The 69,025-nt window shown below is 36.6% G+C and overlaps 11 protein-coding genes and 1 pseudogene across 11 annotated transcripts in view; 4 read left to right on the top strand and 8 right to left on the bottom strand.

Moving 5' to 3' along the window:
• Positions 1–19,361: 19,361 nt before the first annotated feature.
• Positions 19,362–20,459, bottom strand: LOC106349922. Its single transcript, XM_013789880.2, has one exon. It carries the CDS (start codon positions 20,457–20,459, stop codon positions 19,362–19,364), a length of 1,098 nt encoding a protein of 365 aa, XP_013645334.2.
• A 1,226-nt stretch (positions 20,460–21,685) lies between these two features.
• Positions 21,686–22,174, bottom strand: LOC106349921. Its single transcript, XM_013789879.1, has one exon. The coding sequence runs from the start codon at positions 22,172–22,174 to the stop codon at positions 21,686–21,688; it is 489 nt and encodes a 162-aa protein (XP_013645333.1).
• Positions 22,175–22,177: 3 nt separating this feature from the next.
• Positions 22,178–22,720, bottom strand: LOC106349920. The gene has a single exon (XM_013789876.1). It carries the CDS (start codon positions 22,718–22,720, stop codon positions 22,178–22,180), a length of 543 nt encoding a protein of 180 aa, XP_013645330.1.
• A 4,516-nt stretch (positions 22,721–27,236) lies between these two features.
• On the bottom strand, positions 27,237–30,600 carry BNAC06G19390D. Its single transcript, XM_013843715.3, has 5 exons — positions 30,154–30,600; positions 28,319–28,378; positions 28,052–28,114; positions 27,894–27,962; positions 27,237–27,790 (listed from the first exon to the last, which is right to left on the bottom strand). Exons 1-5 carry the CDS (start codon positions 30,448–30,450, stop codon positions 27,674–27,676), a joined length of 606 nt encoding a protein of 201 aa, XP_013699169.1. The 5' UTR covers positions 30,451–30,600; the 3' UTR covers positions 27,237–27,673.
• Positions 30,601–33,640: 3,040 nt separating this feature from the next.
• Positions 33,641–38,537, bottom strand: LOC106404995 (annotated as a pseudogene).
• Positions 38,538–38,663: 126 nt separating this feature from the next.
• On the bottom strand, positions 38,664–41,536 carry LOC106404761 (protein RAE1-like). Its single transcript, XM_013845443.3, has 12 exons — positions 41,378–41,536; positions 41,206–41,288; positions 40,963–41,049; positions 40,745–40,822; positions 40,454–40,647; positions 40,185–40,326; positions 39,927–40,007; positions 39,537–39,665; positions 39,361–39,438; positions 39,187–39,258; positions 38,969–39,049; positions 38,664–38,863 (listed from the first exon to the last, which is right to left on the bottom strand). Exons 2-12 carry the CDS (start codon positions 41,254–41,256, stop codon positions 38,816–38,818), a joined length of 1,041 nt encoding a protein of 346 aa, XP_013700897.1. The 5' UTR covers positions 41,257–41,288; positions 41,378–41,536; the 3' UTR covers positions 38,664–38,815.
• A 153-nt stretch (positions 41,537–41,689) lies between these two features.
• On the top strand, positions 41,690–46,223 carry LOC106406544 (nuclear pore complex protein NUP96). The gene is made up of 6 exons (XM_013847235.3): positions 41,690–41,947; positions 42,158–44,679; positions 44,755–44,878; positions 44,993–45,141; positions 45,373–45,470; positions 45,882–46,223. Exons 1-6 carry the CDS (start codon positions 41,917–41,919, stop codon positions 46,084–46,086), a joined length of 3,129 nt encoding a protein of 1,042 aa, XP_013702689.1. The 5' UTR covers positions 41,690–41,916; the 3' UTR covers positions 46,087–46,223.
• Positions 46,224–46,398: 175 nt separating this feature from the next.
• LOC106405301 (DCN1-like protein 4) lies at positions 46,399–48,701 on the top strand. The gene is made up of 9 exons (XM_013845868.3): positions 46,399–46,976; positions 47,123–47,207; positions 47,296–47,370; positions 47,459–47,495; positions 47,612–47,695; positions 47,885–47,945; positions 48,035–48,141; positions 48,226–48,291; positions 48,372–48,701. The coding sequence occupies exons 1-9, from the start codon at positions 46,889–46,891 to the stop codon at positions 48,465–48,467; spliced, it is 699 nt and encodes a 232-aa protein (XP_013701322.1). The 5' UTR covers positions 46,399–46,888; the 3' UTR covers positions 48,468–48,701.
• Positions 48,702–48,718: 17 nt separating this feature from the next.
• On the bottom strand, positions 48,719–50,731 carry LOC106404753 (deSI-like protein At4g17486). The gene is made up of 3 exons (XM_013845435.3): positions 50,239–50,731; positions 49,747–50,034; positions 48,719–49,111 (listed from the first exon to the last, which is right to left on the bottom strand). The coding sequence occupies exons 1-3, from the start codon at positions 50,396–50,398 to the stop codon at positions 48,846–48,848; spliced, it is 714 nt and encodes a 237-aa protein (XP_013700889.1). The 5' UTR covers positions 50,399–50,731; the 3' UTR covers positions 48,719–48,845.
• A 523-nt stretch (positions 50,732–51,254) lies between these two features.
• LOC106404643 (protein MNN4) lies at positions 51,255–52,753 on the top strand. The gene is made up of 4 exons (XM_013845345.3): positions 51,255–51,783; positions 51,962–52,011; positions 52,098–52,150; positions 52,279–52,753. Exons 1-4 carry the CDS (start codon positions 51,563–51,565, stop codon positions 52,591–52,593), a joined length of 639 nt encoding a protein of 212 aa, XP_013700799.1. The 5' UTR covers positions 51,255–51,562; the 3' UTR covers positions 52,594–52,753.
• Positions 52,754–66,563: 13,810 nt separating this feature from the next.
• LOC111206918 lies at positions 66,564–67,861 on the top strand. The gene is made up of 3 exons (XM_022704377.2): positions 66,564–66,816; positions 66,997–67,106; positions 67,205–67,861. Exons 1-3 carry the CDS (start codon positions 66,564–66,566, stop codon positions 67,859–67,861), a joined length of 1,020 nt encoding a protein of 339 aa, XP_022560098.2.
• Positions 67,862–68,810: 949 nt separating this feature from the next.
• The window catches only part of LOC111206919 (uncharacterized protein At1g43920, Chloroplastic-like), a 509-nt gene continuing 294 nt past the window's right edge, over positions 68,811–69,025 (bottom strand). Inside the window, exon 2 of the mRNA XM_022704378.1 lies at positions 68,811–69,025. This exon is cut by the window's right edge and continues 37 nt beyond it. Coding sequence (XP_022560099.1) covers positions 68,811–69,025 — 215 coding nt within the window.

Consider the following 69,025-nt stretch of genomic DNA (forward strand, 5'->3'; position numbering starts at 1 on the left):
TTGGAAGAAAAACTCAATTGTGCGATTTTGGTGGGAAAACATTGTTTTGCAGTTCTGATGTAAAACTCGACTTTCGGTTGCACGGGAAAACTCAATTTTGCGGTTTGGCAGGAAAACTCATTTTTGCGGTTTTGGCGAGAAAATTTGATTTTTGCGATCCTGGCGGGAAAACTTGATTTTTATTTTGGCAGAAAATTCAATTTTGGAGTTTTAGGAGAAAAACTTGGTTTTGCGATTTCTTCTGCAAAACTTGACTTTTGGTTTTGGCGGAAAAACTCGATTTTGTGGTTTTGGCAGAAAAACTTGATTTTTTTTGTAGTTATGTGAGAAAACTTGATTTTTCGATTTTTGCGGGTAAATTTGATTTCTGCGATTTTTGCGAGAAACTTGATTTTTATATCTTTATAATTTTGGCGGGAAAACTTGATTTTGGCGATTTTGGTTGAAAAAACTCGATTTTCAGGTTTTATAGAAAACTCGATTTTTGCTATTTTAGCAGAAAACTTTATTTTTTTTGGTTTTATTGTGAAGATTGATATTGATGATCAACAAATTAGAAGAGAGCAACGAGTGATGATCATATTATATCTTTTTTTTTAGCAAGATCATATTACATCTAAGTTTTTCTAATTTCATGCTTAGAACTTGAAGACAAAAAAAATATGGTTTTTTGTTTAAATGGGCTAACTCTGATACCCAAAACCGGTTTAATACTATTCTAAGAGTATCTCCAACCCACCTCTATATTTGCCTCTATAATAATGTTTAGAGGTAAAATCACTACATCCCTACTCTATTTATTCCTCTAAAATATAGATTGCTATTTTCACCTCTATATTTAGAGGAAGAAATAACATTCTTCTATAATAGAAGCATATTTTTTTATTCACAAAATGATTCTTTAACTTTTTACATTAACAATTATAACCAAAATAAATATTTTTTAGTGAAAATGTACTGTTTATATAAATATATAATCATACTTTTTATTTATATAATAGTTTCTATAAAAATATTCAGTGTAAATAATATCATAATTTTATGAATCTTACACTAAATTGGGTTGGTTTTCAACTTTCACAAATAAAATGTACTATTTGTAAAATTAAAAAATAATATATCAAGAATATTCTTTTTTAGAAGAAGATATAGAGGAACACATTGGAGACAAATCCATCTTTATTATAGAGTTTTCCTATTTTATAGGAAAAAATAGGGAAATACATTGGAGATGGTCTAAGCCATATGGCAAAAAAAAATTTTACCCTATAAGATTTTTTTATTTCAAAAACCCTATAAAATTTATATTCAAATAATGTTTAAAATATTTTTAAAATTTAATCAATAATATTTTGTATAATTTGTGATGAAAATAAAACTATATACATATCAAATAACTTTAGGCCTTTTTAAAATATATTTATTATATTCACATTTTTTTATATTAAAATATAAATTTATTTAAAAAATTGGGTTCCTTAACTATTAATATAGGAGGGACACGGGCTTAAACCTGGGACGGTCATACCATTGCCCTTGATAAAAATATGGTTAAAATAAAAATGGGTTAAAATAGGTATATGTTTATATTAAACAAAATAGGATTAGACCCTGGCCTTGGCCCTGGATTCCCTAGTGCCAATACTATCCAAGAACGGACCGTACTGGTCCAACGCGAACACCACCTTGATCGTACCCATCATCTCGTCTGGGTTACAGTTAAGTAGTTAACCTACCATCACTACAAGAAAATAGCGTAATTCTGACGGACATTCTGACGGAAAATGAGATCCTCGGAATATTCTGACGAATTTCCGAGGAAATTCCGAGAAAACCCAAAATTTGGGTTTCCTCGGAATATACCGATGAAATACCGACGAACTCATATTCCTCGGAAAACACCGACGAATATCCGAAGATTTATTATAACCGTTAGAAAGCCGTTGGGGATTTTAAAAATTCCGAGGAAATTCCGAGGAAAGAGCCGTTGCCGTCGGTATTCCGTCGGAATTTCTTCGGTACTGTCGGCAGCATTTCATCTATAAATACCCGCACCCCCCAACCTCTTCATTCACTCCATTTATTCATCCTCTCACATACTATATTTACACACGAATTTGATTGAAAAAAGCATGTCTTCTTCAAATTATTTTCGTTCTTGGATCGATCGACCTCATTTGGATCCGAACACGAGATTGCTTACGAAAGAATACCAACGAGGTATAACCGAATTCATGGGGTTAGTTCAACGACAACCGGAAGCAGAAACGGGTATGTTAAGATGTCCTTGCTATAATTGTAAAAATAGAAAGATTATTAAAGAGTGGGATGTTTGGACTCATCTATATTTGAATGGGTTTACACGAAGTTACAAAATTTGGTATCATCATGGAGAAACTGATTATGAATATGGTAGTACTAGCGAACCTCAGCCTGCGGTTAGGTTAGAAGAACCAATTAGAATGGATGTAGATTATGGTGTAGGTACTGAGCAGATGGTAAATGATCATTTTAGAGGGGAAGATTTACCCAATGCAGAAGCTATGAGATTTTATGATATGTTGGATGCTGGAAAGCAACCCTTGTATGAAGGTTGCAGAGATGGTCATTCAGCTTTATCATCTGCAACAAGACTGATGGGCATTAAAACAGATTATAATTTGGCTGAAGACTGTGTGGATGCGATTGCTGATTTTGTAAAAGGTATTCTACCTGAGGATAATGTAGCCCCTGGTTCATACTACGACGTTCAGAAACTGGTAGCTGGTCTTGGTTTATCGTATCAGGTAATAGATGTATGCAGCGATAACTAAATGATTTATTGGAGGGCGGATGAACAGCAGGTTACATGCAAATTTTGTGGAAAGTCTCGTTATAAAGATACGAGTGGAAGAGTTCCTGTGCCATTTAAAAGGATGTTGTATTTGCCTTTGACGGAAAGGTTGCAGAGGTTGTATCAGTCTGAACGCACAACGCAACCAATGAGATGGCATGCGGAGCATTCAACAAATGGTGAGATTAGACATCCTTCAGATGCAAAAGCGTGGAAGCATTTCCAATCAACATATCCCGACTTTGCGTATGAGAGAAGAAATGTCTACCTTGGATTATGTACTGATGGTTTCAGCCCGTTTGGCAAGAGTTGAAGACAATATTCTCTATGGCCAGTCATTCTTACACCATACAACTTACCGCCAAACTTGTGCTTGCGACGAGAGTTTTTGTTTCTCTCCATTCTCGTTCCCGGACCAGAGCATCGTAAGAGATCACTTGATGTGTTTCTTCAGCCACTAATATATGAGTTGCAACAACTATGGGCTCAAGGTGCTGAAACATACGATGTTTCATGTAAAGAAAACTTTCAAATGCGGGCAGTACTTATGTGGACAATAAGTGATTTTCCAGCATATGGTATGTTATCTGGATACCCAACGCATGGAAGGCTATCATGTCCATATTGTCAAGATAACACTGATGCTTTCCAACTAAAACACGGAAGGAAAACGTGTTGGTTTGACTGTCACAGGAGATTCCTACCACCTGATCATCCATATCGTAGGAGTAGGAATTTGTTTACGAAGAACAAGAGGGTGTTTGACAGTCCACCTCCGAAAATTTGTGGGGCAGATTTGTCGACACAACTAAGAGATTTTGGTGCAGAAAGGACGCCAGACCAAGGTGGACATGTGCATTATTCGGTAGATGCTGTTGGAGAACTACATAACTAGCACAAAAAGAGTATTTTCTAGGATCTGCCATACTGGAAGGATCATCTGCTGAGGCATAATTTAGATGTCATGCATATTGAGAAGAACTTTTTTGACAATCTCATGAACACGATCCTTAACGTTCAAGGTAAAACAAAGGATAATTTGAAGTCAAGACTGGATTTAGTCGATATATGTGCTCGTTCAGAACTTCATGTTGATGAGAATGGTAGGGATCATTTTCCCATATACCGACTTGATGCAGAGGGAAAAGATGCTTTCTTTGATTGGATTTCAAACGATGTGGAATTTCCAGACGGTTACGCATCTAATTTGCGTAACTGTGTCGACATAAAGGAAGGAAAGTTTATCGGCTTAAAGAGTCACGATTGCCATGTAATGGTGCAGCGCCTCCTTCCGTTTGCCTTCAAGGAACTATTACCACGGAATGTTCATGAAGCAATTGCAGGGATTAGTGCTTTCTTCCGCGATTTATGCACGAGATCAGTGACTCTTGAAGGTATTGAAAATTTGAAGACTAACATAGCCGTGATTCAGTGCAACCTTGAGAAGATATTTTCTCCATCATTTTTTTATGTTATGGAGCATCTTGTTATTCACCTGGCAAGAGAATTGGAACTTGGTGGTCATGTGCAGTATAGATGGATGTATTTGTATGAGCGGTATATGTACCATTTGAAGAAGATGGTGAAAAATTATAGTAGGGTGGAAGGTTCTATAATCGCACAGATGATAAATTTAGAAACTTCAAACTTTACCGAGTTCTACTTTCCAGCAGAAGTGCAGACCAAAAAAAGAAGACCTGCTCGGCATGATGATAGAGGCGAACGAGCAACATATCATGTTACGGTTCCAGACATCTTCACAGATGTTGGACGACTTAGCGGAAAACCAAAGGACCGTCGACTTACTGAGAAGGAGCGCAATCATTTGCAAACATATTTGCTCACCAACTGTGAAGATGTTCTTCAATATGAGAGGTAAATAAATTAGCTTACAAATTTTTATTTTAACAAGTTGAAATTTAAATCTTAATTAATTATATTATTGTCAATATATGTACAGGATTTTCATGGCAGAAAAGCTGTTCGAATATAGATACGCCATAGAGGAGGAACTTGAAGAACTGAAGTAGAGAGAATTTTCTGGATGGATGCTTACTTATGTGAGTGCTTTAAACTAATTAAAATATTATTTATCACATATTTATACTAATTCACATATATTGATATAGCATATATATGTGCTATTAATAGGTGTCTGCTGGTATGACCAGAGGTGAAACATTTGACGATTGGATACGCAAGATGGTGCGTGGACCAGAGTATGTTGTGAAGTCATATCCGAGATTTTGTGCTCGAGGATATGCATTCACAACTCAAAAGAGGAGACGTTCGAGTACGACTTATGATGCTGGCGTTTGTTCTGCATCTGGAGATGATGTATACTACGGAAACATACGGGAGATTATGGAAATCAAGTATCCGGGCATGGTTGGATTGCGCTGTACTGTTTTCTATTGTGATTGGTACGACAACACTCCAGATCGAGGTGTGAGAAAAGATGCATTTAGTGTTACATCAGTACATTCGAGGCGAAAGTTGCAATATTATGATCCTTTCATTCTTGCTTCTCAGGCCGATCAGATAATTAAATATAAATATATCAATTATTCATAATGATTCATCATCATGTGTATTAATAACACTTATTTACAAATTAAATAATTTTTTAAAATTACAGGTTTGTTATATCAAGTACCCCCGAGTTAGGAACAGAGATGATCCATGGGTCACTGTTACTATACTCAACCCGAGAGGCTGAGTTCAGGGAAGCTCTGAGCTGGAAGACCCACTACAACCAAGCACATCTGGTAACTTAAGTGCAGCAGAAGATTTGGCTGCAGTTGGCCTTGTAGTCGATTTAACCGACTTTGGAGAGGAAGCCGTCGTTCACGTAGAGGATGAACCAGAGATTGGAGAGTTTCACCAAGATCCAGATTCAGATTCATCTGGTGATGATGACTCGGAAACAGAGTAGCATCGCCTTTTTTTTTTTAATATAAGAATACCGAGGAAATTCCGAGTGATAATAGGATTTAGGGATTTCCTCGGAAATTTCTAGGAATAGTCCGAGACTTTTCCGAGGAAGTAGGGTTTTTCTTTTAAGGTTTCTGTTTCCTCGGAAAAGCCTCGGAATATTCCGAGGAAATTCCGAGGAAAAAAAACTGTTCCTCAGAATATTCCGAGGCTTTTCCGAGGAAGTAGGGTTTTTAAACCGAAAACAACGTTTTGCGTTTTAAATAACACTTATATAACCCTTATTAAGTGTCTTAGAGTGATTATGAAGTCTAAAATTTGTTCCTTTCCCTATAATAAACACTTTTCCGATTGTATGAACGAAATCCCCACAACATAAGAGAAACTCTTATACACTTTAATGAACAGTAAAGGGAATACTTACAATTCGTTTTGAAATTTTGTTATTTCAAAGTTTATGATCATCTATACAAAGATTCGTCAGTGGTATGCATTGTATTTGTATAAGAAATGATATAGGGCAAAAAAATTTGATATTTTGAAACCCCAAACATGTGTTCCTCAGAATTTTCTTGGAATATTCCGAGGAAATTCCGAGGAACAATACAAACCGAGGAAATTCCTATGAATATTTAAGTGTCCGCCAAAATTTCCTCGGAATATTTTCATTTAACCGGACAAACCAGCCGCCAAATATTTCGCAAAAATTGAAATTGAAAATACCGAGGAAATTCCGACGGATAGTTTCCATCGGACCCTAGGTTTTATAAATACGAAACACTTCTTCTTCCCCATTTCTCTCTTCTTCCTCCGACGATCTCTCTCTTCTTCTGGCGATCTCCCCCTTCTCTCGCGACGATCTCTCCGACGAATCCTCTCTATTCCTACACAAATCATGTAAGGACTCTATCCCACTCTCTTAGGTTCTATTTGTTAGGTTTTAAGTAGATTTGATGATTTTAGAAGTGTTTTGATAGATTTTTGTTAGGGTGATTGGTTAGGATTGTGATTTGGTTGTGTAATAGGTTTAGAATTGTGATTTGGTTGGATAATTTGTTGTGTTGAATTGATTTAGAACTTTTTTATAAATTTTCTATTATTTTTGTATTTATAAAATCGATTTTGGATTTTACAAAACGTTTTTTGTATATAAATTCGATTTTTGGATTTATAAAAGATGATTTCATATTTATAAAATTATTTATATATATTAAAACTAATTTTGTATTTATAAAACATTTTTTTGATTCATAAACAATATTTTATTATTTTTTGTATTTATAAAAACTATTTTTAAATATGTTTTTCAATTAATATTTATTAAAACTATTTTTAAATATGTTTTTTTAATTTATATAATTATTAAAACTAATTTTAAATATTTTTTCAATTAATATTTATTAAAACTATTTTTAAATATTTTTTTTATTTTATATATTTATTATAACTATTTTTAAATATGTTTTTCAATTAATATTTATTAAAACTATTTTTAAATATTCTCTTTTAATTTATATATTTATTATAACTATTTTTAAATATGTTTTCCAGTTAATATTTATTAAAACTATTTTTAAATATGTTTTTTTAAATTTACAGGTCTACTGGTGATCAGACCCGATCTCGATCTCGTCGTGCCTCACCACGAGGTCGTAGTGGTACGGGGCGCCACTCTCAGGGTTCGTCCAACCACTCTCGGGGGTCGAGCAGCCACTGTCGGGATTCTTCATTTCCCTCTCTGGTTTTTGCTCCTGCTGCTGCACCCCTCCTGTTGTTGCACCCTCTCCCACTGCTGCACCCCCTCCCGCTCCTCCAGTCGTTCCGGGAGTGATGACTGTTGCCCAGTTGGTTCAACAGCCCGGTCGTGAGCATCTTCCCTATCTCACTCCGTGTCCAAAGCGACGACGTCAAACATGGTAATTAAAAATCTTTTTTTTCCTTTCATTAAAATTTGATTCATTATTAATAATTTGTTTCTTATGTTAGGTTCAACCGATCCGGGAACGGGACCAGCGCATGGATCAACAATATGATGTACTCGAACCTCAGCAAGGGATATCCGACTTTCACTCACTTCCCTGCCGAGGACTAGGAGATGTGGTTTCGTCAGTTTGCGGTAAGTATTCTAATTTTTTTACTTATATTTTTAATCTTTAATATAAAATTTCTACAAATTGTGTTTTTTTTTCAGCAAGAGTTCACCTGGAATCCCGATCACACGAACTTTATCCGTGACGCCTTCGTCAATAAAGTTATGGACAACTATGGGAAGCAGATCTATGAGTGGAAGCAGAAGTGGCTCATCAACCAGGTTTTTTTTAATTTATTAAACAATTTTTTGAATTTATTAAACTATTTTTGGATTTATTAAACTATTTTATATTTTTTTTATTAAAAGGTCCCAAGTCGATCAACAGCACAGTCTCGGAGGAGTTGTGTGTGCATTGGGATAAGGACGAGACGAAAGCTACTTCGGTGACCAACTCCGCCAACCGCAAGAGCGATCATGGCGGGAAGGACATGTACAAGCACAATTTGGGTGCCTAGACTATTGCCACTCTGGGGGATCGCTTGGTAAGTTCAATCTCTTTTTTTTTAAATTATTTAAGTATTTTTATTTTAATTTTAATGCATTTCTTCTAATTTCTAATGTTTGTTTAACTTTTGTTTTTTTCAAAGCAGATAAAAATGATGGCGAGCCGGTTGATGATTTCGTCCTAATGAAGACGGCGCATACCAACAAGCACACCGGGGAGATTGATGATGGTGTTGTGAGTGATGTGCTCAGCCTGATCGAAACTCAGAAGGAAGACGAAGAGACCCGTCTATCTCAGCTTCAAACCGACCTGGACGCCACTTCGACGGCTTCGACCAACTTGTCCCGGATTCGAATCAACGAAATTGTTGAATCGGTATGTTCTTTATAAAAAAGTTCAATTCATTTATTTCTTTCTTTTCATTTTATCATCTTTTCTATTATTTAAATTTGTTTATTTTCTATTTCAGTCGGTTCCAAAGAAGAAAGGACGTTTGGTCGGTTTGGGTCGTCGAGCCCGCGTCGGTTCCTCCTTATGCACCACAGCCCTATGTTGATCCAGAAGTGCTTATGGACCAGTTGAAGGACAAAGATGACCGCATAGCTGCGTTGGAGCAAAAGATGGCGGATCAAGAGGGGGAGGCAACGAGGAAGCAGAACGAGCAAATGATGGAGATGATGAAGAGGATGTACCCGAACAAGCAGTTCCCGTAGTATTTTTTTTTTTTTTTCAAAAACTCTGAATGTTTTATTTTGGTATGTAAAACTTTGAATATTATCATGCTTTCTATTTCAATTTTAATTTTATATTTTCGAATTTTAATTAAAATAAATAAATTTTTAATTTAAAAAAAATATATATTTTTGGGAATATTCCGAGGAAGTGTATCCCTCGGAATATTCCGACGACAACTTCCTCGGAGTTTTCCGAGGGACATATCTCCTCGGAATATCCCGACAGATACACTTCCTCGGAATATTCCGACGGCAACGGTTTCTCGGAATATTCCGACGGCCGAGGTTCGTCGGAATATTCCGATACCTCTTTTCTCTCGGAATGTTTCCGAGGACCGTTCCATCGGAAATATCCGAGGAGATGCCGAGGAACAGTCCTAGGAAATGTTTTTTTGGAATGTCCTCGGAATCTTTAATTCTCGGTATTCCCTCGGAATTTTCCGAGGAAATTCCGAGGAAATTTTACTTTCCGACGAGAAATTTCTGACGACCATTCTCGTCGGTATGTCCTCGGAATAGGTATATTCCGAGGACATACCGACGATATTTGTCGTCGGAATCCCGGTGTTTTCTTGTAGTGCATATATATACTCTCCATCGTTTTCCCTCCCCCTTCTCTCTAGGTTTCCGCCTCATATTTTCGCTTCTCCGGCGCCACCGTGTCCTTCTAGGCGGTTGTCGGAGCCCCGTTGTGTCTCTTCTCCGCTTCTCCTTGTTTGTCTCTGTGATCTGTGGTTTCTTTTTCCCGGCGGAGGTGGTGCTCAACCTAGGGTTTCTGGTTCAGATCTGGAGATCTAAGGTTAGATCCGGGCGGAGCATGGCGATGTCGGTGGAGTTTGAGGACGGCTCCTCGCTGGTTGTGTTAGTCTCTGGATTTTTTCTAAGGTCTATGTCCAGAATTTTTCCCTTTCAGGGGTCGGGTTTCCGCGAGGTGGTGGCGCGTGAGGCGCTGAGTAACCTGTCTTGGGTTTGTCTCCTCTTCAGTGTGGCGAGTGGCTGTTCGGGAGTCGCTTCTCAGCAGGTTAGGGGTTTGGGTTCTTGGATCTACAGCCTTTCACCTAAGTTTTGGAATTGCCGTTGGTCTATGGTGGTGGCGTGTCTTAGACCTTGGTGAGTGGATTTTCTCCTCTTCCTGTTGTGGTCTGTGGTGGCAGCGCGTGTGGGTTGTCCCATCCGTGTGCGTGTCTTGGTCTCCTTGGTGCGGGCTGGTGACGACTGCTCTTCAAAGTTGGTGTGTGCTCGGTGGTGTGGCCCTCCTGTCGCCGTCTCTTTCTCCATGTGAGCCTTGTTATGGTTTGGGTTTTAGTGTTTGCGCTTTGGGTCTGTGGTGTAGGATAAGCTTCACTGAATCTTTTGGCTTTCTTGTTCACTTGGTGGCGCTTCTCCGGAGGGGAGGCTCTCTTCATGTCTGATTGTTCTTTTGAGCGCTCGGTTAAATGGATGTATACGGTCACAGGTTGGGAGGTTGGAGGCAGTAATCTTCAGTCGTCCTTCTCCGTACGACGGCATCGCCGGTTGCAGATCCCTCCTCGTGCTGCCGGTGCGGTTCTTCTTGGGTGAGCGAGCGAGTCCGAGATGTGTTTCTCTGTGCAGGTTGTGGCTTGTGGGTCGTTCAGAAGCTGCAGGAGCCGTGTGTTTCAAGGTTTGAGGGCGCCTTTCTCCACTACAAGAAAACACAAGCTTAACGATGAAAATTAACGAGGAAAATTAATCCTCGTAAAATTACGTCGAGTTTACGAGGAAATTACGTGGAAAAATAAAATCGGCGTTATTTCATCGTAAAGTAACAACAAAACCATTTCGTCGTAAAGACGGTGTAAAGTGACGTGGCTTTTACGAGGAAATACGCTTTCCTCGTAAATTCGATGTAAAATTAGCGTATTTTTTACGAGAAAATAATTTACTTAGCGAGGAAATTTTAGTTGTAACACATTTTTTTTTCGACCACCCAACTAATTTTCGTCGTAAATTCCTAGGAAAATTACAACTACCAGATTCGAAAGTTTCCTATAAATATGGACGTTTTAACATCATTTTAAACACACCAAAAAACAAAAACGTGAAAGAAAGAAAAATGGCGGGCTCCGGAAATATTTTCGAGTTGCGGAAGTGGATGTATATGCATAGAGATGCTAACAGGAGAGTGACGAAAGAATACCTTGCGGGGCTGGAGACATTTATGCATCAAGCAGATTCGACACCGCTCGCCCAAGAAAGTGGTAAGATGTTATGTCCTTGTCGGAAATGCAACAATTCGAAATTGGAAAACCATGAAAATGTTTGGATTCATTTAATAAATAGAGGTTTCACGCCAAATTACTACATCTGGTTTCAACATGGGGAAGGTTATAATTATGATCAGAATAAAGCTAGTAGTAGTAATAGCAATTTCCAGGAAGAACCGGTTGATCATCATTTGCATAATGAACATAGTTACCATCAGGAGGAGATGGTAGATTATGATAGGGTTCATGATATAGTAGCTGATGCATTCGTAGCTCATGATGAAGATGAAGAACCTGATATAGATGCAAGAAAGTTTTATGAAATGTTAAACGCGGCGAATCAGCCACTCTACAGTGGTTGTAGAGAAGGTCTCTCTAAATTGTCGTTGGCTGCTCGAATGAATGGGCAGACTTGTTTAAAGAGTATTTGCCGGAAGACAATGTGTCTGCTGATTATTATTATGAGATTGGTTTATAGTCTTGGGTTGCCGTCGGAGATGATAGATGTTTGCATCGACAACTGCATGATCTACTAGGGAGATGATGAAAAGTTAGAAGAATGTCGATTCTGCAAGAAGCCACGATTCAAGCCGCAAGGACGGGGACGTAATAGGATACCGTACCAAAGGATGTGGTACCTACCAATTACAGACAGATTGAAAAGATTGTACCAATCAGAGCAGACTGCTGGAAAGATGAGATGGCATGCCGAGCATACTCAGACGGATGGTGAGATAACTCATTCATCAGATGCAAGAGCATGGAAACATTTTAACAAAGTACATCCGGATTTCGCTAGCAATAGCCGGAATGTGTATCTTGGATTATGCACAGATGGATTTAGTCCATTCGAAATGTCAGGGAGATAATATTCATTGTGGCCAGTCTTTCTTACGCCATACAACTTGCCACCGTAGCTGTGCATGCAACGGGAGTTGTTATTCTTGACCATATTAATATCTGGTCCGAACCATCCAAAAAGGTCTCTGGATGTTTTCCTACAACCACTGATAAAATAATTGAAGGATTTGTGGTCAACAGGGGTGAGGACTTATGACTGCTCAACGAAGACGAATTTTACGATGCGAGCGTTGCTTTTTTGGACCATAAGTGACTTTCCTGCCTATGGGATGTTGTCTGGATGGACTACACATGGGAGATTAGCTTGTCCATATTGTAATGGAACGACAGATGCGTTTCTACTGAAGAATGGTAGGAAGACAAGTTGTTTCGATTGTCACCGTCGATTTCTTCCCATTGGCCATCCGTACCGAAGAAACAAGAATTTTTTTAGGCACAAAAGGGTTGTGAGAGACACTCCTCCTCCATATCTAACTGGAGAACAAATTGAAGCGCAAATCAACTACTACGGAGCTAATGAAACAGTTCGTTGTGGTGGTAATTGGTATGTCCCTCGTAATATGATTGATTCTTATGGTGTTCATCACAACTGGCACAAGAAGAGTATATTTTGGGAGTTGCAATATTGGAAGGATCTTCTTCTGCGCCACAACCTCGATGTGATGCATATAGAGAAGAATTTCTTTGAGAACATCATGAATACAATATTGAATGTCCCAGGGAAGACAAAAGACAACATAAAATCGAGGTTAGACTTGCCGGATATTTGCTCAAGAAGTGAGTTACATATAAAAAGCAATGGACAAGTTCCCGTTCCGATATTTAGATTGTCTTCAGAAAAAAAGTTGGTGTTGTTCAACTGGGTGGCATCACAAGTGAAGTTCCCCGATGGATATGTTTCAAATCTCTCTAGATGTATTGAAAAGGGTCAAAAGTTCTCCGGGATGAAGAGTCATGATTGTCATGTTTTTATGCAACGACTACTGCCCTTTGGATTTGCGGAGCTACTTCCAACAAACGTACATGAAGCACTTGCAGGTAGTATATTATAGTGCAGTAATTTTATAATGGTTTAGTTTGCAATAATATATGACTAATAATGTGTTTAATTGTTTTTAGAATATAAAATAGGCATTAGAGTATTTTTCAGGGATCTGAGCACACACACTCTTAAAGAAGAAGTTGTGGAATAGCTTCAGGAGAACATTCACATCTTATTGTGCAACTTGGAGAAGATATTTCCTCTGGGATTTTTTGACGTCATGGAGCATCTAGCTGTCCACCTCCCATATGAGGCATTGCTTCGTGGACCTGTACATTACAGATGGATTTATCAGTATGAGCGAGCCATGAAATATTTGAAGGGAAAATCAAAGAACCTCGCCAAAGTTGAAGGTTCTATAATTGCTGGAAGTTTGACGGAAGAAGTTTCTCACTTCACATCGTACTACTTTGCGTCAAAAGTACGTACCTAGAGAAGATCTCCAAGAAGATATGATGATGGTGGTGTTAGGCCAACATATGCAGTTGTTGGTGTTCCAGACATCTTTAGCCAGATTGGGCGACTCGGTGGGAAATCAAAAGAGGTTTGGTGGTCGAGTGAACAAGACGCTCATAGTGCACACACCTATATTCTACTCAATTGCGAGGATCCATTGATGCGTTATTTTGAAAGATAACATATATGGACACTTCTAAACACATATAAGTATAAATTATATAATTGCGAAAGATTAATTAATATAAAATATGATTTTTCAGCCTATTTGTTTCTCAAGTCGAAGAAACATTTCCAGGTATATCCACAAGTGACGTAGACAAAAGGAAAGATCAACACTTTATTAAGTGGTTGAAGAATCAGGTATTAACTCAAACTCTTTTTCATACATGATCTGTATTTCAACGTTCTCTTTATTTTTGCAGGTTGATTATGCCGACGATGCAGATTATCCTAAGTGGTTACACGAAGTAATTCAATCTCCACTTGTAAAGGTCACCACATCACAGATGTATTTCACACGAGACTATATTTTTCACACATATGAGTATGGTAGACAGCGGGCAACCAGTAACTATTAAATATGTGTGAAAGGGGAAACAGATTTCTACGGGATCTTGACAGAGATTATTGAAGTCGAATTCCCAGGGATATTGAAGATGAAATGCGTCCTCTTCAAATGTGAATGGTTCGACCCCGTCGTCAACAGAGGTGTTCGGTTTAATAAATTCGGTGTAGTTGATGTCAACGGTGGACGAAGGTACAACAAATTCGAGCCTTTCATCTTAGCTTCACAAGCAGACCAAGTTAGCTTCCTTCCATACCCTCGGATGAGAGATTCGGGCATAAATTGGTTAGCCGTGATCAAAGTTACACCTCAAGGACGAATCATCAGTGGAGAAGAACCACCATTGCAAGAAGAACAGATAAATGAAGTCGAGGAACCTGAACAAGAAATTGATGACATCCTTCTCATTGATCCGTATAATCACGGGTACGAAGATCTTACCAACGATGCCACGGACGAAGCTGTTGAAGACGAGTTTAATGAAAATGATGATGTTTCTAGTGATGACGAGAATGTTTATGTATCCGATTGATGTATTTGATTTTCTGTAAGGTAATGGGTGTTTGTTTTAGAAATAAGATATATTAAGATTATAAGTTAAGGAATTGTGGTTTTAGAATTTGGGGTTTGGAATGGAAAGAATAGATTGAGGTTAAAGAATAGATTGAGGTTAAAGGGAAGATGGGTTTGAGGTTTGGAATATATGAAGTAGAAGATAAGGAAGATGGGGTTTGGGGTTTTGGGTTTTGGATTTTAGGGATTTAAACATAATCCTTGTTATTTCCTCGTATACTAACAAGGAATTTATGACGAATCCTAAAAATAAAGAATGCGAGACTCGTTAATTCCACGTAAGCAGAAATCGTCATAAACAACTCGTAAGCTAACGAGGAAATAACGACAAAATAAAAAAAATAAAGAACGCGGTGCTCGGTAATTCCACGTAAGAAGAAATCGTCGTAAATACCTCGTAATCGGAAAACGCGGGCCTTGCTAATTCATCGTAGAATAAAAACTAGAAAAAAAGAGAGAATAGAGATACTGGAATCACATGTGGCGAGACCTACGTAAGTCTAGCCCACATGTGTTCCAATATCTTCTTCTCCTCTTTTTTTCAAATCTTTCTAATTTGAGATAGTGTGTGATTTGAGATAGTGTGTGATTTGTGATAGTGTGTGATTTGTGAGTTTGTGTGTGATTTGAGAAGGAATCTTGTGGGTATTTATAGAAAAGCGGGCCTCTCTAATTCCTCGTAAAGTAAGGACTCGTTAATTCCACGTAAGGCAAAATCGTCATAAACACCTCCTAATCGGAAAACGCGGGCCTCGCTATTTCCTCGTATAGTAAAACGCGGGCCTCGCTATTTCCTCGTATTGTAAAACGCGGGCCTTTGTACTTGCTCGTAACTTTACGAGGAAATTACGACGACATGTAATCTCTTATATATACTCCCGAGCGCTCACTCTTTATTTCGTCTCAAATTCCTCTCCACTTCCTCTCTCTTTCGTAGAAATGGTAAGTCTCTCTGATTCCTCTCTAATTTGATTAGTTTAGGATAGATTAGGTGGTTAGTGTATGGAATTTAGATAGGTTTAAGGATTTTATGTTAATTAGTGTTGATTAGGTTGTTAGTGTAGGGAATTTAGATAGGTTTATAGAATTTGTTAATTACTGTTGATGTTAATTTTAAAAATTAAAAAAAAAATTCCAGACGATTCGAAAGAACAGACTTACTCCCCATTACAGAGAGATGTTCGGTGAGCCTGGTAGTCGTTTAGACACGTCTTCTTCAGCTCCCGGTTCTGTCTCTCGGTCGCCTTCTTCTAGTGCACCTCTTGTGCCTCTTCCGATGGCTCCTCCGACGATGCCTCCACATGTGCCTCTTCCGATGGCTCCTCCGATGCCCGCCGAGATTCATCCCGATTTGATGGTGACTCCGAGTGCTCCTTACTCGCAGTACACTGTCGAGGACCTTCTCCGTCAGCCAGGCATAGAAGGTTTACCAGTCATAGACCCCGACCGACCGGACGGAACTTTGTGGTATGTTGCATTAATTTTTTTTTCAATTCTTTTGAAATTATTTTATAACATTAATAAATAATTTATACTTTAAATTTGTTTTTTCAGGTTTGGAGTTGACAATTGTCTTGCATCAGACGTAACCGACATGATCAAAGGTTACTTCTCCATGCCACATCCGAACTGGAGAAAGACGCTGATCTACGTCAGAAAGACGTGGTTCAAAATTTACGCTATAAGTTACTTTTAATTAATTATATGTACTTTTATTTTTTCATGATTTATATTTTTTAAACTAATTATTAATTTTTTTTTTTGCAGATCATTGGTCCATGGGGGTCACTGAGAGGGTGAGGAAACAGTTTTACGCGAAGGCGAAAGTTCGCTTGTTGGACACGGTCTCCAACTGGAAGGGTGACTGTATCGTGAAGGGATATGAGCGTGACAAACCCGCTGAGCTCACCACGGATGTGTGGGATGGCCTTATCCGTTATTGGCGGGATCCTGAGTCCATCAGAATCGCCCAGTCTTGCTCTGCCTCCCGTAACACAGTAGATGAGCACGGCCACGGGCCGATGCTTCACTCTACGGGCCAAAAACCCCACGCCGGTGTCCGTTTGGAAATGGTAATTAAATATTTTATTTAATTAAATTTTTAATATATATATATATGTATATTCTAACTTTCTTAAATGTTTTTAGGCCAAAGAGACGGGAGTTGTCCCGTCTCTTATGCAACTTTACGAGAGGACCCACAAGAATAAGGCGGGCCAATTTCTAGATGGCAAGTCCGAGCAAATCTTCAACGACTTGGTTGCTCAAGTTGACGATCGCCAGACCCAGCTGACCCAGCAGTCCACGTTACCCGTCACCTTATCCACACATAAAGTGGATAAGATTTACGAGGAGGTAAATTTTTTAAATTTTTATTATTATTATTCATTTAATTTAACTTTAAATTTTTACTAACAATATTTTTTTTTTTTTTGTTTTTAAGGTTGTCCCTAAGAAAAATGGACGTATGTTGGGGATTGGTTCCGTCAACGATGTTCCGAGAGTGACATCGTCTTATGCTCAAACACGGGAAGAAGAAGTCACTGCGCTGCGTAGAGAGTCCAAGCACCTGCGTAGAGAGTCCGCTCAGCTGCGTAATGAGATGGACTCGACGCGATCTGCGTTCACAGCTCGTATGGGTTGACTCGAGGGCTTCTTGGACGTTGTAGCGGCCACAAATCCAGAATGGGAGTCCTTGTTGAGGAACTTGCGACGACAAAATCCCATTCCAGGCGAGTCATCATCCGACACACATCCCGAGGCGGATGTAGAGAGGAGGAGTGATGAATTCTACTGGGCGATGAACGACTCTTAGTTTTTTTTCCGATTGTTAAATTATAAATTCAAAACTTATTTATATATAAAATATTTTGGTATTGATTTTTTTAAAAAAATTCAATTTTATTAATAAATTAAATAATTTTAATTATTTTTTTAATTATATTTTTAAATTTTGTAAAATAAAAAAATGAAGTAAATTCATAGCTAATTTACGAGGAAATGCCGAGAAAAAATAAACGAGTGTTTTACGAGAAAACGTTTACAAGGAAATGACGAGGAAAGATAAACGAGTACTTTACGAGGAAATACTTTCGTGGTAGTTACGTGTACTTTACGAGGAAACTCTTTCGAGATATTTACATGTAGTTTACAAGGAACACATTTCGAGGTATTTACGAGGAAATCTAGCGACCTCCTTACGTGGAATATTTACGTGGTCTTTATGACGAAATGATGTACTTCGTCTTTACGACGAAATATTTTCATAATTTACGACGAAATGGCGAAGAAATATGTGTTACGACGAACGACTAATGACGAAACGTGTTTCCTCGCTAATTCCTCGTAAAGCCTCTTTTACGACAAACTCACGAGAAAAACCGTCCTCGTTAAACTTATGTTTTCTTGTAGTGCTCTCCGATAGCTCGCGGCAACTGATTCCTCGCTTCGCTCTTTCCTCTGCCTCTGGTCCATCATTGCTCTGGTGGTGTCTAGCTCTAAGCCCTATCTCTTGTTCTTTCATTTGCTCATTTTTTCAGTAGGCTCTTTTGTTTAGTTTAAATTTTGCAAATCTGTTTTTTGTTATCTCTGTAAACTCTGTAAAAAAAAAAAAAATAGTTAACCTACCGTGCGTTCACTTGGCACACAAAGCCTTTGTAAATCTATTTGCCATTGCCAAAATTACAAATAAACATGTTAACATTATTCAGGCTAGTTCATTTTCATCTAACGAAATTATAACACTCATTGCATCCTCAAAACATCATGCTACTTACTAAGACCATGATCAATGGGGAGTTCTTGGGGTGGGGTTCTTAGCGGAATATAAGAACCCGTCTCTTAACTTTTAACTAAAAAAGCTAAGAACCGGTTCTTAAATCTCTTATTTAAGAGCCGGTTCTTAGTTTTTTTAGTTGAAAGTTAAGACAAGGGTTCTTATATTCCGCTAAGAACCTCCCGCTAAGAACCCTCCCGCTAAGAACCCTCCGTTAATCGTGCTCTAAGAAGTTAACCTAACCCGAATGACTGAATTATAAAAACCGAATAAAAGTCAAAAACATTTAATAAAATAAAAGCGTAATAAAACACTTTTAAAATCAGTAACCGAAACAAACCACATCTAAAATTATATAAAACCAAAATAAAATCGCAACAATACCAAACCACCGGTTGAGGAGATTGGGTTGTTACAAAAATTATTTTACTCTTGCATATATATTGCAATTAGTTTCATTCTTTCACTGTGCAGAAACTATCAACGTGTTTGGGAATCATAGACGTTGGATTGAGACCACTTGCTAAAGACTCAAACGCCAGAGTTGCTTGCTGTGCTTGTGGTCGAAGATTGTCTTCAGGTTTCAAGAAGAGGTGTGCATGGTGCTGCAACGCCTGTGTCTTTTAGGCAAGACTTGTCATGGATGTATTGAGATTGCATTACTCGCTCATATCTTATTATCATATTACTACTGTTAAGTGTGAAAAAAGTGCGAGTAACTAAACTTTAGAATTTCCATTTCCATATAGTAAATGCGAACGCAAAAAAAGAAAGAAGAGAATACATAAAAATTGAAGCAGAGGTGGTTGATGTCATGCAAGGTTTAGGGAGAATTAGATCCATTGCTACAATTAGCATCGAGGTAAGATTGAGGTGGAATAAAGTAAGGGGCAGTGAACTTGTTAAAGTTACTAGTCTTATACTTATCACCGAGAATGAATTTTCCACGCTCGCTTTTGTCAATGAAGTAGATAGAATTTTTGCATTTCTGGTGGGAGCTAGCCTTGAGACAGAAAGGTTCAGCATTGGAGAGGAAAATGCAGAGATCCCCAATGTTTTCAGTGAAACACCAAGTAGAAGAACTGTCTTGCCTGAACACCCATATTCGACGCTCTTCCATCCTCCCATCATTGAAGCCATTTCTCTCTGTGAACCGCTTAACCATAAACATTTCATCCGTGGTACGTGACTCCACCAACTCTACGCTCGTGACACACGAATCTAGTCTTTCCCATTCTGACTTCAACAACTCAGGAGTGAAAAAATCGCAAAATTCCTGCGCCTTTGGTTTCTCCAAGTTCTCTCCAAGGTCCCAGTATCCAATGTGTGTGCCTTCGGAAGCCGGCATGGCAAACTTTTTATCTCTGTTTGAGTACATGGCTCGGGAGGAGAAGAAGGAAGGGTCTTCGATTTTTATGTTGACCCACTCTTTGTTCTCTTGAGCAGGCCTAATTAGGCTGAGTTGAGGACCAGCGAACTTAATGGCTAGAATGCAATCTTCGTCGTGAGGAGAGGAGGACGACATGGCCACGTTGGTTACAAGTTTGGTTTGGCAATGAGGCAGCGTTACCAAATCAGGTAGTGAGATCTCACACCCATCTGAGTCCGACACTCCCGGGTTGAGATCATCTAAAAGATGCGGAATACCGCCGTATCTCAAAGTAAATGCCCAGCCGTGTGATGCTCCCATAGTTCCCGTTTCTGTCATCAAGTCCATGCGCACCGTCTTTTCCAAAACCTTGGTCCAACAACTAGGGCCAGTAAAATCTGTAATCATCAGTCTGCCGATTTCCGGATATCGAGGCCGTCCATAGTCATCTCGACTATATCCACAGTGTTCAATGCCGTAGATGTGACATAGAGGGGTTTCCGACAAGAAACGAGCACCAACTAAGTGTCTCTGTTGAGTAAAATCCGACATCAGAAAAAAACAAAAGAAGAAATACAAACAAAAGTATTAAATTAAAAAGAAAAAAGACAAGAGAGAATGGCTTCTTATTATAACTCCTAGCGCAGGTTGTTTCCTCAGGGAGAGTTTCGAGAGACGGCTGAGAAGCAGAGAACTCATAGTGTGTGTTTAGGTGATGGACAAACTCTAAATGAAACGTTGGTAAAAAAGATGAATAGCATTGCTCCCCAAGTCTTTCCATAACTGACATTCCATAAATCATATAGTATCTCTGTAGTAATAATGTCGTGTTGCTTTTTCTTTTATATATGAGTTTTAAATGACCCACGAATCCATTGGGTATCTAATTATTGTAACGACTATAAAAAAACAAAGTCTTCCCTCTGCTGCCTTGCTCACCAAGTCTTTCATAAGCATTCAATCTCTTCCAACATTCTAAGCAGAATTCCTTGTAGAAAATTAACGAGCAGAAAGCACATCCGACTCATCAAAATATCGACTATTCCTTTGTTTGTAGAGAATTATAGAACAAATTTGTTCTTTATTAATTTTGATAAAAAATCATCATTCCTAAAATTTCATTCCTAGTCATTCTTTTCCTATATATTCCTATTGTTCCTATAATGATTACAGTTACACCCGTAAGATATCCCGACCATATCGATTTCAACACTATACATCTTCTTTCTCAATTAGCAAACAGTTTGAGGAAAGTCTAACTAATGTGAAGGGATATGCTGGGAGAGAGAGAGAGAGGAGGATGGAGTCACATATAATAGAAACATCTCTTTCAACATAGTTTCTTGTACACTTACGATCGCCAACATGTTCATGTTGATTTACCTAGCATAGACACTGAAGCCATCAAAACATACAAACAAACAACAAAAGAACGCAGTATTTAAACTCAGTTTCTTCGAATCTAAGGAAGATAGAGATCTTGATTAAACATTTTCCAGTAAGGCGAGATTCAGGGATAAAGTAAAATCCATAAATTTAGTCAGAGTATAAAGTAAAAACCATTTCTGTCCTAGTCTCCAGGGATTATTATTTACAAAGACCGTACTTTTACTAAGAATCGATCTGAAACTTGGAAAAGTTGTTGTATCATTGTGATGCTCAAACTCCACATAACAGTTAAAAGTAAAGTCACACTATACAAAAAGGAAGTGCAGGTGCGAGTGATGAATTTAGAGTTTCCATTGTAATCCAAAAGCAATAAAACAGAAGAAATATAATTAAGAGGATTGAGGTGGAATGAAGTAAGGGGCAGGAGAAAAGCCATATCCACCAACCCGTTCATTATTGCCTATATTGACTTTTCCGTAGTCAAAGTCTCCCACGTAGTAGATGCAGTTTGGGGTTAGCCCATACAAGCTAGCCTCTACACAGAAAGGTTCTCCTTTGATTGAGAGAAAAATACAGAGTTCTTCAATGTCGTTAGAAGCTATTGCGTCTCCACCTGCCACCTCGAACACCATGAAACGCTTCCAACGCCGCACCCCATTATCAGGGCCATTCCAGAAGATATCTGTGTACCACTTGACCATAAAAGTTTGACCTGTGGGTGCCTCCACCAAGTGTTCGCTCCTGCTACACCTAGACATATCCTCCATCTCCGATGGGAGATACTCTTTATACTTTCTATAAACGAAGCTACGCGATCTGTGGTTTTCAAGATCCCAAGATCCCGTGTGTGTTCCTCCACGACCCAGCATGGAGAACATCTTTTATTTATTTGAATACATGACCCGTGACGAAAAGAAGCCTGGGTCTTCGATTCTGATGTTGACCCAGTGGTTATTCTTTTCAGCAGGCCTACATAGGCTGAGTTGAGGCCCAACGAACTTGACGGCTAGAATGCAGTCTTCGTCTTCAGGGGAAGATGACAAGGCCACGTTGGTTACCATTTGGGTTTGGCAATCAGGCAACGTTTTGGGACGAGGCAGTGAGATTCGCTTAGGAGATGAATCCGAAGCGAACGGGTTTAGATCATCTTGAAGCCACACTACGTTGTCTTTCAAAGTAGCTACCCACCCTTGGGATGCTCCTATCGTTCCCGTTGGCGTCATCAAATCCGTGGGCACTATCTTTTCCAAAACCTCGTCATCCTCAGAGTCCGAAGCCTTTACATTTCGCACCACGAGTCTGCCGACACTCTCATCCCTCGAACTATAACGACAATGATCAGCCCCTACGATGCGATAGGTAGGGGTTTCCGACAAGAACCGAGCGCCGGAGAGGTATCTTCTCTGCAAAGTAAAATCCGACATATCATCAGAAGAGAAACAAGTATTACGACAAGAGACAAGAGAGGGGTGGCTTACAACTTCTAACGCAGGTTGTTTATTCAGAGAGAGTCTCGAGACACGGCTGAGAAGTAGTGAACTCATCGAGTGTTTTTGGTAATGCAAAAACCTTTGGTAATAATGGCCCCACTAATAAAGATGACTCGCCTTGCTTTCCAAGTCTTTCCATAACCAAGTCCCTCTATTAATTCTTTCGCCTTCCAATTATGGTTCTCATTTCCCGGGTTAAATTTAGCTAATTATTATAACGATGAATAACACAATAATTATTAGTTTTATTTTCATTATTCTTCCTTTTCCTGCATTGCTCACCAAGTCTTTCCATAATAGATGGCAAAAAAAAAAAAAGTCTCTCCATAATAGACATAAATTATTAATTAATAAATTTTGATCAAAAATCTATATTATAATAGTTGAGTTTTTGCTCAATTCTCAGCGCGCCACGTCAGTATTTTGTGGACCCTACTTTTAAAAAATGTGAAAAAGTGTCAAGCCCATGGCTCAAACCCGAGTTATTGAAATATAAACACCAACATTTATACCAGTAAGCTAAATGATACTTTGTACATTGATGGCGGAACCTAATATATATTTATGAAGGATGGAAGCCCTTGCTTCTTCGGCTTCTTCTGAGAATCGGGCCAACAAATGTATTATGGGTCTTATTTTTAAATGGGATTCATCATGTTATATGAAAAAAGCTCAAGTTTGCAACAATTATATTTTTGCCATATTGTAAACTGTTGTCGTTTAACATGAGTTTAAGTTCTTTTCATCATTGTCTCAAACAAGTCTGAGTTACAGAGTTGCGCCGTGTGTATGTTCGTATTCTATTTTTTTACCGGTGAACTCTTCATGTCCACATCTTAAATCGTTTGATCATAAATGTTCTTGAGTTGTAGCCCTTCTGTAAACCCTATATATATGATTCTCATCTTTGATGAACTCAATCTGCATCTCCACAAAACTTATTGATTCATCTTAGCTTTAACCATCTTCTAGACAATATTTCTCTCTGTCTCTCCAGTTCCTCAAACCGGCGTCCCGGCGTCTGTTACTCAACCTTTGAGTCTCTCCGTCTTGGTCGTAGTCAGAGCATAGCCTCTGGCTTCCTCCGCTTCTAGGATTCCCTGAACTTCAAGAAAAACAAGGAGTTTGTGGGAATCATGATTCTCTTCCTTGATGAAAAGGTAAGTTAATCTTCAATCTATCACACTTATTTAACATAGTTGATTTAATTGATTTCCTGATTCTTTGTTGAATAATATTTTTTGCAGATTCCGTGATTCATAGGTTTACTCCCGTCGGACGTGCTAATCATTACATGTCATCTTTGAAAGCATGTTCCATTGTGAAAGTCGATCGTTTTGAGGTTGCTAGGTGCTCAAGCATGTACAAGATAACTGATCATCCATTCCTCATTTGTTTCATCTCACTAACCATTATTGATGAAGTCATCACAGATGCTCATGAGATCAATCTCCAGTCAAGATTAGACTGTTCGACAATCTCCAAGTGATTGCGAACACAAACCTAGAACTCCCAGGTATATTATCATATTGCATCTGAGTTTATATTATGTTTCGATATCATAGCTGATATTTAAACTCGCAGATGTGGTTGGACATATCTGTTCTGTCCAGGGCTCTGACCTCACCAAAGAAACAATTCGAGTCGTTATTTGTCTCCTCATTGATCTGTAAGAAACAATCAACACATAATCCTCTTTATATTAATGTCTATATTGTGCTAACATCAATAATCAAAAATATTTTCTACCCAAGATTTGTGGTCGTCTATTTATCTCCCTTACTTATCAATCTAATTTTACACAAATCTTTATTTTACGGCTTAAAAAAACCACAATAACCCAAACAATCAAAACACCAAAAACTAGAATCCCAAAAAAGACGAATCATTAATGATCACCTCTATTTTTGTCTAATCTTACAAATAAACTTCAAAACAAATACATATCAAACCAATCAACTCAACTAAAACTCAACGACACATACATTGAGCCAGCTAAACAAATACAAACTACACGACCATCTATTTAACAATTTACGAACTTACTTTTGCATATGCTTACGAAGAAGACGAAGACGACAACCAAGATGAATGAAATTACCTAAACAAAAAAGCAGAGTAAGTTACAAACTCTGATAAATACAACTAACAATGATTTTTGTTTACATATTACCCATCAAATAAAAGAGAAACAAACACAACCACACCAAGAGATACAAGAGACAATCCCAACAGACTCAAAGGCGGCAACAACATCTCCACATGCTCACTCCTCTTGTCTTATGAAAATAGCTTACATGTTCAATGTCAACAGGCCAATGTTATTGTCTTCTTATGAGAAATACATATATTCGTTTAAAACTCTTTAAGGCTCAAATACTAATTGTCACTCATTTTATAGTTATTTCTACAAGTCTTCATGTATTTGTTTTAAAGGTCCGGTAAAAACAACAAGTTTAAAAATAAAGAAAAAACATATAACCAACATAATAAGAATAAAAAAAATTATTACTTAATACACACAACTAAACTGGAGAAAAAAATATCCAGAAACATAAAATACTATCAACAAACTTAATATAATTTATGTAATTTCAACAGTACAAGTAACAAATTAAAAAAACAAACAAACAATAAGTCTCAGTGACACAGCAAGCAACACCACGAACTATATCAATCACATTACTAACACAGTTTAGTCCTTCATGAGTGGAGAACAGTGCATACACAGTTCATCATCACACCTCTAACCCTATAATAATAAAAAAACTTGAAAAACAATGATCAACCCAAAACGCAAAATTTACAACTACAATAGCCCTAATAGATATTGAGATGAAACAAAAAATCTGTTCACAACTCCGCGCTTGCACGGGGGCAATGCCCCTAGGAATAACTAATAGATCTGATTTAGGACCGATGGTTTTGGATTAACACTGCGAACAAAAATTAGCGATAGATGTGAAGACTATAGAGAGCAGTTGTTTTTGAACCCGTCAAACCAGATTAAACCGAAAACATATTCGAGATGGGTAGATAAAAATAAAATAAAATTTGTTTGTAACTAACTACTACCACAATTAATTATTTTTGGTATTAATTTGGAAAAATAATATAACTGAATTTATGAAAAAGAGCACTGTTACAAATAAATTGTTTTATATCTTTTCTTCATCTGGTTTATATTTAAATTATATTGCATAATTATTTTTATGAACAACTTTAATAATTATATTCAGTTATATTTGTAAAATTTGCAAAAGATAATTAATAAATTAAGTCGATTCAATTCTATCTTTTATTCTATGATTGAACTTAACTCGAATCCAACTAACAGGTTGATTGTTTGTAGTTTTTGGATTAGTTTTTGGTTTTTGTTTTTCCAAAAACCATTTTGCAACCAATCAAGATTTTTAAAAAATAGATTCTCTAAAATGTAGGGAAACTAGTTTTTGCAAATAACTGTTTTTTTAACACAAAAACCAAAAGCCAAGTTTTCATAGTTTTTTTTCTTATCCTACGGTGGGTTTCCAATTTTTTTTTTAAATTGTTTTTATTTTATTTATATTTTAATATAAGAAAAAAACAAAAATGATAGTTACTGTAAACAAAAAAGATTTAGTAAGATTCATTTTCTTACTATTGGTACTATTAATTAAAATTCTTGATATATATTCTTTTATTAATTTTTTTTAAACAAGAAATAAACTTCTAAATTAATTTTTTTTTAATATCTGACCAAAAAATCATTAATCAAATTTTTGAGAAACCAAAAGGATAATAAATTTTTAAATTCCGAATTCAAAATATATTTATAATTTTATACAGTTTCTTGAACTTATAAAAATACATTTAAATTTTATTTAGTATATTTAAATAAACTAGCTATTGATATTTTTATTTATAATATTTGATTTATAAAATATTTTTAAAATATAACTGTTTTTCTTACTTTTTAATTATGTCTTTTCATTTTTAAACTGCATTAATTATGTTGTCATATATATATATCAGAATTGTGGTTCATCTATCTAGCTCGCATTATTTTCTCTTATAAAATAAATTTATTTTTAAGTGGTAATATTTTGTATTATTTGTTGTTCATAGTAAGTAATATTTTACTATTAATTTTTATTTCAACTCAAACAAAAATAATCATTTAAGTTTTCTAAAAACTAAAACTAAATATTTTACTATTTTATAAAAACAAAAACCATAAGTTAGAAACCAAAATCACTATTCGTGTTTTTTCAAAAACTAAAATCTACTGCAAAATCAAAAACCAGAAACTAAAAACCAAAATCTAAAAACTAAAAACCAAAAACCAAAAACCAAAAAACCATCCAAACAATCATCACCTAAATCCAATCAAACTATATTGAATCATGATCCAAAAAAATTCCATTTGGCTATGGTCCAGCTTAAAACATTGTTAGGGAGAGAGAGATCATATGACATTGATGGAATACATTAATCAAATTACAGCGTAATAAGAAGGTTTTTAACGTGTTACATTGATAGAAAGGCTGATGTGAACTTGCAATACATCTTACGGGAGATAATAAGAAATATAGAATAAGTGTGTATCCATCATCTATGTGGTCGATTACATTAACCTATGAAAAAGGGAGAAAGATGAGAATCACTTAACAGAAATGGCAGAACAAAAAATCATACTACCAGCTCGAGAAGAAGATATGTCAAGAAACATAAACTCGAACAGAAGCCACGGGAAATGGCCGAATGGGTGGGGATATGGAGGATTAGACTATCTTGTTCATATTCATATAGTTACAGTTTTAAAAAAGATGTTTGTGGAAAGGAGGTATAGTTGTTTGGGTGTGATGGAAAAACAAAAGAATAATATGCTCATGGCTCGCCGTTAATTCAGCATATAACTTCAGGGCTCATGTCTGTATCTAGTGGCATGTTTAGGTCAGGGAGTAAGAAAGAGGAGCCTTTTTGGAAAGAACGTTTGCAGGACAAGGCAGATTGTGATTCAGCCTGCATATAAGAATATAATCTAATTGAGTTACATGTTTACAAGGGAAAGCCTAGAGAGCAAGGGAAAAAAATGGTGAATGTCTAAGAGAGAGAGAGTGGTCACCTTCATCTTCTTTAGAGCATTGTTCCTTGTTCTTTGTTCCTCGACCAAATCGCGCATACGTGCTAATTCCTGTTTAAGGAACAATAGCCAAAGCTAAGATTAGCACGGAGACAATATATAGAGAGACATACAGAAGAAAGCCAAAATGAGGTTTGTACATTTTTCAGGCATTTGCTTTCCTTCAAGAGCATGACTTCCTCATCTTTAAGCTCAGCCAAAGTCTGTCCACAAGGACGCATTTATTAGACAAAACTGGCCAATATGTAATGATATCCTTGGCAGAGCTAAAAACTATACATCTAAACATATTCAAACAAGCTATCGATACTGCCTGGTTGGAATTGATCCAAGGTCAAGGGCTAGGACTATTATTAATAGTAACACAGCCAGTAAATAAAGAAGACAGTACGTCTTTTCTGTTTTACCTTTTTCTTCCTTGATCTCTTGAAAAGAGTTGTTGGTGTTATTGCACCCGTTTGAGAAACCTGGACACCAAAACCCAAAATTCAGATTTTATGGCTTACGACTTACGACACCACCAGATAAAAGCCAGCTCAAAAATCAATAATCACACCAAAGTGATACCATTAAACAATTTAATCTAATTTGCTTTCTTTATTATTTCTATAAAGAAACCACCCACCTACCATTCAAGAGAGACTTTAGGGGCACGTACCAAATGAATCATCTCTAGTTAAAACTAAACAATTACAATTCTAAAACTTCGAGATCTTTAAAAAACAATTCAAACCGTGTAAAATTCAGAAGAATCTTCTTGGTCAACAACTTATGCCCTCTAAAGAAAAGAAAAAAAGAAAAAACATAAAAGAGGAAGAAGCATATACTACTATAGAAACAGAAACTAGAATCACGTGAGTGGAGCGTGAGATCTGAGACTTTAACCGCGTGTGTTTGGTCGTAACATTCACACGTCATGATTTCTCCTCCAACCTAAACTAATGTCACGTATTCTCAACACAACACCAGTTGTCCTTATTCACTTATTACTTTGATTTCAAAAGAAATAAAAAAATCTTAACCACCGATCAAAGTCAACTTAAGAATCGGATAACAATGTTAACTAATGTTTCTTTTCGTTTTAAATATACAACAAGCTAACTCAACAGACTGTTACCAATATAACCTGACAGGCAAACATACACTTTGCAACAACTGACTTTGACCACTGGCTCTGAGCCCGAGTCCACACTAGTAACTGTTCACTGCGCCACATTTGATAACTGCCTTCCCACTAAACTCTACCACACACGTACCTAATCCACTCATACTCTAAACCTAAATTCAATTCCACGAAAACGCCTCCCAAACCCCAATAAATTATAAATAACGCCAGCGATAATCTCTCGCATTTGACCGACATACCCTTTACCATGTAAAGAGCTCATCTGGTGACAAGGGGTACTTTCATCATTTTATTGGTAATGAATGTGTTTCCTTTTTTTCCCTTGTCAGCGATAAAGTCTGCATCGGTGATTTTGACCAAAAACACACCCCTTAATGTGAGGGCTTTTTGGTCTTTCCGTAAAAGCAGAAAGAGATGCACCAAAAGTGGGAAACGTGACTCTTTGGGTATGAATGGTGACCAGGGAACGACGAGGAATAATGCATTTCCTAACGTTACCATTCAGAAGGAATAATAATTTCCTCTCATTCCCTTTTATTCCTTTTTTTGTAGAGAATTAAAGAACAAAATTATTCCTTGTCAAATTTGATAAGGAATAACCATTCCTTTTCATTCCTGGTATTTTATTCCCGTACATTCCTTTTTTATTCGTTCCTCTTGTTTCCTGGATGGTCACCAGTCGGACCCTTTGTTTGCAAAAAGAAAAGAGCAAAAAAAGCAGAGATGACCGAACTCATCAGTTTCAAACTCAGATCGAGAAAGTGTTTCCAAGAGGGCAACTAAATCTAAAGATAGATTTAGTTTCTTGGAAAAGAAAGACAAAAAAACCTAATTTGCAGTCCACGGTGGGGGTATTTCTGTCAACCAAAAGTCGTTGTACCTACATGATGATCTCACGAGTATCGTGGATCCTAAATGACGAAAATACCCACAAGAGAACGACTAAAAAGTCTCGTCGTGTAGGTAAGGCAAGGGATATAAACAACTAGGAAACTCAACGCACCGCATCACGAGGGATACGTTCGTCACACACGCACATAAACAGTATCTACGAGTCTATTACGGCCATCACAAAGTTTTCAAATACCAAAAATGGAGTGAAATAATTAGACAAACCTTAGATCTAACGGTCTCAGAGGGTTTTACGGTGGCGCTGGACTCCTCAAGGCCTTCCACCGTGGTGACACCGCCGCCGCCACTGAGAGACATGGCGTCGCTCAAGGAAAGAGGAGTGGTGGGGCTGGCTCGCGTTTGGTCTCCTTTTCTTGATCTCCGTTGACGCACGCTCCACTTGAGCTTGACGAGAGATGCGTTGCTCTTTTTCATCGGTTCAGAGTGACGGAGCTGAAGCAGCGCATCCGCCACCAACGAGTCGTCAGACATGGCCACGTGAGTCCAGTTTTCGCCTGACATAGTCGGAATCTTCAACCGTTTTAGAGAGAGAGATAGAGGGAGAGATGGTGGTGACGAAAAAGTAGAGAGGAAGAAATCTCTGTGGCGAATTAATGGGTGGATATTGTATATATATTGACTTACTCTTTTTTATATAATACTCACTTTTGTTTTTCGTTTCTTTACAAGTATGGGACCCTCTTAAATACATACGTGGCATAGACCATTTGTGGCCTGTTTTTTTTTCTTAAACAAAAATTCTATCGTGTGTCGCTGTGTAGGAAAGGGCAGCGACGCGCATGAGACTATTCAATTTGTTGGTCACGTCAACCCCCTACTCATGGTCTTGCAGTGTGGAATACATATGATCTTTTTTTGAACATATGACATGGTCGCACAATCCATGCTAGACTAATAAAGAAACTATATAATTCATAAGACAATAACATACTAGATAATACTTTTTTATTAAACCATCAGTTAGTTTTAACTAACCATTAATCAAGTCGTTCATGAATATCAAACTCAAAAATGCGTATATATCAATTCTTCTAAATATCAAACTCAAAAATGCGTATATATCAATTCTTCTAAATATAATTTAGCAAGTTTAAGAGATTTTTATGTGAAAAAGGTGTTTCGATATACACCCGGGATTGTTCTTAGTTAAGTTAAAATCGGATAGTGTTGAGTTGAAAAAAAAAATCAGTAATAAACATACCAAAATAGGTTTTTGCCAGTGAATGACTTTTAGACACGTTTCAGTTGCAAGGTAAGCATCCATATGTGTGTAACACCAAAGTGTTGATAGACGTGTCCTGACAGTAATGTGTTCATGCAGTACACATCCATATTGTTAAGCGTTGATATTCATATTAGACGAACACATACATAATTACATACGTCTCTCTCTCAGTCTCGGAAAAGTACTTATCGTTCGATTGTACGACAGCAGTCAGCGAACTAATATTTAACATCTTTAGCAAAACAGGTAGCATATTATTTTGAGTTAATTTGCTGTATATACATAATAATGATCAATATTAACAAACTACCATTTGGGTATGTAAAACAAAAATCCCTGTAGTGAAGTACATACAAAATGATTATTGTGCCCCGTCCCAGTCCCAATTCTGCCTCTGCCCCAATCTTTCCACTCTTCTCTTTCCCTCTCGTTCTATTACCTCTTTCATCTGTTTTTATTTTCTTGTAAAATTTTCCTCTGCTCTCAAATTTCATTAAAATAAAAATATATAATCAATCATCACTTTTAATCGTTGCATACTCCATTTCTATCACCAACTCTATATTAACTTTACTCCACAACTCGTTTTCATCACCATCACATCACTTATGCGGTGTTGGATGTACCATATATGACAATGAATCATGGACTCAAACAAAACCAAACCTTATAAATAGATTACAATTGGTTACATGATTTACTGATTCAATATTCTGAAACTATTTTAGAGAAGATAGTGAACACAATACGATAACAATGAACATTTAACGCTAAGATGTTACATAAAATATTAGAGATAATGGTAGTAGATAACTTATTTAATAGAAAACATATTTATCAAGTAACAAAAACATTGAAATCAAATTTAATATGTAATTACCGTATATACCATAATATTAGATATTATTTATTTATATATAATTAATTGTTAACCGTTAACAGTATATCAGTTTAATAAATAATGATTAAGTTAACCCAATAATTTAATATGTATCATCTAACAAAATACATAGCAGTTAATAATAGCTATTTTTAACAACTTACCAATCAGTTTAAAAGTCGATAACATGTTTTGTAACAGCTAACCGAACATGTACTGGCTAATGATAACATATTATATAAAAATATAGCTGATAATTTTAGATGTACTATGTTATATGATCATTCAGACCGGTAACCAATTTTGTACCATCTAAGAAATTGCGTATCAGCCAACGTCAGCTATTTATTTATGTTTTGCAATAGCTAAACAAACATTTATCTGCTCACAATACTTTATATATATCATCTAATCAAAAATTTATTAGTTAAGTTTTTTAATAGCAGCTACAAATACTCTCAACTGAAATGTTAGATTCATGTTGTTTTTAACTATTTCGGAGAGATTTCATTCTTTCTCACTGTACTACCCATCCATACGTCTGTGTGCCTTACTATAACATGAACACTCCAATATGCGCAATGGCGGTATCCAGTCAAACGATAAAAAATGTGTGGTAGACTAATTTAAAATAGATGATAATAAAGTTATGAATGTAACTTTTTGTAGCATTTAACAAACCACTTATCATCTATTTTAAAAACGACAACATCTTTTATAACATCTAACAACACTCGTATCAACTAATGACAACATATTCTATAAAAATCTATATCCATGTATCATATCACTACAACTAATTTGTAACAAAGGAATTTTTAACAACTAACCAAGCATGTATTTGCTCAAGGCTTAACATATAACATCTAATAAAGCATTTATCAGTTAAACAAAGATCTATTTGTTGTATAGCGGTTACAAATGCATGCAATTGCAATGTGAGATTGTGGTCATCGTTATTGATCTCGTGAATAACTCACTTGTTTCTAATGAATAGTCTATACATAAGGTCATGTGCCTTTACCAGCATGTGAATCGAAAAGATCTCACTTTTATGCGCCATGAAACTGGAGCTTCGTATCGTGGTTGACATGAGCAAATCGACATAGAGACTACAATAGACTATCTCGTTGAGAGGAATGCACTAATTGAATCCATATTTTGTGTTGAAAGAAATATACTAGTTGAAAATTAATTCACATCGGTGAAAGTAGAAATAAATGAAGAATCCATTGTAAAAATATGAAAAAAATAGTAGGGATTTAAGGAGATACAGGAAACAGAGAAAGGGAAGAAATATTATTGTTTGGACAAAGGAAGAAGAAAGATACGAGAGAAGAGAGAAGAGAGAAGAGAGAAGAGAGAAGGAAGATGAAGTTCGGGCAGAGATATTTTTGGGTTTTTAAAAAGTAAATAGTGTATGTGGTATTTAGCTAATTATGACATTTTTTATGTATATATGGCCTAATTTCTCTATTATTTTTACACTATTCTTAAAGTATCGAAGTAACTGTAAGATCTTATTAGTTGCATTTTCCTTTTGGCAGGCTTATGACTATAAAACAAACTCAATGGTGGAATGAGAATTCTAAGTAATTGTAAAATCTTATTAGTTCTGTTTTCTGTAAATGCAATAAAAACAAGAATATCTCAAAACAAATAAAGCAGCCAACAGCCACTGCTAATAAAAGAAACATTTCTTTTCTTTTTCTTTTTGCAGTATTTTTCTAATGATGAAGGTGGTGGTTAATTATTCAATACTCTTGTGGTTTTGGTTCTAAACTAAACTGAGAAACACTTGTTTCTGAAAATCACAGGGTGTAGTGTTGCTGTATAGCCTCTATGTGAAGTCCCTTCTGCTTCACTACTGATTCCACGTGACCTTTCAAGGTATGACGCTCTCTTAACCTGAAAAATTATAAGACAAGAAAAGTGTTAAGGCCATATTCTGAGGAACAGAATGTTATGGACTAATCCGTTACTAGATCCTTGCCTTGCAACTTCAGCTCGTCTCTTGGCCTGATCTGCTATCTCTGAAAGTTCTCTGTAAGTGCTCTTATCATTGAACATCTCTGAGGGTTGAGCAGGTTGCAATCCGTGAAGGGTACGTTGAGCTTGTGCCCATTGTGCTTCTCTCTCTCCCTTTCCATAGTCTTTCTTTGACGTGAAAGCGGTCTGAACAAAAGGAACCAAAGTTAGAAACAGTACTGCAACAAAGGACTAGTGTTCTTGTTCTCACCTTGTTCTCAATGACATTATCCCAAGCTCTACCACTTAGTGCATATCTGATGATGAACTAAAGGATATCCAATGGGATGTAAGTTACTATACTGTAGAGCCAGATAACTCCTGCCCATCTCCACCCAGTACCTCTGATTCTTGCAAAATCCCAGTTTGCATACACGGCAATAATAGTAGCAATCTTTGTCAAAGGGAAACAAGAACATTGTTAGTAAATTGAGGCTTTGTATTCAAGAAGACCAGAAGCTTTAACTCACCAGCTGAGCTATGAAGAAGGCAGCGATTAACCAGAAGCCAGGACGTTCAGCATATGACCAGCTACGTGACCTTGTGACAAAGATAAGTGCCTGGCTAATGATACTAACTTGGAAGTAAATAGCTGATGTAAGCTCATGCGGATTACCACTGATAGATCTCACCCCAAACTTTGCCTGCACGAGGAACAAACTGATGATCAGAGACGCTAACTTGAATCTGGTGAAATGAAAGTCCTCACTAGGCCAGCAGGTTTGGGTAAGTTAGGGTAATTCGATTCATTTAGTTCGGTTTTCGGTTAGTTCGGTTCAGCATAAATCTTACCGAATTAATCCAAAATAAGTTCGGTTTGGTATTCGGTCAGTTCAGTGTTTGAAAAATCCTACCGAATTTTTTTCTTTTTGTTTGATTTTGTTAAAATTCCGGATAAGTTCATGTAATTTTGGTTAGTTCGGTTAGTCGGTTTGGTTTTTGGTATAGTTTGGTTATATTTTTTAAAAAAGAAAACCGAAGTACACGATTGCCAAACCGAACCGAAAACCAAACTTAAAAAAAAAACTTCCGTATCAAACCGAACTCCTAACAATATTGACCAAAAAATTTGGTTTGGTTCAAAATCCCATCCGAAGTCCTCATCTTAAGGTAGAGTTCTCTTACCGAGAAGAAGTCAGTGCTCTCTACAGCCCAGAAGAAAACGACAGTCATCACTGCAAGGTATGTGCCAAGAACAACACCAGTGGCAAATATCTCTTTGAGTTTCCATGAATCAGGAAGTGGAGAAGGCTTCACTCTATCCTTTGATATGGTCATGATAGTACCATCATTCAAGATTGCTATTACCAACACCATGAATGGTGAGAAGTCGTACTTCCATATGAGTGCAAGCAGCATAAAGCCCAAGACTACACGGATTGTGATGGAAACTGCATAGATTGTGTAGTTCTTCATTCTCTGGAAGATAGCTCTGCTCGTTAGTACAGCACTAACTATGACACTGAGACCTGGCTCGGTTAGTACAATGTCAGATGCACTTCTAGCTGCATCAGTTGCATCAGCAACAGCTATTCCAATGTCAGCTCTCTTGAGAGCTGGAGCATCGTTCACTCCATCACCAGTCATGCCACATATGTGCTTCATCTCCTGGAGCCTCTTCACAATCTCATACTTGTGTTCTAATCAAGACATATAGAACATATTCCATTAGTGAATACATGAATCCATTAAGAGAAAATGTTTTCATTAGCTTTTTAATTGTTTTACCAGGGAAGACACCGGCGAATCCATCAGCCATCTCAATGAGTTCATCAACAGGAAGGCTAGATATAGCTTCATCCTTATCCTGTCCAAGTAGAGCAGAAGAAGGATACATGTTTGTGCCCATGCCGAGCCTACGACCAGTTTCCTTACCAATGGCGAGCTGGTCACCAGTGATCATCTTCACATTGACACCAAGGTCAAGAGCACGCCTGATTGTCTCTGCACTGTCATGTCTTGGAGGGTCAAAGAGAGGTAACAGACCAAGAAACTGCCATGGCCCTCCAGGACAAAGAGAGGTAACAGACCAAGAAACTGCCATGGCTCTCCAGGACTGTTCTTGTCTTTCTCAGAGACAGTCTAGTTATAGCCAAAACATGAAAAGAACATTTTAACAAAGAAATAAACATATACTTCTCTAAAATTTTGGGATTAGGACATAAAAGCTTTTACCTGTCTGCCAACAGCAAGAGAACGAAGTCCTCTGTCAGCAAACTTGTCAATGATGTCATGAGCTCTCTTCTTTGCATCCTCTCTAAGGTTACATAGCTCAATGATCTACAGAGACCAATCAGTGTGAAAGAACTTATAATCTCTTTGACAGAAGAAAGAATATGCATTATTTTAATGACTAGAAAGAATATGCATTTTCTTACTTGCTCTGGTGCGCCTTTGCTGACACGGTGCCAGTTTCCACTAGCATCAATATAAGTGATAGCAGTACGCTTGTCCACAGGGTTAAAAGGAAAGAAATGGACTTCAGTGATGCCCTCTCTTGCTTCTCTAGGATCACAAGCATTCCCACAATACAAGCATCAATAGCATCCTGGTTCTCAACTCTAGAGGCTCTTGCTGCATTCACAAGCAACTGTTCCTTGTCCAAGTCTTTGACAAAACCTCAACCATACTCTTGTCAACAGTAAGCTTGTTGAGTGTAAGAGTTCCAGTCTTGTCACTGCACAAAACATCCATCCCAGCCATCTCTTCAATAGCTGTCATTCTCTTTGCGATCGCTCCTTGTTGGGAGAGACGGTGAGAACCAATGGCCATGGTGACAGACAGAACAGTTGGCATTGCGATAGGGATACCACCGATGAGAAGCACCAGAAGGTTGTCTATACCATCTCTATACGAACGGTGCTGGATAGGATACATCACAACGATCTCAATGACCATACCTATGGCGATGGAGCAGATGCAGAAGTTACCAATAGCAGTCAACACTTTCTGGAAATGGCCTTCTTGGTTTGTGCTGTCTACTAGATGAGCTGCTTTGCCGAAGAAAGTGTGGACACCAGTGGCGATCACAACAGCTTCTAGCTCTCCTTGTTTGCAGGTGGAGCCAGAGTAAACTTCTTGGCCAGGGTTCTTGGTTACTGGTAAAGATTCACCGGTGAGAGCAGATTGGTCAATCTTGAGAGGATCACCTTCCAAGAGACGACCATCTGCTGGAACAATGTCGCCTAGTTTGATGCTGATAATGTCTCCAGGAATCAATATAGCCGCCTCTTGCTCGCCCCACTTGCCATCTCTAAGAAGCTGTGATATGCATTAGTGTCGCATTGTTTTTTGCTAGTACATTCTTTTTTGGTAAAACTTACTTTGGTTTTGGGAGCTAGACCGGCCATCAAAGCGGCTGCTGCGTTTCCGGCGTTGTTCTCTTCAATGAAGCTAATGGTAGAGTTGATGATAAGAAGAACCGTGATACCCACGAAATCTTGCCAATCCGGTGGCCTTCCCTGCAGTTTTCAAAATGTATTAGAAGTCAGAAAGAGAAAACCTGAAATAGACTGTTAAGGTAGTAATATTACTCCTCCGTTGGCCAAGGCGATAGCCATGATAGCAGCCAACTCCATGACCCATGAAAGAGGGTTCCACATAAACCCTAAGAACTTCAAAATCTTGCTTTCCTGTGAGATTGAAACATGTTAAAAAATAGAATTTCTTGGGAGTGAAGAAATGAAAAAGGTTTGTTCAAGATGTCTGCCTTTTTCTCTTCGAGCTTGTTAGGACCGAAGATCTCGAGACGAGTATGGCCTTCGTCGCTTGTCAGTCCTTCCCTTGTACATCTCAGCTGCGTAAACACCTCCTCTATTGGTATTTTCTCCTGTTCAGTCAAGAAAAAGTTAGCGTGGTATAAAAGATATCGAGAACGTAAAGCTAAGATGGAGAAGAAGATACTCACGAGATCGATGCCTTCGTTCTTGATATCGGCCCAGCTAGAATCTTTCCCCGCCGCCATCTTCCTTTTTTTTTCAGAAACAGCGGTTTTCTTGTGTCTTTTCTTTTTAAAACTCTTTCTTGACAGATGTTTTCAAAGTTTCTTTGCAGTTTTTTGTGTGTGTTTTCAAACTGATAATTTTCTCTCGATTTTTTTCCTTTTTCTGTTGTTATTTTAACGAAACAGAAGAAACAAAAGGGAGAAAAACAGAAACAAGAAAATATATTTTTTTTGTACAATTATTTTTGTAAGAAACTTGTGTTGAAGTTGTAGTCTTTATATAAGGTGTAGAGAGAGAGAGATAACATGATTAGCAGCGGGAGTTTTTGCAATGGGGAAAGTCCAGGTCCTTCGCTTCACTCCCGCTTTCATCTCCTCCTTCCACTAATCAACTTCCACTTGTCTTTCTGTCTCTCTCTCTCTTTTGCCAAAATATATTAAGGAGATTTTGCTCACAGTGAAAGAAAGAGATTAAAAAAGCATTAACTATTGCAAGACACTTGCATGATTCTCCGTTTTGGATGATATTTTGTTCCACAAAAGGAAATAAAAAGTGTGTATTCTTTGCAAAATGCGTATTAAGTTGTCTATTTATTTCTGACACTAATAATTTATCAATTGTAGAGAAAGGAGATGCATTAGGAGGGAAAGTGCTTTTCATTATGTTTTAGAGAGTAGTACTTAGACAAGACAATTCATGTTTAAGACCAAAACGAAATGAAGAAAGCTAAAAAACACCATCCACTAAAGGGAAGAAGAAGAAGTCAAACTAAAAAGCAATTAGCAAATCTCATTTTCTGCTGGTTGTTACTTTTGGCTTCGCCTTCACCTCGCTTTCCTGCAAATTCATTCAAACCAAATCAATACACACTCCTCCTACTAATAATGTTTGGAAAGATGACAAATATTTTTATGAGTTGAGAGTTACACACTACACACATACCTCTGGCAGGTGCAAGAAGATGCTGCTTTTCGCAGTTGCCGGGTTGTGATTCTCTGCACCTTTGCTCCAGTCATAGCACGACTACAATACAAATGGAAAGAAAAACATTACTTTTATTCTATTTTCTCCATAGTCATTTGTATTATGATGAAAAATACTCTTTTCCTTTTGCACATGTAACATCATATGATAAAGTGTAAAACAAAGATGTAGCATACCGCATAGGCATATATGGACCCATCGTGGTTAAACGAACTACAAGTAATTGGCTGACTGCACCTTGACATCACCTGACATTCATCAGTAAACAATGCACAACAAACTTTTAGATATTCTATATATTAACAAGACAAAAATCTCAAAGAAAAACACAGATGCAACACGATGATTACCTTGAGTCTTTGTTTGTTATCCTTGTCCCAGAAATGGAACGCCCCATCGGAGCCAGCAGTGGCAAAAGTGCCATGTACCTTCATATTACACACCCCAAACAATTACCATCTGTACAAATCAATCTACTTTCATGGTGTTTTGAAGCTTAAGAACACATAAGCCAAAGAGAGCTTACTGGGTGGAAGTTCAGAGCATTGACAGAATAGATATCATTCCCATCTCTGTGACATTTGAATGTGAAGTTTTTGTCCTGTTGAGAACCATCCAGATGGTGGACACCTACCCGCCCCTCAATTGAACCAACCTACAGTGAGAGAGAGCATCGGATCTGGTTACATATTGAACGATTTGTGTGATCTAGATAAGATGTGACTGATTAAACAACTACCAACTTTACTTGTCACTAAAATAACCAACAGAAACTTCTCAAGCTTGAATACGACAACATTTGTACAAATGAAAGAGCGTGAGAGCAACGCAAAATGTAATCATCAGCAAACAACCTAGATTCCTGTACCATTGAATTAACAAAAATGTAGTTGAAAAGATATACAAGAAGACATACCAAAAATCCTTGCTGATCAGGGAAGGCAGCTACACACCTCGTCTGGTACTTCAGCGGTGACACGATTCTCTTGAACTCGGTCTGCAGTTTACCAAATTAACAAAAAAGTTCATTACACAAGAGAAATAGTAAATCCATATCCATAAGGTGCTAAAATAATCCATGAATTCTCGAAACAATGTGATCCTCAGCACCCTTTAGCACTCAGAGCTCATACACAAGTCATAAACATAAGAAAAGCAAGGCAAAAGATCGTGCCTGAGGATTTTGCAAGTTGTAGACAATCAGATTCCTATCTGCAGTTCCGACCACCAACAGAGGATGTTTCACAGACAATGAATAGCATTTATCTGGAAGCTGCTGGGTATGCACAGGAGTTTGCTGCCTTGTATCCCAATATCTGGAAGGAAAAAACAATACACATTGTTAGATAAATAAAACTAACGCACATAAATTAGTTTTATCAGTCAACCAATTCTACCACTTGCTTGATTTCGTCATAAAACATAAAGAAGAACCGTTCTTACTTCAATGTTTTATCCCAGCTTCCAGTGACGAGGAGATTCATTCCGGGGATCCAGGCCATGTCAACAATAGGAGCATCGTGCACAGCAACAGTAACAGGTTGACCACCTGACAACAAGGGCCACATCTTGGCTTGCTTATCACATCCTCCACTAAAGACAGTGGTTCCATCATCTTTCCAAGCAGAGCACAAAACCTTCATCACAAGTAAAAGAAAAGAGATACACAATCATCAGACTCTATGCACACACGAAAGCAAGATTTAAAAAAAAAAAAGAAGGCAAGATAGTTACCGGCTGATCATGTGAAATTGATGCTTTTGGAGCACTTGATAGAGAGGTTCCACTACGGGATATTTCCCAACACCTCACCTGCAACAACAACAATACGAAGCAAGTCCACATGTCTCAGAAACAAGCGATCTACAAGAGAAAGCCTCTTGAGGTACAAAACCACGTTTAGATTTTAAGCCACGAAGGAAACAAAGGAAGCAAATAATCATCAAGTAAACCTGATTGTCCCAAGAAGTGGCGACGAGTACATCGGCTCTTGGACTAAAACTCAAGCTCGAGATAGAATCCGATGGAGATGGAGTAACCTGCACGACAATCGAAACCATTACGTGAAGATACGTACGAAGATTGAAGTCGACGAATCTTGTAAACCTAAAGCTAACATCGCAACGCAGTAACAGAACAACACACTAAATACTAAGCGAGTCAAAGAGAGTAATCAACCGCCATAGAAGAATTACCTCAAAAGATTTGTTAGGGTTACTGTTCGCCGTCGCACCAAAGGTAACCATTATCGCGAGCCGAGGTCGTTACGACGGAATAACTGTAGAAAAAAAGGTTCGATTTAGGCGAAAAAAGTAATGCTCCTCAACGAACGAGGTTTACCAGAGAGAAGAATCGAAAGAGAGATACCTTGAGAGAGAGAGAGAGGAAGGTCCGTCGTCGGAGATGAGTCTTTGCCGTTAAAGCAGATGAAGAGGAGGGAAAACGAATTGAGTCCCACAAAAATAAATAAATGGGAGAGAAGCTATATATATAAAGGGTCCCACCCCTGCGTCTTGTTGACGTTCGTGCGTCAGATTTACGTCCCGGCGAAACGTTTATCTGACGCTACTCACACGAAAAAATGAAAATGGGCCTAAATATTAGGCTTTTTGGCCCATTTATTAACAATTTATATGTTTTTAGTTGGGTCGGGTCAGAAAACGGATCCTAACCAAAGCTGGCAGATCTAACAAAATTTCGAGCGCTTTACCTCCTTTTCCACCAGCGACTTAGAGTGTGTAAGTAGAAGACGAAGAAGCAAGAGGGTTTTAGATCGTCGTCGCCGCCGTCCTTCAGCAACACCGTCCGTGAGCAACGGATTCGTTGTAGCGATCTGGAAAAAGGCACAGGAAAGATAGGAAAAGCCCTAGGCTGTTGCTTTACCGATTTCGACATTTCGGTGAATCATGGCGTCTCTTTCTATTCTTCCAGCTCCGGGTAACTCTTTTGAATCTGTTTTCCAGTGGAGCTTGTGTGTGGTATTGATGTTTAAGCGTAGAATCATGCTTGCGAACTTCATCTATTAATGGTTTCTTTCACTGTATCGACTCCCTCTGTAGATTCATTAAGTTTCAAAGGATTCGTTTGCATTGCTTAGGTTTCTATTTGAACTTATCATCTGATATTGAATTTGAACTCTGTTGACAGAGATTTCAACTATGGCTACAAGTTTGGACTCACGAAAGAAAAGAAGGATCTCTTTAGATGGAGATTCTATCTTCTCTGAACATTACGAAGGCATCAGAGATTCATTGCCTTCCTTGAATTCACCTGACTACTTCTTGAAGCCGTCCATGAACGAGCTGGTTCAGCGAGAAATTGAAAGCCCTGGTTATTGCAGCCGAGTTCCTGATTTCACTATTGGGAGGATTGGTTACGGTTTTATAAAGTTTCTCGGAAGTACAGATGTTAGAAAGTTAGATCTGGATCAGATTGTTAAGTTTCAAAGGCACGAAGTCAGTGTTTATGATGATGAGAGCTCCAAGCCTGCTGTTGGCGAGGGGCTTAACAAGGCTGCTGAGGTCACTCTGTTCGTTGACATAGCTTGTGGGAAAGAGCGGGCTGGCCATGTTTCTTCTAAGTTAAAACAGAGTGCTGAAAGACAAGGGGCAACATTCATCTCATTTGATCCTGAGGATGGTTTATGGAAGTTTCTGGTTCCCCATTTCAGCAGATTTGGGTTGAGTGATGATGAGGCAGAAGATATGGCAACCGATGATAATACTCCAGGTTTGGAGAATCGTGTAGGACTGAATAGTGATATGGTGGTAGCTGACATCGATAAAATGGAAACTTCTGAGCCAGAGCTTTCTCATTCTCTTCCGGCCCATCTAGGACTCGATCCAGGAAAGATGAAAGAAATGAGGATGATTATGTTTCCTAATGAAGATCTTGACGGAAGTGAGGATCTTAGAGATCAAACTTCCTTTCACATGACATCCTTGACTAAACGAAACGCAAGACCTTCACAGAGAAGTTCTCAAAGAAATAGTCATCAAGACACTCCGCCGGTTGTGCGGAAAACACCGCTTGCTTTGCTGGAGTATAACCCTGGTAATGATAAAAGCTTCCCAGGCAGTATCCTGATGGTCCAACAAAACAAGAACCTGGCAGTGAGGAAGTCGAAAATGGGAGGTTTCGAGCTGGACATCAGCCATGAGACGCCAGTAACTGATAATTATTCCCGTAATGTTGTAGATGCAGCGTTGTTCATGGGAAGGTCGTTCCGTGCAGGTTGGGGCCCAAATGGCGTCCTTCTTCACACTGGCAAGCCAATAGGCAGTTCTAGTTCCCAAAGAGTATTGTCTTCTGTGATCAGTGTAGAAAAGATAGCAGTGGACAAAGTGGTTCGGGATAAAAAGGAAAAAGTTCAGAAAGAACTTATCGACTCTGCATTTGAGACTCCCTTAAGCCTCCACAGGGAATTGTATCATGAAGACGATGAAATCAGGTTTGGCTCTTTCAGTCTTAAGCTTCAGAGAGTTGTCACTGATCGTGTGGTTCTTTCAGATATCTGCCGAAACTATATTGATATAATCGAGAAACAGCTGGAGGTTGCTGGGTTGTCCACCTCAGCGAAGCTGTTTTCGACTCACCAAGTCATGGTGTGGGAACTCATAAAAGTTCTCTTTTCTGAGAGACAGAGTACTGAACGTTTGAGTTATGCAGCTTCGGATAATGAGGAAGACATGATGCACGATGTCAAAGAAGAGTCTGCAGAAGTTGATACAGAAGCTCTTCCACGTATCCGAAGAGCAGAATTCAGTTGCTGGCTCCAAGAGTGTGTCAGTCACCGTGTACAAGAAGACGTGGATGATTTAGATGGTTCTAGCTACCTTGAGCACTTGTTCTTTCTTCTAACTGGACGAGAGCTTGATTCAGCTGTGGAACTTGCCATATCTAAGGGAGATGTTAGACTAGCTTGTTTGTTGAGCCAGACTGGTGGATCAACTGTAAACCGCAATGATATCATGCAGCAGCTTCACCTTTGGGGAAGGAACGGGCTGGATTTTAACTACATTGAGAAGGATAGAGTAAAGCTTTACGAATTGCTTGCTGGTAATATCCACAATGCGATACAAGATTTTACAATTGACTGGAAGAGATTCCTAGGGCTGTTAATGTGGCATCATCTGTCTCCGGACAGTTCATTGCCCGTCATCTTCAGAAATTATCAACTCCTACTAGATCAGGAAAAGGCTCCTTGGCCCGTCCCAATATATATTGACGAAGGAACTTCAGATGGCGTTGTAAGCAACACCAAGCATTCTGACCTCTTGTATTATCTTATGCTTCTGCACAGCAGAGAAGAGGAAGAAATTGGTTTTCTGAAGACCATGTTCAGTGCCTTCTCTTCAACTGACGATCCACTTGACTATCATATGATATGGCACTACCGAGGAATCTTAGAAGCAGTTGGAGCTTTCACTTCAGATGACCTTCACGCTATCGATATGGGATTTGTTGCACAGCTTCTCTCTCAGGGCCTTTGTCATTGGGCTATCTACGTTGTTCTTCACATACCCTACCGCAAAGATCATCCATATCTACACGTCATTGTCATTCGAGAAATCCTGTTTCAATTCTGTGAAACTTGGAGTGCTATGGAATCACAGCGGCAATTTATCAAGGACTTGGGTATCCCTTCTGAATGGATGGACGAAGCTCTGGTAAGGACACTATAGAAAGCCTTTTTCAATCTTATACTGATATGCTAATTGCTATTTTATTTTCTTTTATTGCAGGCAGTTTATTACAACTACCACGGAGATTTCTTAAAGGCTCTTGACCACTTCATCGAATGCGCAAACTGGCAAAGAGCTCATTCCATTTTTATGACATCAGTTGCTCATTCATTGTTTTTGTCAGGTAAGCTCCTTTATTTCCTTATGTGCAGACTCAATTGCTCAACTGGAACACAATTCCGGTGTAGTGTTGGAAGGATCTGTTTGGAGTGATATGTTTAATCTTTGACAAATGCAGCTAACCATTCAGAAATATGGAGAATTGCTATGTCAATGGACGATCGCAAGTCTGAGATTGAAAACTGGGACTTGGGTGCTGGGATTTACATGTCTTTCTATTTACTAAAGAGTTCACTGGAAGAAGATGCTGATACAATGCTAGAACTGGTACGTTTACTTCGTTAGAATCTTAAATTTGAGATTAAACTCCTGAAATTCTCAAATTGCTTAAACTTCAATTTGACGGGTGTTGATCAAGCTGGCTGTACAATATATAGGTTATTGTACTGATACTCACCGAAATTGCTTTAAACCCCCTATGATCATGGCCATAATGATCTCTTTCTCGATTTGTAAATTATATGCATAACACGAGCAACACAACTTTTGCTTCGATAGGATTCCCCTGAGAGCAGAAACGAGTCGTGCAGAAGTTTTGTCGGTCGTTTAAACGAGTCATTGGCTGTTTGGGGTGATAGATTACCAGTTGAAGCAAGGTAAGTAATTCACATGTCGCATACTTGCCAATAGCATCGAATCGTTAAGAACTAGTCATTACTTGCATGCACTTGTTTGATCCTTGTTCATTCATGCGGTCCACCGGATTGTATAAGATTTTAAATCAATAAGACCTCTTCTTACATATTACCATAACCTAGAAAGTCATACATAATGGAGCAGTTTTAAATGGATCCTTCTAAATTTGGTGGCATCCATAGTAATGGCTCCTAAACTAAGCAGTTGGCTTCTGATGACTACATAGCTCAAGTTTGCTGTGTGGACAGATACGGGTCAAACATCTGAGAGAGATTATAAGTGCATCACAAAAAAAATTCTTAGCATTTTATTGAATTTGGTTACAACAAATACTAAACGCACAAGCTCTCTTATTTGTTTGATGGCTGCAGAGTCGCATATTCAAAGATGGCAGAAGAAATCTGCGAGTTGCTTCTGTCAGGTCTGAGTGTGTATCCTGATAGAGACTCTCAGCTAAGCTGTTTTGTGACAGCCTTCAAAGCTCCTTTACCAGAAGATGTAAGATCATCACATCTGCAAGATGCTGTCTCTCTCTTCTCTCTATATCTCTCAGAGACAGGCCAAGCACCAGCTTAGTGACCCATGCATTACTTAATAACTCTTTTTTGAGGAGGGTCTTATTTTCTTACTAGTCGTCAGTGGAACAGACTCGGTTGACTTTGTCGTGTGTATGTTACCTAATATTTAGAAGCGTTAAGTGAGTGATTTTGATTTTCTCCTGTTTTAGAAACTTGCCAAATCTTATAAATATTAATGGACACTATCAGGTCAAAAACAAAAAGATGTAGAAGGGGAAGTAAACTCTTCTCTTGAAAAACTGACCAGATTGCAATATTGTTTTTAAATGTATTTTGCAATGTTCTAAAATTCCGTCTAGACAATAAATCGTTTAAAAGCAAAACAGTTTTAAACGATTTTTCTAAAATGAGATTTAAACAATATTTGTATTGAATTCTTAAACATTGGTATTTTGTATCTAAATTGTGTTGATTTTTTTTGGTTAGAAAGTACTTTGTAGAATGTACCATGAGAAAACTATTAGATAAACATAAAATAAATAAAATAAGATAAAATAAAAGATGTCTGATTAAATAAACTTTTTAGAAAATTGGTAAATTGATGTTAAGAAAAAAAGAGAGGGTGAGTTGACAATAATATTAGTTAGTTACAAAAAAAAAACCAAAATAATATTAGTTTTACTTTTATCTCCTAGAAAAAGATTAAGTCTATCCGTCTATAAAAGCCTGTATACGTATAAAAAAGCTAAGACGAGAAATTGACCTAAGCTTTCTCTCGCTGTCTCTTTTACCTTGCCTCCTTAGTTCCTTGAGCTAGAAGCTTCCCCGTCGTGAGTGTGCACTTTGGTTGCGGTTTAGATATGCCACCTCGTTCTGCGTCCAAGCCGTCCAAGAAACGGAGTAACCCTGATTCAGTTACCTCTTCAGCCACTGGTCCCGTTCCCTCAGGTACCACAATAACATAGCTCGCCTTAGGGTTTATATCATAGAAACTTGGAATTCGCTTTTTGTGATTTTCATCTTTAGTCTAAGAAAAACTCGATGTTATGGGCTTTTGTACTTGGTTATGACAACAATCTTTGTGTTTGTTACAGCTTCTAATAAGAAAAAGTCCAAAGAGGTGGATGGAACAGATAAATTGTTTGATAAGTATGCTAATGCATCTTCTGGTGTCATTGAGTAAGTTCAAAATATCACATTCCTCTTCTTTGTTAGAATGTAACTCATTCATCAACAAGTTCTAACACCTTCTTATTACATCTAACAGTCCAGAAGGAATTGAGAAACTTTGCTCCAGTTTGGAAGTTCCTCATACCGATATCAGGATCTTGATGCTAGCTTGGTAACCCATTACTCTTCTTCTTTATATGTTTTGGTTCCGAGCACAAGTGCATATCCTTTATACCTTTTTTCTAACTCGCTTCTTACAGGAGAATGAAGGCTGAAAGACAAGGTTACTTCACCAAGGTAATAACATTGAATCACAAACCCTTTTTTCCTTTGATATTTGAAGATTAGGTTCTTGTTTATTACTTTCTTTCTTTTTGTGTATGATCTTAACTCGTTTTGTACACCTATAATAGGCTGAATGGAGAATAGCACTCAAGGCGTTAAAAGTTGACACGATCGGAAAATTGAAGAAAGCCCTTCCAGAACTCGAGAAAGAGGTTCTCGTCATTGCTTGATCTCTTTGGTTAACATTGATTAGCATCTTCTTGATATCATACGACCATCTCTAACCCATCAATATATTTAGACAGAATATAGTTTCTCTATTTTAGAAAAAAAAATATATAGGAGTGAGTTGGAGATACTCTTAAAGATTAAATTGTGTTAATGTTTCTTCGTTGTTTCAGGTCAGAGAGCCATTGAAATTTGCAGATTTCTATGCTTATGCCTTCCAGTATTGTTTGACAGGTAAAAGCATCTACCACTGCCTTATGAATATGAAACTATATGATTTGTGACCTTTGATATAACTATTATTACTTTTATTATCCATGCAGAAGAAAAACAAAAGTTCTTAGACATTAAGACTATATGTCAACTCCTAGATATGGTCTTAGGATCAACATTCCGTGCCCAGGTTGACTACTTTATAGACTACCTAAAGGTTTGGCTCCACCTTTTTGTCTTCAAACATCTTCTTTATCTATCTTCAAAGTAGTTATCAGTTGTATAATCTCATTATGAACAGATCCAGAAGGATTACAAAGTCATCAACATGGACCAATGGAGGGGATTCTATCGATTCTGCAATGAGGTACTTCTCCTTCCTCCGTGATGGCCATCTTCTTCAACCAAATGTATTTGCATCTAATGTGAGTTGTTTTTGCATTGCAGATAAGTTTCCCAGACATGACCAACTACAATCTAGAACTTGCTTGGCCATCAATTCTTGACGACTTTTTTGAGTGGTTGCGCGAAAAACAAGCCTGAAAGTTACACAATCACAGTCTAATAACTTTGAATTTGAGTATTGTTACCCACCCTTGATGAACAGATAATGGTTGCCATATATATGAGTTTCTTTATTCAAATGTTCTGCTCTTGTCTTAAGGTTTGGTGTGGTTGGCTCACGTTGCTTTTTCATCATTAAGTTTTGTTTGCAGATGATATTTTATTATTTTTAAATTTCTTGAATAAATACTGCTGAAAGTGACATATCAGTTTAAAAGGTTTATGGAATATATTCTCCTTATAGTTTCATAAAAAGCAAGTCCATAGACTGATTCTTCTTCTTTACTTCTTTAACAAGATTACAAAGCACAACTGCAACTAGTTAAAAAGAAAATATTAAAAGTGAATTTTATATGGTCAAGTGGTGAAAGAGCTGAGAATCAATGTCGATGAAGGTTGCATGGCACGACGAGGACGCCTTTTCCTGCTTCGGCCACGAACTTGAACTGAAGGAGATGAAGATGATGGCGAAGGTGTATCAGTAGTAGACCCCTCTCTGCTTGATACACTCGTCAGTTTCTTCGTGTTAGCTTCTGCTTCACATGTTTTGTCTTGGTTGACTCGGTTGTCCCCGAGCTTGGTCGCGTTTATGGTTGCAGGAAGTACACAGTTGCATATGAATCCTATATTTTAACACGAGCAAGGAAACAGGGTGTTTTCAAGAATGTTCAAAAATGCATAATGATGTGAAACTTAAAGCCAAGGCCAAGTCATACTATATGTATCAATAAACCCACAAGCATAAAAGTAAAAATCTTTCAAGCAGAACTTGGTTCACAATCTAGGGCTGTATAGATAATTCTTAAAGCTAGACTCGGTTTTCACTTGGCTATGCTCAGAACCCGCTCTGGTTTTTTGTTCAATAACTTAACCATCCCATTATTCTACATGTAACCAAAAGCTAGTGAATATTAGCATCACTATACTCATTTGCAAACATTAGTTAGAGCAGCCGCATTAATGAACCCCCGGTTGGGGTTCATCATGTGAATTTTTTATTGTTTTTTTTTATTTTTCGTTTGATTGACCAATAGCGGGCCGCCACGTGGCGTGGGGCCCGCTGAACAGTAACGACCCGGGTTCACTCCAGCGAACCTGCACGAGCCAGATTCATTAAAATCCGATTATTTTAATATTTTTTCTTCTCGAAAAACGTGTGAACTTTTGTCTTGAAACTCCAATGCGGATGCCCTTACCAGCTTCAGTAAGAAATAAACCAAAAATGTAAAGAATCAAGGGGTGTTACCAAAGAGTTTACCCATTCTTGCAAGACGGTTAACCCAACTAGGAATTTGATTCCCGGTTAACTTCATACACGTGTCGTCACAGAAGTGGTTGCAGTTGTTGGTAATGAGATTGTAAGAACTTCCTTTGTACTTGTCTGCAAGTTCATCCATCGTAGCCCTCACTTCCAATGGCCCAAGATCCGTTTTACCAATCAAAATTGATTTCCTAAACGTAAACTCTTCGCATTGCTTCGGTTCTCCTTCGAATATTCCAGTACTTGGATATTCATGAGCTCCAAAAGCATACTCTATACCATGAACTATATAAAAAAAAATTAAGCTAAATTCTTCAAGAAAAATACAATAAAGATTATTTGCAACACAGTTTCTTGTTATATGACTTTAATTCTCAAGAGAATCCTATCAAAATTGATATTATATTTAATATTAAAATCACTATTTAGATCTAAAACCTGGATGTGAAGTTTCAAGAAAATGAAAAGCCAAGAATCTCAAAGACTTACCTTCAACACCAGAGTGGTAAACACCAAGACCAAACCAGTAAGCGTAGCCATTGATGGGAGTTAGATCGTACACATTGAGATACACAGGAACATTTCCTCTATCCACGACGCTTGAGTTTTTCCTGCAGAGCATTTTCAGGTAGAGTATCACCGGCGGCATTAAGTTCTGACGGTGGAAGATGACTGGTTCTATATAAACTATACGAGTTGATGACAATGTACTCTTTTCAGTTTAGCATAAATTATACAAAATGCCAACGATGTTGTCTTAAAAAGTTGAAGACGAAGACGAAGAAAAGACTTGGTTTAGCTAATTAGTTTCCGAATCTTATACTATAAGTTAATGCCTAACGATATACTTCTATAAATAAATACAATTTTGTGTTTAGAAATATATTTTATTTTCACTTGGCAATATCTATTATGATTTTTTTCATAAACGAGACCATCATGATTCATGAACCAATTAACTACCTTATATACTATGGTTTATAAATTAAAAACTTAAATAAATATGGGAGATATGCTTTAATAATTTACAGTTTTATTATGGGGTCCAATATAAAGCTTAATATTCCGTATCTTTGGCTACAACTTTTTGTCTCGAGACCCCACCCTTTTTCTTTTTAAATTTATAAATGTAATAAATTAAAATTAATTTGTGGAAGTGGTGCGGCTAATTATGAAGCAAATTTTCTGCTTAAAGCATATATTATTATTTTTTAGACATCTGGTATTAAAAAGTGTAAGATGTTGTAAAAACTACTATAAACTAAAGAGTTTCAAGTTGTATGAAAAGTTCAACTTTCTGTCTTGAAAAATATGAAATATATTTGAGGCCTGCCACTAATTTGCATTAGCAAAATTAATAATAATATATTTTTCCATAAGGCGTAATACAATAATTAATAAAAAGAGAAAGATGTCCACATCTTAGCTTACAAACAGTAACCAGAGCTGGAAAAAGGCAAAGTGAAAGAGACCATTCGAAAAATAAAAAGGAAACAAATATTTGTTGACAAAGATACAAATTAGATTCAAGTCTGTGTCATTACATGCTAAGTTTGTTAATTGTTCCCTAATTTTGATTACTAGTCAGATAAACATCTAACAAGCGATAAAAAAAAAAAAAGAAACCCGGTTTGAATTTCTTAAATCATAGCGTACCGATGGGTATAACTTAAATGATCAATCCATAACCCAACACCCGGTCTGATTCGGATAAACCGGAAACCCAGCTGCCTCAACGCTGCGTTTTGAAACGCTGACTTGTGTGGAGAATGCGCGAGTCGTAGTGAAGTTGTTGCCGCCGGGAGGAATCAAGATGCTTCGCGGCAGAAGCTCGTGGGTCGGATTCGCGACCCGGTTGAAACACTATAGGATCCGAGGGATGTGCACTAAAGGAGAGAACAAACCGGAGAAGACGGAATTGAGTGATGTTGTTGTTTCTCGATACGACGAGACGTACAAGAAACTGGATAAGCTCGATTTCGTGACGGCTGCGAAGATCTTGTTCACTGAACCACCCAAGAAGAATAAATTTGGGTACTTTCTCTGCCTTAAAGATCTCATCTTTGGCTGGTATAAGCTCAGACAATGTTAGAACTGTGGAAAGTTAGCTTCTTTAAGGTTGAAACAAGTGGAAAGATCACTTGAAGTAATGTGAGTTCTTGTTTTAGTTATGCACACAGTCATATGGGGTTTTTTTTAACTTTGTGTTTAGGCTTGACTGGCATGTGGTGCAGTTCATTATCGTCTGCTTGCCATCTCTAGGTATTATCGGTTCACCCCCCCCCCCCTAAGTGTTTTTTCTGTTCAAAGGTCTCAATTTTAATGGATGTTGTTTATTCTTGTAACAGCTGTGTATCTAGTTGCTCAATATGCTCGCCGTAAAATGAAGATCATGGACGCTGTGAGTTTTCTCATTCTTGCTCATAAGTTTTCCTCAGAGAAATGAGCTATGTTTATTATTCTGGACAGTGTTGCTAATATTTTCTAAGCGTATGGCTCTTATGAATATGATATTGGACTTGTTTTCAGGAACTTGGAGAGAAGAAGAGAAAAGAAGAAGAAAAGAAAGAGAAAGAAGAAGCTGAAAAGAAGGCCTTAGGAGAAGCAGAAGCAACCAAGTCTCAGGAAGAGCTAGCTGAGATGAAAAAGAGACTGGGAAAAATCGAAGAGACTATAAAAGAGATTGTTCTGGAAGCAAAGAAACCTTCAGGGAATGGTCCAACCAAAACCCAAGACGATCAATCTACTAAACTCCCACCAAAAGATGAGTCTAAACCGAGCAAGGAACACAAGGACAATGTACAGAAACAAGGTGAGAATCGAGCAAATGTGGATTCACCCTAGACCTCAGTGAGATGATTAGAAAAGAAACTTAGGTGGTAGATGAAGAAGGATATGTTTTGCTTTTGGAACTAACGCAGTGGTTGACGCTATTGGCCTGTTTTGCTTTCATTTCTTGACTCAGTTCAGGTTTAATACAAGATCACACGAGGATTTACAGAAATAACGTTCCTGTATGACAGAACCAAACCCCACATTGACCTCATTCTGATTGAAAAATGGTTATGCAGGCTGCTACTTTCTTGTCCAAAACATAGACCTGTCCAGCTAGGGATGTTAATTACAGGGCTAGCTTTTGTTTCATATAAGCCCAATCTTATTTTAACCATGTTTTAATCAAGGTTTAGGGCTAGTACTAGAATTAGTCCATTTAATTTTGGGTTTATTGGCCAAATAGCCATATTTGAGTGATAAATTAGGTGAGTAGCATTTATTTTGACATAATTTAATGTCAGACTCTTTGAACACATTTCATCCGGTTCTATCCTTTTTCATAACAGGTTTCCAGTTGCAAGTGAGAAAGTAGGTGACCTCGTTCTTTTTGTTCCGTGTTTATAATCACATATCAAACATCCACGTCACATGTTCATTAACCATATATATACACCGAATGTTCTATTCCATATCGCTGAAATAGTATAAAATTATAACTCCACTTATAACCCTAAATACTAAACATTATCCCAACTCATATATACTGAACCCTAAATCTCAATCACTAAGCAACACTTAAGTACTAAATATTACCTGGACCCAACATCTAAAAAAATAATATACGGTAATATACATATGCACGTAGTGTTCTATTCCATTTCACTGAAACAGTATAGAACCCTACCCCCAATTCATAAATACGAAACTCTAAACCCTAATTACTAAACTCTAATTATTAAACTCTAAACTCAAATATAAATTATAGACCCAAGTATAAATCATAAACCTAAATAGAATTGAACAAAATACATAGCATAGTACATATTAGTGAAATTATGAAACATATATGATTTCATGGAATAAGTTAATGTTCACACCAACCATACCCCTCACCTACTAAATACTAAACCCAAAATCCTAATCACTAAACCATAAACTCAAATATAAACCCAAAAACCAAATAGAATGGAACAAAATACATAGCGTAGTACATATATATTGGTGAAATTATGAAATATATATGATTGCATGGAATAAGTTAATGTTTACCCCAACCATACCCCTCACCTACTAAATACTAAAACCAAAACTCTAATCACTAAATCCTAAACCCAAATATAAACCAACTCTAGTCACTAAACCCTTACCCAAATATAAATCCTAACCCAAATATAACCCTAAACCCAAATAGAATGGAACAAAAATAAATGACATAATATATACTGGTTAAGTTATGTCTATAATTACATGGAAGAAGTTAGTGATAACGCCAACAATACCCCTTCGCCTTCTAAATACTAAACCCTAAACTATAATCACTAAACCCTAACCTAAATATAAAATCTAAACCTAAATATCAAATATAAAAAGTACATTATATTATGTAATACTAAACTATATTATGTAATATTAAATATACAATATAGATCATAGTGAGATTTTTACATGTTCAAAAACATATAACAAGAACTTTAAAAAATTAAAAACTATATTTATAAACAAAATAAAGCATTTTAGTAACAATCAAATGGAATGGAACATAATAAAATAGCATAGTAGCAGAATATATACAATTCATCTTCTCTGATCAACTTTTGTGCAGACACCATACGAATCTTTGAAACTCCATTATCCACTACAACCCTTCACCATCAACATAGACAATACAATTTCATTAATAATCCCACGAATTTGAGAAGAAAAAGAGGCTCGGATTGCTCCTTCTCCACTTCAACTATAATACATCGTCTCGTAAGCGTTTTCTAAGATGTAAAGACAATTAAGCCATAATTTACTTTTACACATAATATTATTAATTTTAATTTTTTTTCTTTGCAGGTTACGCCGGTTGCAAGAAGGGACAATACTGTATTATTATATATATATATGATGGTGTGTATAGAAAAATTAGGGAAATTGGTTATTTGGTGAATTATGATTTTTTTCCTTGCTATACAGTCCAATTTCCCTTTAATTTTTATGCAAGGCAATAACTTTTTGTATATCAAATTTAACCAAAGTTTACATGTTTTAAAAAACTCTCTTATAAATGGAAAAGTCTCTATTATTCATTTTTGTCCTCAAATTCTAAGTTTTATGAAATTAAAAAAAAAAAACAAAAAGAAGTTTACGTGTTCCTCACCCTCACAATCCAAATTCCAAAAACCAACATTCCCAATGTCTGTCCCCAGCGGCAAGCAGCGTAAGTAAGACGATTATACTCTCAGGCACAACACGTTCTACGTTACACACGGTTCTAAACTCATTAGTCCCCGTATCAAAACCACCCTCGAACTCAACGTTCTCAGGCTTGACTTCCTTCTTCACATAACCATCACTAGAGCAATCATTAGTCTCATCCTTAACAGACCCTTTAACCAAGTTTCCTCCATAAGACTTTCTAGAAGAAACGTTTTTCTTCATATGATCATTTGATGAAACTAGCTCTACCTTCTTGACAAGGATCTCATTTGCCGCCGAAAAAGTTAAATTCTCTTATTTTTCCTTTTTAATTATTAAAAAAAAGAAATATATATTTTGAACCACTTTGAAATGAAAAGTCACCCAGTGCTCCTCACAGTTTTCCTACGGTACTAGATTACTATCTTGATCTCAAAAGAAATTATATTTTTAGCCACTTTGACTTGATTCTTATCTTGATATCAAAAGTTGATATATAAGATTACTTTGGAAAAAGGTGAAGTTATTCTGTTTTCCTTTGGTAATTACAAGTGCGATCCTCAAGTGGCATCCTTCTGCTTCTTTAGAGAAAGGACTTAGGTTGATAATCAGTTTCTTGTACGCTTTGATGTTTTGTTATTCACTTTGTCTTCGAGCTTTTCCTTTAGTGTTTGTCTTGACATGACATCTCTCGTTTCATTTTGTATCGCTGCTCTAGTCATGTTCGATACAAAGCTAAATTTCTATTGTATCAATTATATTTACTTTTATGTTTTTACCATGTTTGCCTTGGAATCAAGTATATAAACTAGGAGTTTTCATGCGCCATGTGCAGAAATAGTAATTTTTAACATAACATTTTTTATTTCAAAAGAAAATTTTGATTTATATTTCAACATTATTAATTTATATTTTAGCTTCAATAGTTATAAGAAATCATAAACGTATTTTTGTAATCTTATTCTTTTTGATTTGGTATAATTATTTAAATTTGATTTGATTTAATTTTAAATAAAGATAAAATTAGATTTTATAAAAATAGTTTTAATTATATTATTGTGTTTAATGATTATTTATTTTAAATATATATATATATATATCTTCCCATCTAGTTTTAAATATATACATATATATATATACATATAAATATAAATTCTAATAAATTTGAGACTTTCTTTGTTTTAGTTAAACTGAAAAATCTTTTTGTTAATTTAAATCATGAAGATGAACGGATAAATTTAAATAATGTTTAAATATTTAACTATCAACTCTTTTTTTGAATTAGTGTTACTTTATTTAGTTTATTTTTTATTAATGTGAGAATTGTGATATATGAATTATTAATATATTTAATAATTTACCATAAATAAATATTTATATGGAAAATTGACATTAATGATGATATATGAGTTATTTTTATTACCATATTTAAAATTTCTGCAAAAAAATTTAAATTTTTATAAGGAAATTTTACATCTCACAATTAATATGATGCCATGTCACTATTTTCTAAAACCATGTCATCTATTTTAAGTGTCATGTCATCTTTTTCAGCGAGAATGATTGTAGTGACGACATGTGTATAAATCACTTCGCAAATATAGTCTAGGGGATTCTACATCCGGTTGAGCCCATTTTGTAATTTTGACTTTTATTTCACGCAATGATATTTTAACATTCTTGGCAAAAATAATAGGGAAATGAAAGAAGGATTTGAAGATGTTCTTGATCAATTTTTAGTGATTGTGTAAAAAGTAAAAACTACTACTAGGTGCATAAGTACCAGAATGGAGAGTCACATATACAACATAAATTTCAGAAATACATGTTGACATGTTCTGTGGTATCTCTTGTTTGCACTGGTTCTTACCACAAATGGTGAGACTGAAAGTGCTTTAGGAAGGTAAGTTTGTAGAATAATGACTTATGGGGTAATTTTTGTTGCCCAATTAGGAGGAGCTTGCTAGCTAACACTTGTGTCTGACTTGGTAACTTCCAAACCAATTCTAGTGTTCCTTAACATAGGAGCAACTCCATGATTTAATGACTTTTTACTTTTCTTTTTTGAAAACTCCTTAGTGTGGATTTACTGTGATATACCAGAAGATAAAAGGGACAAGCCAGCTGAACTTATTTAATTATGAAAGATATTCTGGTCCGTATCGACTGTGACGTATTAGGATAATGTGAGGGATTAGTGAGGTAATCATGGTGCGTAACTACATGATTTCCGCATCGTTAACATCTTGATTTGTGGAAAATGTTGATTGTTAATTGCAATGATCAGCGTTATTATATCATCTATCTTCTAAACTATTAAAGTTGAAGTACATTTAGCACATTTAGTACTTAATCCTTAATTGATTTTAGTAATTACTTTTTATGCTACTGACCTCATCTTAAACTTTTAGTAATCATTAATAGGCTTTCACCATAATGCTTAACTAGGTTAAGATCCGCGCTTTGCGCGGCATCAACATTATATATAAAAATTATTTTATGTATTAAATATTTTTACATATTATGAAATAATTAATATATATCAAATAATTAAAGTTCAGTAACTATTAAATATATAATTAAATTGGTGCAAACATATAAAATAATTTTATTAATCCAAACTTTTTTTTATATTTGATAGAATGTGTAATTAAATTTAAATGATACTAACATAGATAATATATTTTAGTATATTTTTAATATTAAAGTCTATTAAATGATGATTTCTACTCATATAGTTTTTTTGATCATTTATATCTTTTATAGAATTAATTTAAATTACTGATAACAAAATTTTCATTGTGGGATTAATAGTTGTAGTAATTTATAATTTAAAAAAAAATAAGTTGTCAATGATCGTTCAAAACTTTTATCAAAAAAATTGTTCAAAGTAAATTTTGAAACTAAAATATTGTATTTTATATGGTTTATAGTTTAATTTAAAACGATATATATATTAATCTTAATAATTAATTAAATTAGACTTTTTACTTATATAATTTTTGTAATCATTTGTATTTTGTCATAACAAAATTTTTAAACCATGGATCATAAAATTTGAATGTGAAACTCTTAACAGTTTTAGTAATTTATAGTCGTTTGTAAAAATTTAAAATATAACATATAAATAAAAATCTAAATTTTTATTATATAGTTATTGTGGTTGTTTAATTTATTTAATAGTTTAAAATTAAACAAATATGATAGAAGATACACTATTTTTTTTTTATCAAATCTTTATTATTCAAAATCATTAATTGTCATATATACTTTAACCACTTTAGGCAATTCTTTAAATTTTATTTAAAGAAATAATAAAGTACATTAATGATGAATTTATTGTTAGTTTAATAAAAAAATTATTGTATAATTAGATGAACCAACATATTTATCTAATGATTCTAAAAATCATCCTAGTAATGACATGTGGCTACAAAAAGAAGTTGTAATGTTTCTCGAATAATATATAGGGGATAAATCCATTACGATGGAATTAAAATACCCAATAGTTACATTATTCTGTCAATCAAATAAAGTTTGGTTTAATAACAAATACAATTCGATTTAACCTTTTGTTGCGACCACATTGACGAGACCACATTGATGAATCTCTACACAAGTTTTAAATCAAGTCTCTTAGCAACAAAAAAAAAACAAGTGCATAATTTTTTTTTGTAACACCCACGTTCAAAAGTGTTTTTTTTTACATTCATAAGTTATTACTTGTAAGTTACAACTATTAAAACTAAAAATTGCTACCAAATAATTGTAGTTATGTAATAATCGAAAACATCACTCCACCTCATTATCTGGGTAACATGGATATACAATTGTGAAATTATCCGGTTAAGTATAGAGTAATTGTATATAAGATTTAATTTGACTTATTCAGCTATTTGAAATTTCATATATAAAAATTTAATATGCAGTCATTAATTACCTCCAAAAAATCTTCTAAATAATCAGAAATCTTATTATTATTTGCCAAAAAGTATTTGGTTTCGGAAAAGACATGTTAATATACATACTAATTGATTATAAATACGAACAAATACAATATATATATGATTCATGCATAAGATATTGATAGAATAAGAAATAACGTATGTAATATCATTTTGATTTGTATGAACAATGTCAAAAAAATTGCTAAAAAATTATAAATGTATAATATTGTAAATTGAAAAATCACCCGCAATAGAATGCGGGTTAAAGTCTAATTATAACTTTAATGTAAACATCAACTTGATACGAAACCCCACCCAAAGCAAACTCCACAGAATCTTTAGGTTATGATTCAGTAAATCTAATACAATAATTAATTTTCACTAGTAGATCGCTCTCATCCACATGGTCACGTATCACTACAGAAAGTTTATGAGCTATCGTGAAATGTCAAGTAACAAAAATACTATAAATGATTATTGTTATAAAAGTAATAAAAAATTCTATCTTTATTCATAACATAAAGGTTCATTATATATGAGATTACACCGTCATAGATAAATGGAAAGATTACAAATCATAATCTTTTGGTATGAGTCATTCACAATCTGGTTCATAACACTCCTACTTGGATGCCATAACTATTTAGAGCTTGTAATGTGTTTTAATGTTGTCTCATTAAAACCTTATCAGAAAAACCCAATTGGGACAAAACCAAGGTGAAAGAAAAAGAGTACAACACACATTACTCCCCCTGATTTGGACATTACTGAAGGTCTTTTGGACCTCTCCAATTTTCTGCAATCCGTGGGTGATGAAGATCTTGGGTAGAATATGTTTCGTCCTCGAACATGATAGTTGGTTCTTCTTTACCATCGGCCATGCTACAATCTGATCAAACATATTGAGTCATCGACCTCAAATAAACACACACGAAATCTTGGATGATGTTGCTGTGATATGCGTGTACCACCATGTGTAAAACATAACCTGTCTGAAAAACAATTCAACAAAACCAAATAACCCCTCTTTGGGCTGATTAGTATAAAATAAACCAAAATCAAAGGCTTCTTCATCGTCCTTCTTATGGACCAAACAGATCAGTGTCTAAAACAAGACTTCTGTATCGTCCATCTCAGGACTAAATAGACTTCTTTATCGTCCACCTTTGGACTGAATGGATCAGTGTCCAAAACAAGTGATCTCACGTCCATGTACTAGATAATGAGTGAAACTGGTCCATATTAAATCTCTTGAGTACCCTTTTCTGTATATACTATTTGATGCACAAGGATTTCATTGTTAATGTACTCAAGCTGTAATCTCAAACAAAACTTTGTTTTCCAAGATCTTTCATCTCAAACTCTTTCTTGAGATATTCAACTGTTTGGAAATTGTATCCAGAGATTCCTAGGATATTCAGATCATATACTTTGATGATTATCAATATTGTTCTCGAGAACTTGTTGTACTTTCAGCTCAATACCATCTAGTACTTTCATTATCCAGTGGACCATATAAATATGCAGTCACTACATCAACTTGCTGCAAATCTAATTTTCTCTCTTATATAGCCAGATTTATGAGAAATCTAAAAGTAATTGCATCCACCACATGGGAGTATGTCTCCTCATAATCTATTACTGGTCTTTGTGAGAATCCTTGTGCAACATCAGCTTTATATCTCACGATTTCTATTCCTCACAAGACCCATTTATATCCACTGGTTTTAACATCATATGACGTCTTAATCATATGACCAAATACGCCTTTCTTCCTTAAACTATTTAACCCCACGTTTCCATTCAATCCAATCTGTTTTACGAGTGTGAACTCTTATATTGACGTGGGTTCATGATCCTTGCTTATATTCATAAATTCAAGTGCTACTGCTACCTTGTATGCAAATAAATCATCTTATGTCGACATTCCTTATTGGTTCCATTATGTTCCAGACATGATATAATCGATTGAGATTCATTATTATCAGGACATTTAATACTTTGCAGCTTGGCGTCCCAAGCTACATTGTTTGGTACTTGTACCTTAGAGCCGGCATGCCTTATCTACATGTCTGGGATGGTTTTCTTAGTAACCTCGGATTTGGATTTTGATTATCATTCTCTGCACTTTTCTTTTGTTTCCGAGGATTCTTATCTTTTGGAACCTATTAGTCTACCATGTTTCATACGTTGTCTAGACTCTGTAGCAACTTGATTGTGTCTCTTCTTGGACATCAAATTTGTTGGTGATTTACAAGCTGGTTTATATATGACTTAGTCATTCTTTTTCGGGTCAGCAAATGTGTTGGCATTTGATTAGCTAGCTTTGTAAATGTATAATCTTTGGACGTCTATTTCACATTCTTTAGTCCGAGGATCTTGCCAAGACATTGATGGTTAATTCCATTCTATTTCTTTTACCATTCTTTTACCGGCTTTATTATTTTTCTCCTCCTGGTCTTAAAATAATCTGTGTACCTAGCCTCAAATATAATCACCCATAGTTGGCTCAAGGTACTTTATTATTGTGGGAGAATCATATCCAACATATATCCCCATCCTCCTTTTGAGGTCCCATCTTAGTTCTCTGTGGTGGAGCAATTAGTACATAGACATCACATCCAAATGTCTTATGATGGGGTATGTCTGGCTCTTGACCCGTTAATAATTATGATAGGGGATATCTATGTTCACTAAATGGCATGATGCGTATTAACTTAGGTGCATGTAAATTTTGTGTGGCCCAAGCTGTGAATGAGAGTTTTGACCTCATAAGTTATGGTCTATCAATCAGCTATTTGCGTTTTAAAAGATTTCGGCCAACCCGTTCTTGGTATGGACATGTATCACAGAATTGTCCACACTTACCCCCATGAACATACCATAATCATTTAAACGCTTGGGACATGTATCCACCAGTATTATCTAGACATATAGTCTTTATTATGAAAAGGGACTCGTCGCCGTTTTACTGGTGATGGCCTAATGAGTTTTCCTTGTGTACATGCTACAGACGGGAGATTCTTTGGGATAATTGTTCTTATTTTTTAATGTGTGCCTTTTGAATATCAATTTTCGCATCATGTTTGGACCAAGATGGCCAATTCAGTCGGGCCATAAAGTGTATATTTTCGCAGGCTTTTAGCCTCTATCATACTGATCTATGCATAGTCTAGGTCAGTAGAGAATGCAGGTATTGTCTTTAGGACTTATTATGGCCTTGGACGATTTTATACATATATCTGAAGGAACTCTTTGTTTCCTTCGCCCATTGTTTCAATATGGAAACCATTCGTTCTTATATCTTTAAAACTCAATAGGCTGCTCTAGCTCTTAGAGCTGGGTGAATATAAGGCATCACTGATTTCTAGATGCATACCCTTAGGCAATAATATATTAGCCTAGCCATAGTCTTCTTTCAAACTGGCGATACCTACTTTAGTACTTATATTGGCGTTTTTTAGTGTACTCATATAGAAAAATCATTCATTCATTTAATCTAAGCAGACAATGTAATAGAAATAAATTCAAGGAGTAAAAATCAGAGAAATCATACAAGCAAAGCAATCACACAAGTTTGATGTCGAAATCAGATTATCAACTTGATTCTTTTAAGCAATAATAAGTCTCATATTCCATAAGATCATCTTGATCATGTTTGAAATTATTTTCACCATCTTTATAGACCAAGTGAGTTTCATGATTCTTTCCTTTCAGATTCTCTTTGATAGAGGTCACAAAAATGTTTGAGAGTCCTTCATATCTTAGTCCAATGGTTCCTCATTCCACATCTATGGCACACTGATTTGGTCGAGCTTTGTGGTTTAAAGGATATACCACGGCCACTGCCTTGACCATGGCTCAAATTAGGTTGATACCCACGGCCTCTGCCATAGTGATTCCCACGGCCAAATGTGTTATAGTGGCCATGGCCACGTCCTTTCCACCCTCCACGGTCATGGCCGTGTGGTCTATCATTCTGGACGTGGTTACCTTCTTCTTTTTTTTTCTGCGGCCTTATTGGTATCAGGTAATGGGGTTAATCCAGGAGGTCTCAATTCACTGTTTCTCATCAGTAATCCATTATTTTTCCCAGCTAGCAATAGACTCATCCACGGACTTATAGTCCTGGATTCTGGGATTCCTCCAATCAAATAGGGCCTTTGGTAATAACACCGTTCTTTGGTGATCATATCTCGATTTTTTAACTCTGTCCAAAGGTCTAGAGGATTTATAGTCAGATACTGATCTTTGAGACTCTTAATAAGATGATGGCTAATAATTAATATTACCATGTATCAATCTGTCTCATTGGCATTATTGCCTTCTATGATACATTCACCAAATCTTTTTGACTTAAGGATAATTTTTGTATCCAATGCCCACCGTAAATATTTATCTCCAGAATGATTTAGGGCAGCAAAATACAGGTTGATTTTCGACATCTCAAATCATATATAACTCAATATTTAGGTATAATTTTCATGCGGCCTTACTCTTAAAAACAATCAATTCAGATTTCAATCTTGTGAGGACAATGAGACTATCAATCTTAAAAGCATTTAATCAATCAGTCAATTTCTAGCAAGTCTCAGCAATACTATTTCTATGTGCTCATAATATTATGGTTTATCAAGACTAGCAAAAACGGATTCAATTAATCATGCAATTAGGGTTTAGCAATCAATGGATTTAAGCAAGACTAGTAAAAAGATTTATTAATCATTCAATCAGTTTCAAGGCTGATTTTAGCAATACTAGAATATAGATTTCAAGCATGAATTTCAATGAATCAGTTTCAAGGATGATTGGTATTTAGCATAAACCATGTGTAAATAATTTATCTAGCATCCGAATTTATCAAACCTCAAAAACATATAATCAGATCAATCAATTTAATCGAACTTAGCATACAATCTTAAACCTCAAGAAATTAAATTTTATCATGAATCTATCAACCTAGCATACGGATTCTCAATTCTCAAAGACATCCAAATCAGATCAATATAATCTATCATACGGATTATTTAAGGTTTCTATTTAAAACAAATCAGATTACAAAACTATCAATCCTAGCAGATGATATTAAACCTAAAGAATCATGCAATTAGATCATTCAGATTTTAAACAAGTAAACCTCAATCAATTTATCAACCTATAAGATTTTATAAGCAAAGCAAGCTAGCAACCTATCGGATTCAATCAATGTTTTAACAGGCTGGTCGGTTTAAAAAATTTTAAATCAGATGAACAATTAACCAAGCACGATGAGAAAATAAATCTATCAATTTAACGGTCAATCAATTCTAGCAACATAGCATCAGATTCAATCAGATTTAAAACCTCAATGATCAAAACAGAAAACAGTTTTGATTTCAAAATATTCGATTAGGGTTTTAATATGTGATTTGATAATTCTAATATAATTAATTCTGATACTTATATTATTTAGGGTTTACAGATATAAGGTTAGGGTTTATCAGATTTTAACTTGTAAAAACCGATTTGGGGTTTTAATCATATAGGAACATGATTTAGGGTTTGGGGTATCGAACTTTTAGAGCTTCAATTTACTCAATTAGGATTTTTGATCTATTACTCTATGGTTTTGATTCATAAAGATTAGAGTTTTAGGGTTTCATTCTTTATCAATCAATCCATGTTCGATTATGGGTTCTTAGGTATTGAATTACCTTTTAACCTTAGATGATTGTTGAATCGGATCACCAAAGGAGTTGAGCCGCGAGCTGGACACAAACGGGACGCGAGCTGGAATGGATCGAGTCGCTTCTATCGGGTCGCAGACGTCCTTTGTTGTTTGATAGGGAACGCCTTGATCGTCGGACGCGAGCTGTCTGATGCTGTCGCGAACGTGGAAGAGGTCGCGTGCTGAAGCTGCTCTCGGGTCGCTAACGTCTGAGCTAGGATCAGGAACGCCTTGGGCTGAAGCTGATCGGGGACGCGAGCTGGAACAGATGCAGGAACAAGAGACGCGATCGGGGTTTAGGGTTCGTCGGATCGCCGGCTAGGGTTAGGGTTTTAGTGTTTTTCGATTTGGGTATTAGCTTAGGGATTTAGAGTTTCGTGTTGATAACGTGTTATAAAAGTAATAGAAAAGTCTATCTTTATTCATAACATAGAAGTTCCTTATATAGGAGATTACATCGTCATAGAAAAATAGAAAGATTACAAATCATAATCTCTTGGTTATGAGCCATCCACAATCTGGTTCATAACAATTATATATATATATATATATATATATATATACTAGATGATGGCCAACACCTTGTGCCGACTTTTTATTATTTATTTTTATATAAATTTTAAATTATTAAATTAGATATATTTAAAATTAATATTAGAAATTAAATAAATGTAAATTCATACTCCTTCCGTTTCTAAAAATAAGGTTTTTCTAAAGTACTTTCGCTTATTAAAAATATAATAAATATTTACAGTGCAATTTATTATTTACTTTTCTATACAATTTTCATTGGGAAAAATGTTAAAAAAATCCTCAACTTTCTAAATTGGACCATTATAATCCCCAGTTTCGGAAAGGCCCAATAACATATAATCTTTTATTTGACTTTTGAAAAAATCCCTAACTTTTCTTTGACTGGATCATTTTAAGCCCGACGTTAATTCCACTAACAGAACGTTTAAACTCAGTTAATTTATGTCGTTAATGAAAACGACATCGTTTTCTCTCAATTAAAAAAATAGAAGTCGAAGTCTTCTTTCCCAAATCGATTTGGGGATTTTCTGAAACATAAACCCTAAATCGCGAACCACCACAAAAATTCTCTAATCCTAGACGAAGTAGATCGTATAGAGAGGAGAGATGGGTAATAAGAAGAACAAGAAGTCTCGAAAAGGGAAACTGGGTGGTGCAAGCTTTATAGCCGCGTCGGGGCATTCTCGTGGCGAGCTTCTCAGAGAATCATCTGAAGTAGCTGGGGCCATAAGTGGATCGAAAAGAACAATTAGAGTCAATGGTGTAGGAGGTAAGAAGAAAAAGGCCAAATCAGATGTAGTCGACAGGGAAGAAGAAGAAGGAATCAGCAACGACGAAGCCGATGAAGTTGTTGATGACGACGAAGCTGATGAAGTTGTTGGTGACGACGAAGCTGATGAAGTTGTTGGTGGCGACGAAGCTGATGAAGTCCCAGACAACGAGCAAGTCCTTGATGATGATGCATGTGGTCATGGTGGTATCGAGGAAGAAACTGCTCGCGATTTGACTGTCTTTTTGGAGAAGAAGCGAGGAATGATGATTGTGAGAATGATGAAGATACTGGGGACGAATGGACATGGGAGGATGAAAAAGTTCCAGATCCTTTATCATCAGATGATGAAAATGAAGAACAATCAATTCCTAGTTTAGCCTACAGAGAAGATGTGGATCCAGAGGCATTGCTTGGATTGGGAAACACTTTCTCCACTACTGAAGAATTCAAACACACCCTTCTCTGGTATACATTAAAAACCCAGCGTAACATCAAGCTTTATCGGTCCACTTCTTTGAAGTTAGGTGCGAAATGTGCTGATGAAGAGAGCTCGTGTCCCTGGAGGGTGTATTGTTCTTATGAGAAAAGCAAACATAAGCTGATGATCAAAGTTTATGTGAGTGAGCACGAGTGTGAGATAACATGACACTCAAAGTTTTTGAAGTGTTGTACGATAGCTATGCTGTTCGCTGAGAGGCTGAGATTGAATCCGAAAATTACCAAGCATGAGATTGCTTCTGAGATCCAGAGAGAGTATAGGATGTTTGTGAGCGTGGAAGCTTGTGGGGATGCGAAGACAAAGGTTATGAAACAAAGAAAAGCAAGCCACGAAGAACATTTCAACCAGATCTGGAATTATCAAGCGGAGATTTTTCGAACTAACCCTGGCACTACAATGGAAATTGAAACTATCCCTGGGCCGATAGTAGGAAGTAAACAACGATTTTTCCGGCTCTATGTTTGCTTCCATGCTCAGAAGGAGACTTGGAAGACTACTTGTAGACCAAAAATAGGTTTAGATGGAGCATTTCTAAAGTCGGACATTAAGGGTCATCTCTTGGCTGTTGTAGGGCATGATGGAGACAATTGAATTGTTCCTATTGCATGGGCAGTAATAGAAGTGGAGAATGACACGAATTGGGACTGGTTTGTGAGACACCTCACAAATAACTTGGGCTTAGGGGATGACAAAGGCTATGCTATATTATCTAACAAACAAAAGGTAAGTGTTTGATTTTTTAAAGCATCTCATTGTTTTCATGAAACACAGTTGTATTTAACTGTCTACATCTTGTAATTGGCAGGGTTTAATGAAAGCAGTCTACACCATTTCCAGAGGTTGAGCATAAACAATGTTGCAGACACATCTTCGATAATTGGAAGAAAAGCAGCCATGAGATGACGCTACAAAGGCTCTTCTGGCGAATATCAAGGAGTTATACAGCTGGAGATTTTAAAATGTGGAGTGAGAAGCTGAAAGAGTACAATCCAGGTGCCTATGCTACTCTTCAAGTCACCAAACCAGAAACTTGGTCCATAACTTATTTCAAATTAGGGACGATGTGCAACGATAATCTGAATAACCTAAGCGAGTCCTTCAACAGAACCATCCGTGAAGCAAGAAGAAAGCCATTATTGGAGATGTTAGAGGACATAAGGAGACAATGTATGGTTAAAAATGCGAAAAGGACTGTAATAGCTAATAGAGCTAAGACAAAGTTCACAAAGACGACGCATCTTCCGTTGGCTAAAGTGGAGTCGAAGTCTAAGGATTGTATGAGCTTTCCAGCAATTGGTCCAGTCACAGAGGTTGATTATAATGGCGTGGCTTATGCTGTTGATATGTCTGAGCTAAGTTGTGGGTGTATCCAATGGAAAATGACTGGAATTCCATGCATTCATGCCACCTATGTGATCCTTAAAGAAGGTAAAAGACTTTCTGACTTTGTTGCTCCTTGTTACACCATAGCTATGTAGCGTCAAACCTATAGCATGGAGATAAGCCATGTCCAAGGGAAGAAGTTATGGCCTGATACGGGTAGATTAGGTGTCTTCCCACCTCCTTGGAGAAAAGGAAACCCGGGAAGACCAAAAAACCATGATAGGTTTAAGAGCAAGGGTGAGACAGATTCTAAGAAGAAGGGTGAATCAGTTTCTGCAACTGATAGTACGAAGCGAACTCGTGCTGATCGAGTTATAACATGTTCTAATTGCAAGCAGGATGATCATAACATGAAGACATGTAAGAATGACTTTGTTGAAGCACAACCTAAGAAACCACGAGGCCACCCTAGAAAAAATCAGGTAAGTTGATGAAGTTGTTACGGTTAGTTTCTAGTCTTGTTAGGCTCACTTGAACATATTTTCTCTTTGTAGGTACCATCTCATGCATCAGCATCACAACCAACCGAGAGACAGTCCCATGCATCATCATCATCACAACCAACCCAGCCACAGTTCCATGCATCATCATCACAACCAAGCCAGCCACAAGTTTCAACAGAGCCACAAGGGTTAGCGAGATGGGAACAAGCCATGCATGAACCGTCAAGCTCGGAAGCGTCGGGATGGGGACGATGGTTTCCATGATTTGGATGTTCTCTGTTTCAGTATTTTGTGTTTTAGTGCTTTGACACTTATGCTATATTTCAAGGTTTGTAAGACTTATGGTTCTACTACTTTTAAAATTTCAGTTCTTTGACATTTATGTTATGTTTCAAGGTTTGTAAGACTAAGGTTTGAGGTTTGTAAGACTAATATTTCAAGGTTTGTAAGACTAATAGTGTTATATGTTATGTCACAAATGCAATCTTCATGAAATTGTCACCTAACAAACAACAAAATAGTCAATAACAAACACCAAAATAGTCACTTAACAAACACAAACAAGTTAGGTCTTCACCAGAAGCCAATAACAAACTTATGTCTACATGAAATTAACTAAGCCAACAATGGTGATCAAGCATATGATCACAACTACAAACTTCATCATAACTTGACATCTCTTCACCTCTGTTTTAGTTCTCACAACCTCTTCTATCAACTCAGTTATCACACCCTTTAAATCCTCAACATCTGATTTTCCTTTGTTAATCTCAGCTTCAAGTTGTGCAATCTTTGGTAAGGCATCTTCAACCTCTT

The sequence above is a fragment of the Brassica napus genome, chromosome C6, assembly GCF_020379485.1.
Source record: "Brassica napus cultivar Da-Ae chromosome C6, Da-Ae, whole genome shotgun sequence".
Classification (NCBI taxonomy): domain Eukaryota; kingdom Viridiplantae; phylum Streptophyta; class Magnoliopsida; order Brassicales; family Brassicaceae; genus Brassica; species Brassica napus.

What these genes read in the sequence shown, in the direction of transcription:
- LOC106404761 (XM_013845443.3), bottom strand. Translation starts at nt 41,256, where the DNA reads ATGGTTACCTTTGGTGCGACGGCGAACAGTAACCCTAACAAATCTTTT. An exon ending in CCACTTCTTGGGACAATCAG is followed by an intron (nt 40,823 to 40,962) that starts GTTTACTTGATG and finishes TTGTTGTTGCAG; the next exon opens with GTGAGGTGTTGGGAAATATC. An exon ending in ATAACAAACAAAGACTCAAG is followed by an intron (nt 39,259 to 39,360) that starts GTAATCATCGTG and finishes GATGAATGTCAG; the next exon opens with GTGATGTCAAGGTGCAGTCA.
- LOC106349921 (XM_013789879.1), bottom strand. Translation starts at nt 22,174, where the DNA reads ATGTTCTCCATGCTGGGTCGTGGAGGAACACACACGGGATCTTGGGAT.
- BNAC06G19390D (XM_013843715.3), bottom strand. Translation starts at nt 30,450, where the DNA reads ATGTCAGGCGAAAACTGGACTCACGTGGCCATGTCTGACGACTCGTTG. An exon ending in AGAGATCAAGGAAGAAAAAG is followed by an intron (nt 28,115 to 28,318) that starts GTAAAACAGAAA and finishes CCTTGTGGACAG; the next exon opens with ACTTTGGCTGAGCTTAAAGA. An exon ending in ATGCTCTAAAGAAGATGAAG is followed by an intron (nt 27,791 to 27,893) that starts GTGACCACTCTC and finishes TCTTATATGCAG; the next exon opens with GCTGAATCACAATCTGCCTT.
- LOC106404753 (XM_013845435.3), bottom strand. Translation starts at nt 50,398, where the DNA reads ATGCCGCCGGTGATACTCTACCTGAAAATGCTCTGCAGGAAAAACTCA. An exon ending in TTACCACTCTGGTGTTGAAG is followed by an intron (nt 50,035 to 50,238) that starts GTAAGTCTTTGA and finishes TTTTTTATATAG; the next exon opens with TTCATGGTATAGAGTATGCT. An exon ending in TAACCGTCTTGCAAGAATGG is followed by an intron (nt 49,112 to 49,746) that starts GTAAACTCTTTG and finishes GTTAAAATATAG; the next exon opens with GATTCATATGCAACTGTGTA.
- LOC106405301 (XM_013845868.3), top strand. Translation starts at nt 46,889, where the DNA reads ATGCCACCTCGTTCTGCGTCCAAGCCGTCCAAGAAACGGAGTAACCCT. An exon ending in GACAAGGTTACTTCACCAAG is followed by an intron (nt 47,496 to 47,611) that starts GTAATAACATTG and finishes CACCTATAATAG; the next exon opens with GCTGAATGGAGAATAGCACT. An exon ending in ACTTTATAGACTACCTAAAG is followed by an intron (nt 48,142 to 48,225) that starts GTTTGGCTCCAC and finishes CATTATGAACAG; the next exon opens with ATCCAGAAGGATTACAAAGT.
- LOC106404643 (XM_013845345.3), top strand. Translation starts at nt 51,563, where the DNA reads ATGCTTCGCGGCAGAAGCTCGTGGGTCGGATTCGCGACCCGGTTGAAA. An exon ending in CCCAAGAAGAATAAATTTGG is followed by an intron (nt 51,784 to 51,961) that starts GTACTTTCTCTG and finishes CTTTGTGTTTAG; the next exon opens with GCTTGACTGGCATGTGGTGC. An exon ending in CGTCTGCTTGCCATCTCTAG is followed by an intron (nt 52,012 to 52,097) that starts GTATTATCGGTT and finishes TTCTTGTAACAG; the next exon opens with CTGTGTATCTAGTTGCTCAA.
- LOC106349920 (XM_013789876.1), bottom strand. Translation starts at nt 22,720, where the DNA reads ATGTCGGATTTTACTTTGCAGAGAAGATACCTCTCCGGCGCTCGGTTC.
- LOC106406544 (XM_013847235.3), top strand. Translation starts at nt 41,917, where the DNA reads ATGGCGTCTCTTTCTATTCTTCCAGCTCCGG. An exon ending in TCATTCATTGTTTTTGTCAG is followed by an intron (nt 44,879 to 44,992) that starts GTAAGCTCCTTT and finishes TGACAAATGCAG; the next exon opens with CTAACCATTCAGAAATATGG. An exon ending in CTGATACAATGCTAGAACTG is followed by an intron (nt 45,142 to 45,372) that starts GTACGTTTACTT and finishes TTGCTTCGATAG; the next exon opens with GATTCCCCTGAGAGCAGAAA.
- LOC111206918 (XM_022704377.2), top strand. Translation starts at nt 66,564, where the DNA reads ATGCTGTTCGCTGAGAGGCTGAGATTGAATCCGAAAATTACCAAGCAT. An exon ending in CCCTGGGCCGATAGTAGGAA is followed by an intron (nt 66,817 to 66,996) that starts GTAAACAACGAT and finishes TTGCATGGGCAG; the next exon opens with TAATAGAAGTGGAGAATGAC. An exon ending in TATTATCTAACAAACAAAAG is followed by an intron (nt 67,107 to 67,204) that starts GTAAGTGTTTGA and finishes TAATGAAAGCAG; the next exon opens with TCTACACCATTTCCAGAGGT.
- LOC106349922 (XM_013789880.2), bottom strand. Translation starts at nt 20,459, where the DNA reads ATGTCGGATTTTACTCAACAGAGACACTTAGTTGGTGCTCGTTTCTTG.